Here is a 60152-nt window from a genome sequence, read left to right as displayed (position 1 = left end):
GGTGGAGAGTTCCTGCACTAAAGCTACTCCTCAGCTTAAGCTACAGTTGAGAGCTTGTCGATGAGATCATCGACAGTGTTGACAAGGAGCTTTGTGTCCTCCTTGTCACTCATGCGGTGCTGGCCGACTTTGCGCAGGATGACGTCCACGTCCTTGCTCAGAACACGGTCAGCCACCTGCATGGAGATCTCCCAGGGGACGTCCCCATCCCTCATGCCGTGGATGAGGCGTATGGGACACGTTACAGGAATAGGGCTGTTCAGCACACAGTGGTTTTCTGCCTCTCTGATAAAGTCATAGGTCAAGGAGTAATAGCCTTCCTCATTGTGCTTGGTTCGATACTTCCATTCCCCCTTCTCTTCTATTTCTTTTTGTGCCTGTAAAGAAAGAGGGCAAAGAACAGACAAAACAGATGTTAGGAGTACTTCAACTTATCTCTGTTCTACAAGCAGTAAAACTCCCCCCAACCCCAGCAGAAAATTTCATCTTGTTAACTTTTATTAGCAGAAGTGTATTACTGTTCTCCTCACAGCACCTGAGAAGACAAATCCCCTACCATGTCACAAAAGCTGCTCTCTAAACTAATTTAGTTAAAATTCACCATTGAAATTAAGTTTCTTAGCCAGAATCTATCAGAAAACAAAAGAGATGTATAGCCACCATGAACAGTAAATCTCCTTGCCTTCAATCAGTTCACTGATCCTCAAATAAGGAGAAATCCTAATGAAAAGACATTTTCTAGTGATCAGTCTTTTTGGTCTTTGCCACAACAGGGGTCTCTGAATACTGTATTTCTAGATTCTTAAGTATTTTCAGATTCTAAGTCCTAAACAGTAGTACTGACACTACAAAGCACCTTAGAAAAAGATCCAAACAAATGGTGAAAAAATTTTCATTATCCTAAAGCACACATTATTTGTTGCCATGTAACACATCATTTACTTTCCCTAAGACCAGACGTTATTGCTATCAAGGAAGAATCTGAGAAGTGGAGTTCCCACTACCTCAATCTTACAGTCTTTATAAACATACTAATCTGAAGAATTTCTCTTCTATGCACACAACCTGTGTCATACTCATCCAGTGCCACCTGAACTACTTTAGTGGCTACTTCTCCATCCTTCCAAGCACAAGGATCCAATTCCAAGGCAAATGTAAGATATTCAACACTGCAATCAGCAGGGATCTGACTCCACACTGTCTAAACAGCAACACAAGCACAGTGGCTTGTGCTCGCACTGTGTAAACTTACATTAATCAAACACAGAAAACTTACCCGAAAATTTACAGGAAAAATAATTAATTTCTTAGATTTTTAGACTGCACAAAAGCCAACCACCAACATTTACCTCAATGGGCAGCCTCTTAAAAGTTGTTACCAGGTGATCTGCAGCCACAGCTACTCCAACCAGAGCAGCGACTTTATCTGGGCGTGCTATTGCAGCATGAAGCATCAGCCATCCTCCCATGCTGGAGCCCACCAGAATCTGGAAAATTAAAAAAAAAAGAGATGAAAACATACTGTTTTACAGGAAATGGCTAATAGGTCTTTTCTTCTCGCACGAAGTTATCAGTTTTCACTTGGTTTAACTACTTAAACCTCGGGCATAATCCTGCTGTCCTTACCCAGGCACAACTGCTGTCACCTCCAGTGGAAATTTTGCCTGAGTAAGCACCACAAGATCTGGTATTTATTATTCTGTTTGGCATGGCTGGTTATTGCTGTCTGAGACTGAAACACTGTAAACAAAATGAGAGTTGAAACAATTCAGCGTCATATGCATACTCTTATGCTTCCTTCTCAAGAAAAATGCACATGGTAAAGGCTCAGTGCTGTGAGAGAAGTCAACAAAAGCAATTCATAATGCAAATTTGTTCTAAACAGAACAGGTATTTCTAGGTTGTAGGAGATTCCCAGTTTTTCTCAGTAATTTCTAAAGTAACTGAAGGAATCAACTGCTGCTTCTCCTGCCTGTTTTTTAAAGCTATTTAATTATATGGAGCATCTTGTAATCTTCCTGCAAATCCTTTAATTAATACATCAGCATGGGACAGTGACACATTTCTTCATTAACAGTGTCCCACTGCACTGGAACAATTCCCTGTCCCCTGTCAGGTGGCATTGCCACCACGAGGCTTTCTCAGACCCTCTGGGACAACAGCCATGCTCTGAGCAGGAGATTCTAATAAACAGCTTCCAGGAGCTCCTGCCAACCCATGCTTCCAGGATTTTGTGACCTAAAGCTCCTATGAATATGACCTCTCAAATGATTCAGCTTGGAAGTGAGCAGGTGTCAGCTGTTCAGCAAAAGCTACTGTTGACCAGAGCTATTATGGCATATTTTTGATCAAGGTTCTACCCTGAGGGAAAACCAGCATTCTGTATTTAAAAATAAAGCATAACCTGTGGTCCATCTGTAAGTTCATCCAATATTGACAGAACATCTTTCCTCCACTTCCCAATTGTACACTCTTCAAATTTACCATGGGAACTTCCACATCCTGTATAGTCAAATCTGAAAAAATAACCATCAACATGAAAGTCATTGTACTGTCCACAGCAACACAGACACCAAATAAATACTTCTGTATGATCAAATCAGCAGGGGACTCAAGATACCACACTGAGTATTTTATTACTTGGTCCTGTTTACCACTAAGACCAGAAATCACATAAAAACAGATTAAATAGAACATACACAACTAAGCTGCACAGCATTTCACATCATTTGATATAACATCATAATTTACAAGAACAGACAAAAAAATTTCCCTTACAGACAGAAAGAAGAACCCTCAGACACTTCAATTTTAAAGGCGTTTTTAAAATGTACAAACCCTTTCAAACACTTAACCCCTATATGAAGGCTTAGGACACTTGCCATTCAATCTTGTCTACCAAAAGCATCACTAAATAGGGGCACCTTCTTCTAAACCCACAGAAGACATAAGGTAACTTCATCAGACTTGGCAGGTCAAGACAGTGCTTACAGTGGTAAAAAACAGAACTCCAGCTCCTTCATTTTTAATTTGTATGCCTACAGCCTGGTTGTAACATGTAGCAATGGCTAGACTACAGAACATTAGAGAAGTTTCTGAATTACTTTCAGAATACATTCTCCTGATTTACCTCAGTCTCTTTACTGACAGAAACCTGACATTTGGAAATGGAAGAAAGACTTCTTATCTTGAAGCTGAATATCTTACACAAGCTCCCTTAGCAGAGGGAGCATCCCAAACCAAATGTCAAAGTTTATGTGTTTGTGTTAAAACCCCTTCCCACAACCCAGGAGACTATTTTCATTTTCTCAAGAACAATTCTCATCTAGGTACCTGATGAAGGCATGACCTAATGACTTGCAGAAATCTTCAAGGGCAGTTGCTTTCTGACCATTCATATTTGAATTGAAGCCTGGAAGGAAAATAACCCCTGGATTCCTCCCTTTCAGTTTCTGATAAGCAATATTTGGTCGATCTGGTCGAGAAAGAAAGCTCACTGATGACTTCAGCCTGCAAACTGATAAGAGAAGCTATTTAGTACAATCATCATCATAACCTTAGCAGAAACACAGATTTTACAAACCCAGGGCTGGGCAAATACAGACATCTTATGTGAAAAGAAAGTATTTTGGCTCAAGAGAGAAGAATAAAGCATCTCCTATATTCTTTAATGTTGACAGGTACTGATGGACCTGAAAGAGAAAGTTTATTGTGATTCATTCTCAAATCATTAAACACCAACCAGGTAGAGAGTTCACTCAGCAATTAGCAAAGTGGTTGACTGAAAACAAACACTCAGGCTTCCTAGCCTTCATCAGTCCTCATGTTTTGTGCCACCTTGAATATATTTACTCATTTCACAAAAAAAATCTTCCAATTTAGTATCTGCTTAGTTTAACCTTGTATTTTCTAAAGGCATAATTCTGGGACCAGAGTACTCTGTACAATCATAGTTTACAAGTACATGAGGTGACAAATTTTTCATAGAAATTAAAACTGAAAGATAAAACTGCAGCTTTATCAAAACCCTGTATCCACACAATATATGGAGATGTAGGTACAAGTTCACAATCAAGAACTGGGAAAGAATCTTGTGACTTTTTCATCACGATGAGCACAAAACAATATTTGCATTGTTTAAACCAAATGAAACAAATAACATCAAACAAGGAAATAAGATTAACAGAGGAAATGCTAACTAATAATTCCACTGAATCTCAACAGCTGTTACAGGATTTAATCTAACTTTAGCAGTCAGTTGTATCTCTATTGCAGGTGAGGACAAGTAATTCGTAGAGAGCTATTAAGGAGCCTTAATCCACCCTATTATCCAAGACAGCAAGGTAATTTGTTAAACTGAAAGCTTGGTCAAGTCTGCTAAGACTCTGACACTCTAAATCCTTAGATTAGAAGGTGACTATCTCTTCAACAGTGGGCACAGAAACTATGCAACCCAAAATAAAGCATCAGGGCTTCCTAAGGGTAGATAAATAGTGCAAAATCCCAAGCCCTGACAGTATCACACACTTGACTGTCCTGCAGCCTTGAGTTATGTTCTGCCACTGTCAGAGAGATTACATTCAAGGGGTTTTGGGGAGGTTGGTTTGCTGTCAAACTTGGATGTGCATGAGTAAGTGTGGAGACATAACAGATACAGGCTGCAGCTGGCATTCAGCACTTTCCTACAGTCCCGCAGAAATTGTACCGTTTGAACTAGAGATTAAAACCATTAAATTGCTCCCCAAACAGTGAGGTAGTTCTTTATCTTCCTGAGGCATGATTTGTTTATAAAGGTGCATGACTTCCACAGGAAAGGTATTCACATGCATCCACACCGTGGGTGTTGATTTGGGTGTGTCTCTCACTAAGACAGTCACTTCTTCAAGTGCCAGTAAGAGGAGACACACCAAGAAGTGCTAAATCTAATAGAAAAGTAACTGGAAGTATTTTTCTCCCCTTAAGCCATCTCTGAAGCCACTGTCTTCCACGCTGCAGCACTCTGAAGGTGTCCTCAAATTACTTCGGCACTGGGCAGGGCTCCAACTGCAGCTACAAGACACAACCACTGCCTAAGCTATTTCACAAAACCATTCTTCCATTTAAGTTAATGGAAGCTCCAGCAGCAATCCCAGCCTGAATAATGCAAAGCCCTAAAGCACCCACGCAGCCAACCAAAAGCAAAGCTCAGTGCAGTCACCCTCCCGATAAAACCATCAGCAGCTACCCAGGATTTCTCCCCCTGGTTTTAGGAAAGAACTTGGGAAGAGCAGGGAAGCATTTCTGAAGGTGCAAGGCAGGTATCAGTGCTTAAAAAGGCAAGTTACAGACAGCAGGTGATAGCTCCAGGAAGGCCACAGGACCCTCGACTGATGGTATCTATGGAATTCTCTTCATATGGGAGTCACTGTGTGCTTTTATGAACACCAGAGACCGACTGAGACCAGCGTTCCATCACACACTGAAGCCAAAGGCGCTCCCTGAACAGCTCTGGGGATGTTCCTGCCCTGAGATGTCCCACTGCCACCAGCAGGACCACGGTGCTGTCACAGCTCAGGGACTCTGTCCGCACCTGGCTCCATCCCAGCAGGAACTGCTACCTGCCTTGGTCCCAAGGCACCTACAGACACACACAAATAAACAGACACACACAAATAAACAGACACTCTGGTGGCACTGCGATAAACACACAACAGGGAGAAAAACCAGCAACACAATCCCACTGTATTCAGGCTTTCCTGCAGCTACAAAACGCGCACTCCTAGCGGCAAGGAAGTTCTACTCACTGAGCAACCTCAGATGGGATTCGTATGCCCAGTTAAAGGCAATGAATAAAGTGAAGAGGTCGGAAAAGCAGAGTCGGGCACACCGAGAGGGGACACTGCCTGTCTGGGCGGACACCGATGTCCCCTAGGCGTGGATCCCAGCAGAGCTGCTCAGGAGCCCGGCGGGACTTTCACACTCTCACACGGACCACGGGAAGCGGCCTCAGAGCCACCACAACCCCCGTGTGAAGGCCCTGCGCTGTGCGCCGAGCCCCGGGGCCGGCGGGGAGCAGGATCCCCTCAGGAATCCCGCGGGAAGGGAAGGAGCTGAGGGCGCCCGTGGCCACAGCGGGGCCGGGACGGGCCGCCCTCAGCGGCCCCAGGGCCGCCCGGCACCACAGCGCGGCCTCTGCCCCGCGCCCCGAGCTCCCCGCCGCCCTGCCCTTCCCTTACCCCGGAGCGGTGACAGCGGTGACAGCGGTGACAGCGGTGACGGCGGTGACACCGCTCCCCGCACGGCCCGCAGCAGCGCTCCCGCCATGGCCGCCATGGCCGCCATCGCGCAGGCGCCGCCGTGCCGGGGCCGTGTCCCCGGAGCCGCCCGGTTCTGTCACGGCAATAACCCGGGATTCCGAGCGGGCATGGCCCGGCCGCCGCCTGTCCCCTCAGCCGGCCGCAGGCGGGAAGGCCCGGGGTGTGCCGTGGGAAGGGCCCGGCCGGACGGGGCAGGAGATGCGGCCCTGTGCCCAGCGCGGTGAGGCTCCTGAGGCCGGGACACCGAGCTCCTGCGGCGGGCAGCGACAGCCCCCGGGCACCTGCCAGAGGGAAAGGTCTGGGCTGCCTCAGGTAAGGACGGGCCTCATCAACAGCCTCACAGCTCCTCGCCTTCTCTCAGCCTTGGCTCTGCGAGCACAGGAGCCACAACTACAGCTTTAGGCTCTGAACCGTTTATGTACAGGCCACGCCAGCCACAAAGAAAAGAAAGTAATCACGGAATCTCCAAATCATTTAGATTGGAAAAGATCTCAGATAGCGGGTCCCAGCTTTGGCTAAATACCAGCAGGTGAACTAGGCAATAGCACTGTGTGTCACATCATTTCGGGAATTCCTCCAGGGATGTTCTTCCACCACCTCCCTGGGCAGCCCATTCCAATGCTGACAGGCTTTTCTCTGAGGAGATCCTTCCTCATGTCCAGCCTCCCCTGGAGCACAAAAACCAGCGCCAGGGAAGGTCAGTGTGGCCATGGAGAGGTCAGTGTGGCCATGGAGAGGTCAGTGTGGCCATGGAGAGGTCAGTGTGGCCGAGGAGAGGTCAGTGTGGCCAAGGAGAGGTCAGTGTGGCCATGGAGAGGTCAGTGTGGCTGAGGAGAGGTCAGTGTGGCCAGGGAGAGGTCAGTGTGGCCGAGGAGAGGTCAGTGTGGCCAGGGAGAGGTCAGTGTGGCCAGTGAGGGGTCAGTGTGGCCAGGGAGAGGTCAGTGTGGCCAGGGAGAGGTCAGTGTGGCCATGGAGAAGTCAGTGTGGCTGAGGAGAGGTCAGTGTGGCCATGGAGAGGTCAGTGTGGCCGAGGGAAGGTCAGTGTGGCCGAGGAGAGGTCAGTGTGGCCAGGGAGAGGTCAGTGTGGCCAGGGAGAGGTCAGTGTGGCCAGGGAGAGGTCAGTGTGGACAGGAGAGGTCAGTGTGGCCAAGGAGAGGTCAGTGTGGCCATGGAGAGGTCAGTGTGGCCGAGGAGAGGTCAGTGTGGACAGGAGAGGTCAGTGTGGCCATGGAGAGGTCAGTGTGGCCAGGGAAAGGTCAGTGTGGCCATGGAGAGGTCAGTGTGGCCATGGAGAGGTCAGTGTGGCCAGGGAGAGGTCAGTGTGGCCAGGGGAAGGTCAGTGTGGACAGGAGAGGTCAGTGTGGACAGGAGAGGTCAGTGTGGCCGAGGAGAGGTCAGTGTGGCCGAGGAGAGGTCAGTGTGGCCAGGGAGAGGTCAGTGTGGCCAGGGAGAGGTCAGTGTGGCCAGGGGAAGGCTGTTTCCCATCCAAGCACCAAGCCAGCCAGCACTTGTAGGTCACAGGAAGCTGCAGAGGAGGTTTTTAAGACTCTGTATGGTTTAAAAGTGCCCCAGAGCCCTCAGGGGAAGCAGGTGTTTGACTCCCAGGTGGATAAGCTGGAAGAACATTTATGATCAGAAAAGGGGTGCCACCACCACACTCTACTTGTCTTCATGTCCACACTACAGAACCCACCCCACGTCATGGTGACGATGGCAAACTCACTGAAAACAAATCCATCATAAAACCACAGCGGTTTTCATCTCCACACTGAGTTAATATTCCCAGTCAGGTCATGTCTAAGTCAAATACTGGGAAAACTTCTGAAATCCTTAAAGTCAAGCAACTTCTGGTTTGCAGTTAAACAAAAAAACCAAAAAACCACAAAAAAACCCAACCAACCAACCAAAACAAAACCAAACAAACAAACAAAAAACCTCAAAAAAAAAATAGAAATTGTCTGTATCCAAAGCTGGTGTTAAATTTTTCAAACAGGTTCATAAAAAATGAAAAAGGTTATTATATTATGTACATGCAGAAAACAGACTACACTCCTAATTTCACTGCCCTCCAAAAGATTATTTTCCACAGCTGTTTTATGGGAAAAAACATTGAATAGTTCAATTAAGCATTACCAAGAAACACAGTATTGTTTGCACGACTGTATGTAACTGTTTAAAAGACAAGCAGAAACGTCTCAGGATAATGTAGCAAGAAAATATTTGAAACAAGTGTATTTTTAAAAATGTTTATTGAAATGCCTTCATTGCATCATGCAGGATACAAAAATCATTATTAGAAAACCTTTATAACTATACTTAGGAGTAAAATCAAGATACATCAGGGAAAAATAATAACTGTATAAACAAAGGCAATTTATTTGATAGTGTTTTAAATTATAGATTACAGGCTGTGATCTGCACAGATGATGACAATTATCTTGCAACAACAGTCTCTCCTTTTATGATTCAAGTAGAAACTGCTGTTTGTCATGCTAGAACAACACCATCACCTGTGTATACCATGAACCTGTTCATTACACTTACAGGGTTTAAAAAGTGTAACAAAAATACTCTGCCAGGATACTTCTATTCTCTTTTCAGTTTATTTGTTTAATCAAAAGCCATTAACTTTTCATCAAGGGAACAAAAGGCTAATGTGCTTTCTTCTAGTACACAAACCACGGAGTGTGTACGTTTCAATGACTGAAATACAACCTCTTTAAAGTCACAACACTTTTCTGAAGTTCATTTCCATTAAATAGTTTATATTTTTGCAATATTACTCAAGGACTTGGAGGTGATTTTAAAATGGGAGACTGCTGCACCCTCAGTATTTTTTGCCGTTTTAGGAATCTCAGTCCCTACTACTTCAAACTTTCAGGGGTTTTTATTCATACACTGCTTCGTGTAAACTCACAGAACTCACCTCTCTCATTTCTATTTGACAGCGTTATTTTCTGCAGATGTACATTAAAAAACAAAACAGCTCTCTGGAACTGAAAGCTTGGCTCCAAAGAATTCAGGTAGGTAGAGATTTTGGTGTTGGCTTCAAGGCAGGCGATGTTAGAGATTTCAATAGAGTGTTCACTTAGCACAGAGCAAGACTAGAACCACACTGGGACCTTACCACATTAAAGAAAATTGCTGTTGGGGCCACAATCAGTGTCTTCTGTTCAACAGGGAAAAATTAAAAAATCCCTCTTTATGAGGAAGCTATTACATGTGTTTCCATTTCTCATCCTTGTGGAAAAAAATGCATCTTTATAAAGCTATCATTTTTTTCTTTTTTTTTTGAGCTCCATAGATGGGAACTTTAAACATACAGTTGATGGCACAAAGTGTTTGAACACACAGAATATAACAGTTTAATTACATTAAAAGTCATTAAGAGTTTTGGCACTGTCCCCTTACAGAAAGTTAGGTACAAGTAACAATATGAAAAGTAAGGGAATCATGTAACTCTTTGGCTCTGTTGTAACACTTTACTAAGGCAAGACCTGTACCTTAGGGCTGCTTTTTTTATTTGTATTTTTATAAAATACTTGACTAAAAGTTTTTAAGAAGTCACCTAATCGTCTATAAATGTCGAATGTTGCATATTAAAATATATGCTTATTACACCTTTTTGTTTCACTACTAAAATTTTTGCATACTAATGAAAACACACACACTTGTAAACTGTTCAGTGTAAATTTATGGAGACATCCTCTGTATAAGAGAATTAGTGGGAACTTCTCATTCAGTCCAGATGCTGTAATTCAAATTGCCTGATTATCCATTTTGGAGCTGCTGTGACTCTCCCCACAGCTTTAGCTCGTTCATTCCTCTAAAGCTCAGCTACAACAGGTAACAACAACCCCTCCCTTGTCAATGCGTTTGTAAGCCCCTCTCAATCTGAGGTTTGCACATCATTAGGAGGACATCTCAGGGAATTCACTGGCTTTTCGGCTGTCACTGGCTATGGCTAATTTCATGGGTTACATTATTGCAGGATGCCCTGTTGCTCCCCTTTTTATTACAGCATGAAGTGGGTGTAGCCTTCTGCGCCCGTGACAATGACATCCATCCATATCCTCATGGCTTCTGGGGAAGGAGCAACCATGTAGTAGATACGGTCATGGGTCTTCACACTGAACGTCAGCAACGGGTTGGGGCTCTAGAGTAAAACACAAAGGTGTCAAAAGAGAAATCAAAGCCATTTATTGGTAACGGGTGGAATTGCTTACAGGGGTATTTATGAATAGAGTCAGGAAGAAAGATAAAACGCTGTAACACTGCATCTTATATTGCAGCAGAGATGCGTTTTAGGTGTTTGAAGCCACCATAAACACCTTTTACACCATTTCCCCAGCAGACTATTGTACAGTACTACAGGGACCCAAGCTGTTGCTTCATGCCCAAATAACTCACTCTGCCCAGTGACTTTCACAAACTGGTCACAGCTCATTTAAACTACAGGTGAGAGGCAGGAGTGCCATGAGCTGCCTGCAGTTAGCTCTCTCCCTGGGACAGAGACATGCAGCCAGCTTTGACCTGTCCAAGCCACTCATTTCAGTGGAGTTGCACTGAACTCAGAACTCCTTGCAGCAAATCCCCCTCTGCAGGTAGATACCTCTGCTTCTATTAGTGTAAAACCCCCCAAAACAGTGCTAATCACTCATTAGCTTCCTCTTCCTTTTCCTCCACTCCAGGGGTATTTGTTAGTATTTGTTTCTTTTTTTTTTCCCCCAATAATGTTAGTTCTCCCTTTGATTTTACAGCAGCTACTATACTTTGGGTGCTCTATGTGATACGTGGCTAAAACAGCAGTAACAAAGTTTACCTTATATGCATTCTTTAGATGATCATAATAGACTTCTTCAATAGCTTGAAAATATATTACACCTTTTAATTTTGTTTCATGTTTGTCTAAAAGAGAAAAGACAGAATGACTTCAGAACTGAAATGAAGTAAGAAGCCAAAAGCTTAATTTGCATTTCCATCTATGTTCAGCTGACAAGTAACTGACTTAACAGTTCTGCTTCTGAAATCCCACAAAAACCTTCAACCTTTCTTACTAATTCGTTGGTTTTGTTGAGAGATGCATGTTTGACTTTGTCTTCTTTTTCACCTAGCTTCCAAGGAAAAAAGCTTTTGTAACTTCCTCATATACTTTCAAGTCTCTCCCTTCACTGAAGTGTCTAAATGTTATGGAGGGTATCAGCCCACAGAAGGACAGATTATCTCTCAGATATATCCACTCTTCCAATTCCATGAAAACCAGCCACACCTCAGACAGTTTGTCAAGGGAAGACTCTAATGATGACCAAATGTCCAACACAATCTGACAGCAAAACCTTTATATTACAACACAGTTTGTGCATGCACTTTTTTAAAAAAAAATGCTTCTCATGTGTGAACTTAAAGAGTCACCACTATAATTTTTCACAAGAAAAAAAGAGCAGGAACATTGAGCATCCACCCTCCATTCTCCTGCAGTGGAGAGAGGAATTGTTAAGAAGCATCCCAACTGCATGGTGCATACTGAAAGGCAAACTTCCCAGCACTTCTGTATTGGGGGAATACAATGCTTTCTGCCCCCAAGTCATAGTATCATCTTAAGTTCATGGTTCAGTGCACTGCAGAACTAAAGCATTACCTCAGCACATTCACGTAGAGTTCAATTACTCCGCATTTACAGCACCAGTATTTATTTTGGAACTCTACTACGTATTTAAAGATCTAGACTGATCCTCAGTCATACAAGCAGCAGCATTTTAGTGCAGCTGGTACAGATTCCTCATCACACTACACTTGTTGGCTGGAGTCCTTGAGACATTAGCAAAAGTTTTCTTTGGTAATTGAGATTACATTATGGCAACTGTACTGCACTCAGAAGTGAAACCATTAAATGTTTGCATAAGTACTAAAAAACAGACAAAGATCAGTACCAGATGGGAATGCTGCTGTGTGTCACAGGCCTTCCTAACCAAAAAAACAGATGTTAAGAACTAAACAAAAAATGTTTGTCACATTCTTCATTGTTCTGCTGCAAACCAGTAAGAAATATTCAGTGGGTATGTAAGGAATGAATCAATTCAAGTTCCTGATGAGTTGCTGGAAAGCAGTTATGTCAGTGAAGTAAATGAAACTGTTTGGGTGGTTTTTGTACTCAGTGTTTTCTTCTGTGTCTTAGCAATGACCATCCTGCACATGCCTCTTTCTGGCCTCTCTGAACAATAAATATTCAGAGCTTAATGTTTTTTTTGTGACTTCCTCAGAACTGAAACTTCCAAGTCAAACCACAGGTATATTTGCACAGCTTTTGGAGAAATAAGCATGTTCTTAAATTCCCCATTTCTGGGTTTACCCCAAGATAAAAGTAATGTAAAGCTTAAAATGGCTCCAGATGTTGTGTAGCATCACTTTGTGTACACAAACACCTTTGGAGTATTGTGTGTTCTTCATCTGAAATTCCTTATGCTTTCAAAATAAGGCAAACCCAAAAATCTGCCCCTATATGTTTGATTTCCTGAAAACCTTCTCTTCACATGTTCTGCAGAAACATTCACTTCAGTTTTTATGGTCAGTATAATAAATTATATTCTTGTATGAAGGGTACAAGATATCATTCAGTCATTGGGACAAGTATATAATACTTAAAAATAAAGTATGTGGAGCCATTCATCTGTGTCCTTGTAACCTGATCATCTTCCATTTTTTTCTCTTGCCCACCTGCATCTCCTCCTTTGTTTTGTTTCATATGCTAATTCTGCCTTACCTTGCATGAGGATTGAACCCTGTAGGGAAGAAATCTGTGTTTTATTTGGACTCTCTACTTGTTCATCACTCAGCTGAGTTTGATAAGCAGACAGAAAACAGATGTGACCCTAGCAGCAGTCCTGCCACCTACCCGCATAATAAGTGAAAGTTCTCTTGTTTCTGTCAAAAACAAACCACCGTTTTTTCCAGGTTTTGATTTTCCCTCCCATTTTGATGAGGAAGCCTCGGCAGGTCTTCTCAGTGAGAGAAATGTGGTAGCAGGTCTCGATGTTGTGCCCAGCTGTCTCGATGTGACCTCGCAGGTCGAAGTCTTCCTTTCTAACGGGCAAATAGCGAGTCAAGGGACGGGCCTACAGGGCAGGAAAGATAATCTGTTATCTTCAAGAGAGGCCTTATCATCTCCTGCCCTTCCTGCTGCAAGGACGTAACTGAGAGCTGCTCAAAGGGTCTAAGAATAAATGTCAGGAAAATCAAAGAGCTTTCACTGCAGCTCTGATTTTCTTGAAAAGAAAAATTCTTGAAATGTCTAACTTTACATGTTGTAGAAGCCAGAGAGAATGTAAGAAGTTTCTTGAGATGAACAGCTGATTATCTGGTAAAACAGAGCCCACAGCACAGGAAAGTTGTCTTAGAATGAAGGCATCAGTTAAATATAAGGGTGTATTGCTGCCTTAGATGAAGTCCAAGAACTTCATGTGTCGGATGTTAAGCAAACCCTTTATTCCTCTGGATCAAATGCTCACTGCACACATGTGCCAGTCTTTAATTTTAATGCTACTGCTATAGGTATTTTCATGCAGAATATAATCTATAAATAATAAGAACACACTATTGCAGGAAACATTAATAATGGGAATGAAACATAATTGCCAGTTAGTTTCACAGGGATTGTGGTGACCAAGACAGACTTTTTTTCTGCTGAACAAATTAACTTTGATAACTAGTTCACAGTGTGGCACAGAGAGCTGGAGTGCATCCCTCTTCAAGAGAGACCAGAGCAGTGCAGGAGGCAGTGCCTCATTCCTGACTGCAGTTCAGGCCTCTGCCCCAAGCCTGGACAGTGTCAGCTGGGAGAGCAAGGAGACAGTCATTGGAACCTCTCCCAATGGAGGGAATATTCTTGTTTTCTGTGCCTGAGGGGCTGTGCACAGTCACCACCCACAGAAACACACAAAACAGGTCTCCCAGAGAAGGCTCCTGCTGCAGCTGAGGCAGGGAGAGGCCACTTTGGAACAGAAGCTGATTTCAGAGGCTTTCAAGGATCTGTGAAAGGAGCATCTCCCTGTCTCTCTCCCTCTGGACTCTAGGGACCTGGAGGAACTGATGTGCCCCTGCTCCATTCCTCAAGTCAGCCTGGTAAATCCCACTGCCACTCTCAAACCAAAGGGACTTTCCCTTTTTGCACTCTTAAGAGCCTCTTGGTGCAACAGGAGCTGTGCTGCTCACAAGAACTCTCAGCACCCTTCTACAATTATGCACTCCTGTATGACACCAGCTGGCACCAGATCTGGCAAAGGCAAAGGTGGAGCTCCTTCCTCTCGTTTACATTTCTAAGGGTCAAACGTGCTGGGAGAAAAAAAATTGGTCTCAATGTACATAGGAAATAAAAAAGAAAAAAAAAATCAGTCATTTTTGACAGATATCTTTTTGTCTTCCTGCCAATTCAGTCTTCTCCCTGCCAAGTCTGACAATTAGCAGTAACATTCTATAACAACACAGGCATGCTCTAATTTGGGGTAAAGATATCAGCACTGCATTGTTGTTTATGCCAGATGTGAGTTATCAACAACATTTCTGAGAAAATGAGGAGACAAGCAAGTAAAACTTAACATTCCTAATTACATTTTATATAAAAACAAATGAATATATTTAACTGGAAACAGCTGGTTAAAAACATCAGCAAAGGTTTTATCTGTGATAAAACCAGAAAGATATTCCAATATGATATGGAATCTTCTGCACTCAAATACATCTGTTAAGATGGAGACATTGTCTTGCTCTGGTATCTTAGCAATGACTGCCTAGTCTATTTGATATTATTGGTTTTGGAGGAGTAAACAAATAAGTAAGACCCCAAGCCTAAAGAAAACACAAGGTACCTCTAAACCCAAAGAAGAAGCAAAAATATGTAGGAGCTAACACTTTTTAAATTAAGTAGCATTTCTCATGTTGTACAGTCTCATTAACTTTAGAAAAAAATAATATTTACTCTCTATTGTAGATGTGAAGCTGAAAAAACTTCCTTTTTTGTCTTTTTCTTTTCTGGCAAATGTTTGGAAGTAATAATACACATATTTTATGTATTAAAAGAAAAAGCAAAACACCAATGGTTTATAAAACTAATACACAAACCTCTGTTGTTTTGCCCAAAAAAATCTGCTCTGCCTAAATTCAGTAACAAACTTTATAGGATTAATATTGCTACTTTCTATATAAAATGCTAAATAGATATACCTATGCTGTTATCTAACTCTAAGTGAATACTTGGCTCCAAGAGCCCAAGCACAACAATTGCACCTGAGAAATACTGAATCCATCTGTTCAGCAGAAAGCAGCTCTGTTTGCCACTGGCAGAAATACATGTATTTGTAGTTTTTGTACATGAAGGGGAAGTCTTGCAGTTCAAACCCATTTCCCATCCCCATATCTGACCTGTGCTCTTTGTTTCTCACGTATTTTGACTTCTTTTTCTATTAACTTTTGCCTCTGGCTCGTTTCTTCCTCCAGTCTTTTCTCCAGTTGCTCTCTGCGGCGTTTTTCTTCCTCCAGAGCTCGTTTCTTGGCTTCCATCTCCCGTTCCTGAATACCACAGCACACACACAACTGCAATTACATGCAGAACTATAGCTGGCAATGTCATTTCTAAGCTAGGGCTAAAGACTTTTGTGTCCCTTAAGTAGGCAGAAATCTATATCCAGCACACTGGACTGAAATTTGGAGTAAGAATTGCAAATAGAAATGAAGGTTCTTCTCAAGCAGCTCCTGCAGAAGGTGACAAACCAATGCCAAGCAAGTTTCTGGGGATTTTACCAACAACTTGCCTTTGAGACAGCAGATATTGCACGTGGGCCCAAGGCTGTAGTGTGAGGTGAAGCCAAGGGGAAGAGGTATTTTTAAATGTCAATTAGGTATAAGCTGGGCAAGTTTCTATGTGGCATTAGGTGAATATTTTCCAAACTTACACCTACCATTAGTTACTCAAAGTTACACTTACCCTGGTCTCCAGCAGCCGAGTCTTTTCAGCATGTGCTTGTTTGAGAAGTCTCTCCATCTCCTCTATCCTTGCAATGTTTGAAGTGCTAGCACTGCAAAACACTCCATTATTTCTTATTTAAAATAACAGTTGGTATTTAAAGAAATATTTTGCAGTCCAACATAATTTAAGAACGGAGTTGACAGTGTTCACATCCAATTCAGTGCAGTAACCAAAAAAAAGGGGTATGTTTGGTGAGCTGATGAATGACTACAGCAGCTCTTCTGTACTTTGAGCACCCACAAATTTTATGCATTTCTACAAAAAAAGTGCTTCTCTCGCCTTAAAACTGGCAAAATATAACTTAAAACATTTTAAACTGGTCAGAACAAAGCACCATAAATTAAGTCTGATATGGCTAGAAACTATTCTCAAACACCATCTAAAACAATCTGAATTAATTTTGCTTAAGCGAAATTTTGTCAAGGAAAAATTAAGTGCCTGTCTTCCAGATTTTATCAACAAAATCACACTCTTTTCTCCTTTCACCAAAGTTTGCCTTGTGAGAAACAGAACAATCTCTTGTAGAGGGTCCTTTTCTGGTTTTTGTATTGATTTGGGCTGTTTGTTTCTTTGTGTTGCTTTTTTTTTGTTTTCCTCTGGCATTGGCTGCAAGAGTCAGAGGGAAGCAGAAGAGCAAACAGTGAAATTTAACAGCTGCTGGGGCTTCCCAGTCCTGGGCTGGAGAATGCAGTTAAAAGATGGTAAACTCAGACACACACTGTCCTCCTTCCAAAGGCTCAGAGCAGGAAGTCAGAGAGAGGAAGGTTTCATATCACTGGCACCTTAGATCAGTGCACAGAATTAGTTCCCAGCCTGTCTCCAGCTATCAGAAACTTGCTGACTATCCATTTAAAAGAGAAATCCTCAAAACCAAATGGATGCTAAGTAAAACACTGCATGGCCAGTCAAAAGAACTGTCCTTGTGTTCACAAGTATTCAAAGTGCTCTAAGAAAGCTGTACTTCAGTATCAGCCTCTGTTTATGCTTGAGAAAGTGCTGGGGCAGGACTGTGAGCAGGAATGAAAGCATGGCCATGTCAGAAATAAAAAAGGGATTGTCAGGAGAAAATTGTTTGCACACAATTTTGAGACTCATCTGGACTTTTAACACAGATCATGGAAATTCCTTTCATCACCAGAAATGGTGCCTGAGCTGAGAGCCTCTGAAGATGAGAAAAGCAAACCTTTCAGTGTCATCTCTTCCTTTTTACTGACCCAGAATAGGGAGAGGAAAGGGCAAAAAGACTTTTGGAGGGAGCCTGAGTGTTCCAGCTTAAGCATCTAATTGGTTAACATGCTGGCCTTGCAGAAGTGTACATTTCACTGGCACATACCCTAGAAAAGTTTCCTATCAGAGGGAACTCCTTCCCTGCAGTGATCAGGTAAGGAAGATTGCTCTGTAGACTTCAGCATTATGACTTAACTCTTCACATTTCTATTTTCCATCTTTGAATAAACTTGTGAGGTTTTAAAACCTGATTATGAGGAGCTAGACAGATGTGATGCCTGTCTAATGACCTTATTTTCTTAACCAAGCAGCAGCACTCAGTGTCACAGTGTCGACAGCTATTCTCTTTTTTCACAATGACCACTGCAGGATGAGAAGGAAGAGGGTTTACCTGGAAATGTTGTCTGGTGAGCAGGCTGATATGCTGGTCTCCATACTGTCAGAACTGTCCAAGCTCAGCGTGTCAAAGGCATGGTCCTTGTAGCTCCGGTCTGGGAAGTGGAAACTGTTCAAATACACATTGGACTCGGAGGCTGTCCTGCTGTAGAACTCTGGAGACTTCTGCCGCTGGCTTTCACAGAGGCGCTGGTGGTTGTACCCTGCAAAGGACAGAGGAAACGCTGATTTCACACACAAATTATGGGACAGGAGGGTAACTCGTCAGCAGCACGAGCATTTTGAACACCGTCTCAGTCTTTACTGCACTGGGACCAAGGTACTACAATGTTATGGTTAATTTTACAAGTTAATCACACTGACATAAGAGCTTTAAATACCTGTTTTATCTATGATGGATTCAAATATAGGCACATGAGTATAACTGACTCTTCAATATATGTTCTTGTATGGGTAGTATGAAAATCTAATTTGAAAAAATGAAATTTACGTTTTATAATGAAATTAGACCTCATCTGGAAAGTAATGCAGTTACATTCAGGAATTTAGAAGAAATGACACTGACTAAATTAGAGAAAAAAAGAAAAAAAGTCCTGATATTCAATATTCTTAAGTACTTTTCTGGTTGACTTTATTGAATATGGATTTATTTTTTTTTAAATCTGTTTGGGAAACTTTGCCTTCTGGTAACTGCAATTGGACTCTTAGTTTCAGCTCAGATAATACAGGCTGCTTGTTACAGAATCATAGTTACTACATACAGGTACTTTACTGGAGTTTTGAAATTGCAGTTCACCCTTACAGGATTGAAGCAGATCTTACAGCTCAATGACTCTGAAGAAAAAGGTTATTCTGTTATTTTTCCACAAAACCATTTTTTTTTCTGGAAAGCCATCCTTGTTGAACACAGGGAACTTTGTTTGGCAATGTGCCCTTTGAAAATGTCTCCTCACAATTATTTTTATCTCATGTCTCCATTGCTCTCTCAAAGTAATGCAGACTTAGAGAGAGGCTGTTGAGCTTGCCTCATGAGGAGGAGTTGTCATTTTAACTGCTGAAGTATTTTAGGGTGCCCTTTTAAGGCTGTTCCATTTATGTGATTAGAAATACAACTGCACTGCTCATCTTTTCCTTCGATGTCTGCAAGAAGTGAGACTTTCTCATCATTCTGATAGTTAGGTTTATAATATTCTCTGCACACTTCTGACCTGAATTCTGAGCTGCTGGCAGAGCTGGAGATTAGGGAGGACTGAGAGACTACATGAAAACCTCTCATTCTTACAGCCACTGACATTCACACACATATTTAAGATAAACAGACATGGTAAAAATGCAGACAAATGTATAAATGAACCGAGGCCCAGATAAAAATTTTTACTAGACACCATTAAGACACTGATGTTAATTAAGCATGCTTAAAGTGCAGTATTTTTCTGTGTAATTCCCTATCTGTGCATACAAGGTTATCTCTGGTATTTATTGCCATGCCAGAGCTGGGAGAGCCCCAGTTCAGAGAGCCAAAAGCTGCAGTTATCTCAAAAGCATGTCTTCAGCTGAATAATTAAAGCACAACATTAAAGTAACTGTACCCTACAAGCATTTCCAAGGTGGTTTTCTCCTCACTCCCCTCTGTACCACACAAAGCTTTCTTGGACACACTTAAAGCTGGTTTCTAAGGAACTAGGACTCACATGCCATTTAAAAGAATACTAAATTTCAATCAGAAACTCAATTGTGTCGATTAGTAAAAGAGGCAAAAGTGACACAGACACACCTCAGCAGTCATGAACAACAGCATCACACCACACAGGTATTACTGATTCACATCTCTGGTTTGCTTTTTCTCCCTCATTTTGGCAAATGCTTCTGTTATTGCAGATAAGCAATTACCTTTCACACTCGAACCTTTGGAATGACTAATTGCTGCTGTGAAATGGTTATCAATGGTTCATTAGGGAAAGAGAGAAAAAAATCAATTACTGGAAGAACTGGATTCAAATGCATGCTTTTCTGTCGGGCCCTCTACAAATCCTTGCCTCCTCAGAAATCTTAATCCCTTGTTTTATATTTCACTGAAAAATAAACCCATCTAAAAGGCACAGAGCAGCACAGCAGTGCTGCAAACACTCTACCACTTAAGATAAAAAAAAACATTTTTTGAGGAGAGTATTTATCATTCAAATTTATGCAATCATGCATGTAACTAAACACTGGAAGAAACCAACATCTGTTAGGTTGCAAAATGAGATGCATTCACAGAAACAAAGCATAATTCAGTGTTCTCCTGTTGAGTTCATGCTGTGAGGAGCAGGCAGCTCAAAGCTCAGGATCATACCAACACCACGAGGCCACACAACCAACCTGTCCCCACCACAGCCACCCCTACACCCTGGGCAGGCACAAGCTGGAGTTTTCTTAAGGAGTTTTTAACTGCTCAAGTGCCTGTTCACACAACATGCACTTAAAAATATTAGACTCCTTGTAAGATCCAGCACTTCAGTAAAACTTCCCACAAGCCAAGATTTGTATCAGTTAAGTCTAACCTGATACAAGAGTTAAAGTATTTGTTGCTGCCTTGGTTTTACTACAGGGCTCCACTGCTCTGCAGCAAACTCATAAACTCATCAACATTAACAGCCATACTGTTGAGAAAAATATTGCAAAAATCCATAAAGCTGGGTCATCAAAGAAAAATATTCCCAAGGAGCTACTGCAGAATCACAGAATCCAGGTATACACCACAAAATTATGGTGAGGCTAGAACTAAAGGCAAAAGCTGTTATTAAAAGTGGCACTGTCAAGTATGTAGAGAACCCACTAGTATTTGATGAAAATGATCCCATTATGTTTTTCTTTTATTCCTATTCTTTCTTCTTTCTCTCATTTTTTTTTCCATTTTTAAAGACTCATATTAACACGTCAAGATACATTTGTTGTATGGAAACATGCCAAAGTAGGAAGCCCAAGTCTGTCTACCTTGTCATTGTCACCCACAGAGCTGCAAAGATTTCTACATTTTCTGCTCTATTTGTGTGGCTATGAGCAAAGAAGCAAAAAAATTAGGCCTGTGCAAAGCCATAGCTCTGCAGGTATTAGCACAAGTCAGAAGTTTTGTTGTGACAGGTTATTTGACAGCAGGAAAAAAAATTTTTGAAATGCTGTCATTATTTAACAATTATTTAAAAGTTTTTCAAGAGTCTAGGAACTACTTGACAGTGCTGATGCAACTGGTCCTTTTGCAAAAACATCACATGAGAAGTACAGCCAGGGAAGGGGGTATTTTCGTACCTTTTCTGGTTTTTCCTGAGTTTGACATGAAAAAGAGTCAAAAACAAACAAAAAAGGCAGACTGCTTTGAGAAGTTTCTGGATTGTTTGTACAAATACCCCTCGCTTGCAGTACACTTTTTTTTTATACAGAGCTTAGAAAGGACACAAATAATCATCTTGGTACCTAAGTTCTCTGTCCCAACAGCTTTGTTCCCAGTGCTGTGTCTGGTCTTTCCCCTTAATGCCCAGCTCCCCATTCCCTCTTCCCCTCTGGAGCCCATCCTGCAGTCAGTGGCACTGCTCTGGCAAACTCTCCCTCCTTGCTCCTCGTGGAGAGCTCTGCCTGGGAGCTCCAGCACTCACCTGCCCAGGTGAGCTCTGGAGATTGTACCAAACAGCAGCTCCTTTGTTCTCTTTTTGCATGTGGTTTGGAAAACCGTGTCCACGAGAGGTGAGTTTATAAACACAGTCTTTCAAAAATACCTCATGAATGGCTGCTGAGAAATAGCTTTTTCCACTAGTGATTTATAACAAATACTTGTCCTCTAAAACATTTAAGTTGCCCTTAGCTCAGGCTATGGTTACTGACAGTGATCTTTCAGTAACAATTCTTGAACTCCTGTAACTGACTGAAGGGTTTGGTAATCCTGGAATAAAGACTGTTTAGTTCTTCAAAATCCATGAAAATATTTATTACTGCATCCAGCCTAAATTTTTTTCATAGATATTGCTTGTTCTTTGCATAACGAAAATGAGAATGAAATTCATGTTCAAACCCAAGAGGCTGTTCCTAATTTCCTGATTTCACTTTTAACTTTCCCTTTTTTTTTTCAGCTCAGACTTTTCCAGTTACCTCCTTGGACTGAAATAAGAAAAACTGGAGAAAGTACATCAGAGAAAACTCATTTCAGACCGTGACTAGTTTAATGATAACACTCAGCTAATGTCTTTAAACCAGATCACCTTGGCCACACAAAACTGACAGAGTGAAAAAACCTGTCGAGTGGGGAAAGAAATGCAAGGAAAGCAAGCCCTGACTCACTACACATGACAGGTAGAGAACACTTGTTGATTACAGCAACATCAGTTTCAGGCTTATTTCTGAGAAAACTGACCACTGATTTTAAACAGAAATGAAACAATGAAAAGTTCTTACCTTTGTGCATCCTTCTCGACTCGGACTCTTTGGTCATGGTTGCCAGGCAGTGAGGAAGTACACTGCCACAGCTGTTGCTCTGTCCTAATGGCAAATGTCCCTGCAGGAAATGATGTAAATACGTGCTTAAAACTCTATTTCAAGACTTTTTTTTTTTTTTAATCAGCAATAGCAAAATAATGTGCTTTGTCATGGAAATTAATGTCATGTCACATCAATCAGCCATCCATATTTCAACTGTGTAAAGTCTCTATTAGGCCAAAATGTTTTCAAAGTAGTACCTCCCCCTTCCTGCTGTTTGTTGATTTACCACGTCCCAAATAAAGAGCATTTTCACTTATACATAACTTTATCTTGACCATTTAGAGGCCTTCAGTAGCAAAGAGAACAACAAGTTGTGTCTCTGCTACCAATTTAAACCAGCCCAAAACCACAACCCTTGAGCCAGCAGTTGGGTATTTAGGATTAATTGTCCTACAGCGTGGCATTGCCAGAGGCCGGTTTCTGCACTGACATTTCCTACGTTTGTTAATAAACCTGGTGTCATTTCAGAGTGGATGTGGGGAGCTCCCCAACGCTCAGGGCGCTGCTCAGGGCTCCCAGCAGAGGCTGGCAGGCTCCAGGCAGCAGCCACACGTACTTTGTTGGCGTTGCTGCGTCCCAGCGTGGCGCTGCCGAAGTGGGGAGACACAGAAGGGGTGCTCCTCTTGCGGGGCAGGGTGTCGCTCAGGTACGTGCACTCCCTGGGCTGCTTCCTGCGCTCCTCCACGCTCCTGAAATGCTTCACGGGGAATTGGGGACAGTTGTGACAACGCGAAGTGATGTACATGGTCTGTACGCTCAGTTATGGTATGGAAAATACTGATAGTCTGGAGAGAACCAAATCTAACACACAGAGCACCTCCTGCTTCACAGTGCTTCCCACCACAGCAAAGTAATACTGGTTAAAGAAAATACTGACTAAAGAAATGCACTGAGTTAATGCACACATTTTATGCACCTTTACCTTTATTTCTGTGTTAAGTATTCAAGTCTAGCGTGCAAGTGGCACCCAATGACAAAGGAAAACTTTCCTTTAGAAGTTATTCTAATGAATTGGTGGCTTAAAACCAATAAAGCTTTTGGAAGGCGTTGTTCAAATGTTTATGAAAAATTAACTTAGTATTTCACACATGCATGATTGCTGCAAGTCCTCTGACAGTTACAACGGCTCCTGAATATTTGTCTCTGCACTATAAGGTGAATTTCTGTTCAGAAATGTTCTACAATACATCATGCTGATCTTCAAATGAGCAGAGCCTTTAAGTGCAACCCTGTAAGCACAATCAGCTGACAGTCTATCATTCTAAAGCCCTCACACATAAATAAACTTTGAACAAAACCAAAAAATCCCAAGTTATCAGCTTTGAATGTGTTACCTGTTGTTGCCTGCGGTGTTTCTTAGCTGGCAGAGGTGGAGGTGTATCAGATAAAGGAATAGGATCTACATGAGTAGCCATGACCTCAGGCCAATGGACTGATGGAAGTTGAGCAATAGAGCGAGGAGAAAGAGAGTGAGGAAACACAAATCCAGAACAGAGAGGTGATCTTAGCTTTATAGAAAAAAGAGAAATTACACACAGTTTTCTTTTTGGAATTTCTCAGGAGATACGGCACATAAAAGCTGCAGTTTTAGCACTGTGTTTGTTGGGGTGTTTAGCAGGAAAGGAGGTGTATTCTACTGCAAATCTCAAGGCATACTACCAGAAGCAGACACAAATGCCGAGTTCTAAACCAGTTTCTGCCTCATTGCAATGCAAAATGATGTGGCTTTATAATTGTAAAGTTATTCTGTCCCGTTAAAAGGGGATTTTTTTCAGCATTTCACAAAGAATGAAGAAAAGAAAGTAAGTTAGAAATCAGACTGGACAGACTCCAATAGCTAAGGAATAGCTAAGATAGGCAGAAGTTATTCATCTCCCATAACTATTCAAGAAATACTTCTAGCACCTAACAGGGGGAAGAAACAGAAGCTACAAAACACACACAATGAACACCTGAACACCACTAATCAAGCTGTCTTCAGCTTGTCCACAGACCATTTCTCAAAGGTGCATTACATTACAGCGTTTGGCAGGCAAAGTTTGTCACTTTGTGCTGCCTGAGTCATAAGAATTCAGGTTTTTTGGCCTTCAGAGTCTCATCTACCTCATCAAAGACACTTTACAGCTGGAGCAGTCCTTCAGCTTTACTGTTAACCTGTTATCTGACTTGGTAACTGGCTTTAGGGTCAGTTTGTTACATGTTGAATTCCCATTATAAATAAAAAAAAAAAAAAAAAAAAAAGAAAAATAATAAAGAAGGCAGCCATGAAAGAACAATGCAAACAAAGGGAAATGTCTCTCCAACAAACCTCTTTATTTTGTGGCTGGCTCGTCAGCACAGCCGTGGAAGGCTCAGTGGCAACTGCTTCAACATCTGAGGGGGTCTGAGTGGAAGGGGATAGATTCGTGGAACTGCCATACAGCTCACTAATTTCATTTACACTGATATAGCCCTAAAAGGAGGAATTCAGAAGTTAAAAGGAGCAAAAGCCAAAAGACATGCAAGAGTATTAATGTATCCGGTACAATGAAAGTTAGTTCAGAGTGATTCAGCCAAATATTTGTTATCGCTGAAATTCTTAATCATAAATAAAATAAAATCAGCCTCAAGATTTTTGAATGTTAAATACTTGGATTCTGAAAATTGTTATTCATTTAATTCCAAAACCATTTGTGTAATCAAAGTGCAAATGTACATTAAGCGTCCAAAAGATTTTACTAAAATGCAAATAAATACCCTTTAGAAATTACATAGCTCTTTCTCAGGAAAGCAGATTGGGCACAAAGGAAGAATAAATCTTATTCTGAGATCTTAAAATTTTTATGTCTCTGATTAAATAACCTGATTTGTTTCTTGCCTAACTATTAGGTTAGCTTGAGTAAATCAAACGACTAACAGAACTGGGGAAGGACTTCTGTAAGGACAAGCCATTCCTGTAAATCACACCAAAACATCTTCCATCTGCATCGTCTGGAAGACACTTCTGACTTTTAGATGCTGCCAGAAGAACTAGGTAAGGTGCTGTTAGTGTCAGCCCTACAGCCATTACAATTTGGTTTTTTTTTTGGTTTGTTTTATTAAGCAGCCAAATAGAAAGTGATGGACTGAGGGATGGCAGGAACATCAGTTCCTGTGGGGAAGATTTAAGGTATGACAGCAAAATGCAGTTATTGCATGTATTTTGGTGGTAACTGCACAAATGTTTTTTAGAAAGTAAGATGTGGGTTCCAATCCAGTGTGCACAGGCTATCAGGCTGTACAAAGTCAAATTTCTGATTTCTGATTTCTCATCCATAGAAAACAAAGCTACGTAAAAGGAAGAGTAAACCACTGCTGAAGCAATGTCATAATAATCAGCTAGAAATATGTTTATTTTTGAATCAAAATGTAAAGATGCTTTTCCCACTGACAGTGTGGCAAGGGCTGTGTTTCTATCACTGCACCAACACAGTGACATACCAGTGTGTGTACTTCAGCAATTCCATAAGAGAAGCCACAGACTGCTAGAGTATTTCTTCTTTTTAGAAATGCCTGAATTTACCAATGACCATAGAAGACAACTTGAAAAGAAATACCAGTGTTACTATCTATTAGCATCATTTCCAATGGATGATATCAGTTATTTCAGGCAGATAAGACAATTCTGGAAAATTATGGATCATACAGTGAACAAAGCACTCTACAAATGGGAGGTAAATCTTAACTTTCACATTATTTGATGACCCATTAATTGAGGAAACTGGCTAAGATACTGAAGTTTATCTCTCAAAACATGTGTCAACAGTACACTAAAATAGAATCCAGTATGAATTAACACAAAACTTGCTTAACCATCTTGTAGTGGCACTTTATCAGTAACCAAAACTCAGCAATTCTGTAATGCAATATTGTGTTCATATTTAAGATTGAAACACTTTCACTTTTATATGAATAACACTCAGTTCTGACTCACAATGCCAGTGAGGATTTAGAAGGGGGATAAAAAACTAAATAAGGAACAAATGACTGCATATTAGCTCAGACCACTGTTACATTTACTTAAATAAATGGTTGCAAATCAGATCAGTCATCCAAGTAATTTTTTCAGTGCTGAACTTTTAAACAGCATTGATTTTCCTTGCTTATTTAAGTACTGGGAAAAGCATCCTGCTTCTTCTTGTGAGGCAGTGTTACTACTCTCTTGCTGTGCAGGCTGTGAGTCAGCTCCCAAAAGATGGCAGAGGGACACAAATGTGTGTTTTAGTGAAGAGGAAGAAGGCAAATGTTGGACCAGACTTGACTGATGCATGAGCAACCCTCTGGTGAAATGAAGTGCTGTGCCAGCAGTCTCTGTAAGCTTGTCTTTGGTTTTTAAAGGTGCCAGGACAGTCAGAGAAGAATTAAACTGGACCAAGACAAACATGACATCTACCAAAGGTGTTTCTTTTGTAGGAGAGAGCCTATGGAAACACTGAAGATGAAACACATCACCCTTCCTGCTCCTTCTCTTATTTGCCTTGGAGTAAGTCCTGACTGACTTCACTGCAGTGATCAGAATGATATCACTGAATAATCCATTACATTAAAAAAAAAAATCTAGCCTCACTTAATGTAGTTGTATTTTGAAGCATGTGAGTAAACAAGAATTGTATGCAAAAAAAAAAATTTAATGAAGCAGTCATAGATGCCTGTCCGTAAATTTTAAAGGCTAAATTTTCTGCTTCCTCTGACTGTTCAAAAAAGTGAAATAAATAGCTCAGTGTGTATCTTAGAACCACAACAGCTTGAAGTTTTCAAATCAATGCTTTTTAAAGAGAACAAAATGTACATTTGTCATGCTTTAGCAAAGAGCCTTACAATAAAGGAGCGGAGGCAACGATAAAATCTACAGTGCAAAAATAAGAGCAAACTGTATTTGTACTTGAACAGTTATTCCCAGATCTCATTCTTCTTCATTTCAATGAGGTTAAATTGTCTATTTTGAGAAAATCAGACATACACACACACTGCACATACATAAAAACAATCATTTCTCCACAGCAAGAGACTAAAACAATACCAGTTACATCTGGAAGAATGTCAAGAAGAGCTATTTTTGCTCACTAATGAATTTAGAATTCTGTTAATAAGTTAAAAAATAGTATGAAATTACTTTGTAGAGATTTGATGACTTCACTAAATACTACATACTGAAGTGCTTTTGTATGAAGTGTTATTAAAAGTTAGTTATGGTAATGTCAAAAGCAGAGAAACTCTTTACCTCTTTCAGACTATTGGGGCTGACAGGAAATCCCTTTCCTCCGGAAAGAGTGGAATATTTCTTTTCCAGATTACAGAGATTTTCTTTTTCCTGTTAAAAGCAGACATTTTATATGAAGTACCAACAGCCATGTAGTGAAAATAAATGTTAGCCATTTCCTTAACTATGTGAAGAAACACACTGGGAGAGAAGACTGAAACTGCACAGCAGAACTTCAGCTTCATCCTTTCAGAACAACAAATGGAGGTACAGAACAAAAACCAAAGGAATGACTTTATTTGACAACCACAGCCAAAGCAAGCAAGTGCTCCTTCAGCATTCTGAAAATGATGATTCTGCTTAGTGAACTAAGCACGGTTTCTCTCACGATTAAAAGCAGAACATAAAACAGACCTATTATTAACCAGATGTCAGCTGGTAAGAAGCAGCTGATCTCATGGCCTCACAGGGGCTATTAGAAGCCAAAATCTGAGCAGTCTGTGCACAGTCCCAGTACCCACACAGGGAGCACAGGCCTCCAGCTTCAGCACGAGGGTGGGCACCTCCAAAACACTCCTGCTCATCAAACACCAGCAGCATTTTCTCTTAAGGATATCTGCTGATGGACTGCAAAATATTTCCTTTTTTTATTATTATTTTAAAGGTGAATGTCTGTCACATTATTACCAACTTGCTATTTTCTGCACAACTGATGTTCTTCTTGAGCTTTACATTCATTTATTCTATGAAATTCTCTTTTATTGCATGCTAAAAATGTTTGAAAGACAGAAAATACTTACCCTTTGCAGCATCATTATTAAGTTGTTTTTCTCTTTTACAAAATGATCTTGTTCTCTTTGTGCTTGTTGGACAATATGATTGGCTTGTTTTTTGAGAGCAGAAATCTTTTCCTAATATAAGAAAATCACAGTTGACATGATTTATTTTCAAATCTCAAGACAACCTGCAGCAAGGATCTTATTCATGAAAGTTCACTTATTCATATGCATGACTAAGCAGCAGGAAAATAAGTTTTTACAAGACAACTCACTGCTCTGAAGGAGATAATTAAAGAAGAATTAGACAGTAAAGAGAAAACTTATTCAAGAGACAAAATAATAACTGCATATATTCTTTGAAAATATAATGACAAGCATCCATACACTAAACAGAACAAGTTTAGAGATCCAACCTCTGATTTCTGAAAAAAAAATGTGGTATTTAATTGATTGAGATAGGACCTTTATAACTACTTTCTAAAATGACTTTCTTAATTAGTGTTCTACTATTATTTTAACAAAACCATTTAACAGCAAATTCAATAACAAGCCTAAAATAACTGTATTTTTGTCCAAAGGGTACAAATCTGCTTTCTTAAAGAGGAAAAAAAAGGTATCTTTGGTACTTTTTTGGAGCAAATTAAATGGTTTGATTTTTACATGAAATATGCAAACAGGGCATGAAATATTATTAATTTCTTTCTTCGTGGGTAAGTGCATTATTTGACCTGTGTGAGATCTCACTGGGTCATTGTTTTTGCTCTCCTTCACACACTCTTTCAAAGAGGAACATTTTGCATTATTTCTTGCAGATGGGCAGGTTGTAGACCCATTTCCTTGCCTTTATGCCAGCAACAAAGAACAAATTAATTGGTTGTTGGTGCTCTGACCTTTCGACTGACAATGCTGCGTTGGTATTCAGCCACTTCATGCAGGAGCTGTTGTGTCAGATTCTCCTTCTCTTCATCTAACCTGCTTTCATGTTCCAGCTGCTGAAATTCTAAATCTTCAAAGTGTTTGCTTTCTATGTCCAGAATATCAGCATCCTTAAGGAAAAAAAGAAAAAAAAGGTCATATAAAAAAAAACATAATCATGCTTTCACTGACACCACGGTAGAGGTACTTACAAACACACACAAAAATCGACCTAAAATTATATTTATACATTTTCTACATGTCTCACCAGGATGGCAATACTTTTAAGACCTACTTGCACAGTAAGAGGATAAATGGGGCTAAATATTATTTTGATGTTGCTTTCTCCAGTGACCCCAGAGAAGTGCACATGGCATTGACTGCTGAAAATTGCTCTCTGTGCAATTGTGGACTCTAGCCAGTAAGTACAGTACTTCAGAAAAAGTATCAGCCCCCTTTTATGCACTCCCCTAAACTAATATCATGTTTTGTCACAAAAAGAAGAAGCTGAATGCTGCAGGAATTAACCAAGAAATAAGAACACACTGCCTTCTGCTTAGGGAGGATGAGACCGTGAGTTTTAACTCACAGTGCTTTTTTTCCAGCACCAGAAATGAATGTGCTGAAGAACAAATCATCTTCCTGCAACATCCGTGCATTCATAATATGAATTCCTGCTCACAAATTTCAGAGGCCTGAAGAAAAGGGTGTGTTTAATAACTGCAGCATTGGTAAAGGGTGAGGTTCTCTAAAATAAGCATATTGTATGACTTGGTACTACAATCTGGAAGGAATGCAAACTTCTTCCTGTTCTTCTTTCAACCTAAGGCAAAGGTTAGTGGCCAGGATAAGCCACTGCTAAGGTGGGTCTCTATAAAACAAATTCAAAACCAGTGTACCAGAGAAAGACACAGGACGCAGAAACTGGAGAATCCAAGTTCCTACATGGAATACAAACATCTTCCCCTTACTCTCCAAAGATGTGCTCTTCAGTTGTAGGAGACAGTGAAGAGATCAAAAGGTGTGGACTGAAATCTACAGGAAAGCAGTTATCTACCATACAGAACTGGCCAGACATCTTCAGCATCCCCAAAAAGCCCAAAAGTGCCTTGGGCCACGAAAGTCAGTAAATTTAGCCTATTGTACACAACAATAATTGCTGCTGAGGCACCAGAACAGACTTCAGAGAAGGCAACTGATAATGAAAAAGCTAACTGGGGGTATTTAAAACACGTTTCCTGCCCAACAGGGAGAGTGTATACGCAATTCAGACAGAGGGAAGCAAGAATTTGCCAGCTGCCCACCCCAACCCAAACTCCAGGCTCACCCTGCAGCCAGCTGCTAAGGGAAACTGGCTGCCCACTCCCTTGGGCACAAATCACCAAGTTACTCAAGCCCCAGAGAACCCCAAATGGATTTGTCTCCTTTATGCCTTCCTTGCTGTCAGTAAAGCAGCACAACAGAACGTGTCACAGACTCAGGTTTGGGTCAGAAGGGACTTAAAGATGATCTCATTCCAAACCCCTGCCATGGGCAGGGAACCTGACACTAGACCAAGTTGCTCCAAGTCCCATCCAACCTGGCTTTTTAGAACTTTCAGGGATAAGGAGCCTACAAGTTTTCTGGGCCACCTCTTCCCGTGCCTTCCTGACCTCTGAGTAAAAAATTTCTTCCTAACATCGAATATGCACCTCCCCTCTTTCAGTGTAAGCCATCACCCCCTGGGTTAGCACTGCTCTTTCAAAAGGGGCCTCTCCAAGCTCCTAGAAGAGCCCTCCAGGTGCTGGAAGGTGCTGTCAGCCTCCTCTTTTCCAGGCTGAGGGCAGCTCTGTCAGCCAGTCCTCACAGGAGCAGTGCTCCAGCCCTCTGGTCCTCACTGCAGCCTCCTCTGAGCTCATTCTGACAGGTCCTTGTCTTTCTTTTGTGGAGAGACTCGGTTATTACTGGGGAAAATATTTTCTCTGTTTTGGGTACAATCCTTAAAATCGTGACTGCTCTCACACTTGAGATCAGTTTGAGGGCTGCTGGGCAGTAATTCAGTGATAACTTCTACAGCATTGACCACAGCAAACTCCCACTACAACTGGCCTGGAATAATGTGCAGCAGAACTAACTGGACACTTAACTACACCCCCACATTTCAAGTTTTGTCCCACTTTCAAATCCCAAATCATTATTAAGACAACTTGGAAGGAACCAAAATAAATAAATTTTTTAAAAAAATAAAATTAACCAAACAGATTTCTAGAAGCCTGTTGGTGGTCAATAGTGAAAAGGGATTTACTAGCATCCCACAGCAACAAGACTGCAGCATCTCATGAATTAATACATTCAGGCATGTGACTGCAGAGGAAAAGCTTCCTTTCCTTTCAATATGTATGAGACATTACATAACACTCCCCTCTTTTTTTTAAGGTAACGTACAAAAATCTGTCTCAAATTCAGCACATTTTTTTCTGTAGCAAGTGAGAATTTAACATTGTTTCCAAAGCTGGGCTTTTTTATTTTTTTGCTCTTTGAAAAAAAGCAAAATAGAATTTTGCAAATCAAACAACATGTAAAGAGTATTTCCTATAAAGCAGGAAAGCCTTTTGTTCATTACTGCCTTTATTCCTGATATAAACACTGAAGACAGAAAAAAGATTTAACTTTTAGATGTCCAATTGAGCTTCCCACACTGATATTTTAAAATTATAAAATGTGCTGTATAACCTACCTAAGGCTAATAAATACCAAGTTTTTTCCACAGAAGCTGAGGGTGCTTTCACTGACAATATTGTAGTTTTTTTGTTTACAAAAAATACACACTAAAATCAAGTTGCAGCTAGACTTGATGCGAAGCGTGACACTGCTGAAAACACAGAACCAAATAAAGCTATTTAAATAAGTGGTAAAATCTTCAAAATTAATTTTTCAAAGTTCAGTTCAGGCTAACAGCTAAGTTATATATGAAAACTGAAGTTATCCATGGCTTTACTGAGATGCTGATTTACTGGCCAATTCCTGCCTTTGTTCACTCAGGTGAAGAATGATGCTCTACCAGCCTCTAAACATCACAACAGCTTCCACATCACCCAGCAGGCTTCAAGGACTAATGACAGCCCAAAGTGACCCAAAGCTCTGGAAAGACTCAACACCAATTATTTCTAATCCACGCATTTGCACGTTCCTTGGTTGCCATCATGCACATCATCTATTAACAGCATTCCACCAAAATAAAACCCCGTAACTTCTCATGACTATTAAAATTCTAAGTTGCAAATATGTTCAGACACTGGATGCTTGGAGAGAGAAAACGTTACACTTAACTATATTAAAAAAAATAAATTAAAAAATTAAAAAAATTAAAAATCAGCAAAATAAAAAAGAAAATAGTGCAATCTTGAAACTTGCTACTGACCCTCATCAGCTGCTGCTGTAACTGTTCCCTCATGGACTCAGGGCAATTATCAAGCTGCGTCTTCTGCTCGGAGTAAAGCTCCTGAAGCCTCTCTAGTTTTTCCCTCTCAGCATCAAGTTTTAATTTTTCCTGAAGCGTGAACCAGAAAATAAAGACAATTACCTTCAAACCCAAGCAGTTGTTAGTGATGATGACAGTGTGTGGCAAAACCTCACTGAACAGTTGAAGCATGCAGGTCAGAGACAGAAACCTCGTTAGTCGAAATGCAATGGTGGTGGGATGCAAAACCATCAAAAAACAAAACATTCATCATTTTAGTGGGCTGATTAATTCTCTCCCTCATCACTGTGCTTTGGACCTGTGCCTGGATGACGTTGTTAAAGTCCCCCACCCAAACACTTGTCTCACCTAATGTAAAAAAAAAATAAAATCAGGGAAGTGTAGCCAGGTTAGTGAGGTAACTGATGAAGCTAGTAGAGAAAGAGGAGCTTTCAGAAAGCAAAGTGGATGGAAAATGATTGCAGTTTGGCAGTGAGGGAGAAATGGACCTTCCCAGAAGGATGAATTTCGTGCCTGTGTGGCTCTGTACAGGTAAGTCCATTTAGCAAGCAGTGAAATGTCAGAATGAGACAGAGCATTCTAAAGAAAGAACTCTGGGCCAGGAAATCCTGTTGCAGCAGAAGCACCAAGTGATCCAGCAAACTTGCTTCAGGATACAGGAACTGTAACCTGTTCATGGGTTACAGGGAAAAGCTTCCTTGGTCTCCTTCAACTAATTTAGCTCTCCTTTTGTTCTACTCAAGTGGCAGTACTCAGCACACTGCCTCTCACCCTCCAAAGCCTTTGGCCTTTTAATCTTTGCAATCAAAGACTACACGATTTACTGTCCAAAGACTGGCTGCACATCATTTAAGGCTCGCCTGTAGACTGCTATTTATTTGTGGACCAAAGTCTGGGAACCAATAAATCAGAGCACAGAGCATTTTTTTCAATGTCTTTCACTGACATCTACACTGGCCAACACAGCAGATGCATTTTCTCCAATTCAGCAATTAAGAACTGGAAAAAAAAAACCAATTTATGTCTGATATGCCAGGCAAAAATAATCAAGTCAGTCCCTGAAGCCAGGCTCCCTGCTATCTTCTAGCATCACATCTTTGTAGCTCTCTTTTCCTACTTGTTCTGTAGTAATGCATCTCTTTCCAGATGGTCTCTAGCTCTCCTTAATACTCAAAAATTAGCAGTATTCTGAGTACTCCAAGAAACAGTCAAATTCTGTCACAGCACCTACTCATTTCCACTCTTTCCAGTCCCACTATTATTTAATTTTGCAATCAAATGTGTGGTGCAGCAGGTGCTGTATGATCAGACACTGCACCACCCCTTGTCATAGAGAGGGAATGTCTTTCAGTAATCACTACTTGCCATTTCAAGCTGTGGGAAAACTTCCTCTTCTCTATGCCTGACAAGTTTCTCCAGCCCTTATGCATGGCAGAGGCACAGTAATAAACATGTATTAGCTGCCTGCTTTCTTCATGATTTTATCTCTAAACCTGAGTGGGACCAGGGGCTGCAATTCAGTTTTCCCACTATCTAAAAACAACAGGAAGAATTTTTATCAAGTCCATTGTCAACCAGATTCCCAGCTCCATTATGTCCACTTACACAGGCAGCTTCTCAGCTCCTAAGATGAACAACAGGCTGAACACAAGAACATTTCATTAAGCTTGTGAAAATGAGGGACTGAACCCAGCATATTCTATGACCTGAACTTCCTGTACTAGCCTCTGTCTCCCAACAGCAGCAGCAGCAAATCAAACCCTGAGTGTGAGGAGTCATCCTCAGCAAGGATAAAACTCCCTGAGAATCCCACTGGAGATACTGTTACATGCCTCAAGAAATTAGAAATGTATTCCTCTGAGACTGAAAGCCATACTTACCTGGTCTATTTATAGCCTAGGAAGTGCTAACATCCCCCCAAAGGGGCTCCCTTCAAAATGGGCAGCCTTAAGAGGAAGTATCACTTTCAGCAGAGAGGCATTACAAGTGTTGCAGCTGTGGAGGTAAGTTTGCTGACCTCTCAGGCTGTGCACTGGTGAAGTCCATTGAGCACACAAAAAGTAATTTGAATGAGCACGAAAAAAGAGATACGAATCAGAAATCTTTCACAGTGTTTTCTATACGTGAAGCAAGGCAAGTTCTGGAAGGGGAAAGAGCCATGACTTTGCAAGGCAAGGGGAAGATGCAGCTGAGGCAGGTCTGACTCCACATGAGTTTGTGCAGAGCAGCTGGTGGCATGGCTGGAACAAACCCCTGCTGCTGCTGCTCATCCTCATCCCACCACAGGAGCTGGGACTTGTTAATGCCCCTCTGCAGACTGCCCCAGTGCTGAGCCAGAGCCACATCAGGTGCAGTCTGGCTGAATTCTTAACATCCTACTGCCAGAGACAGCAAGTGCAACACCTGCTCTTAGCCCACTGCCCAGCTCTGCCTCTGTGCACGTTATAATCAATTTGGGTCAGCCTGAATAAAAACAGGACTGACTCGGGGTTTGATGATGCTGGGGCAATGCTTGGCTCAGTTTGGGGGGATTTCTGGGAATTGTGAAGGATAGCATCAGAAAGAATTGATGTGTGACACTGTGGCCAAAGCCACAGATGAGATGTCAGCAGAGAACACATGGCATGAACACAAATCATAAGTGATCAACATGGGTCAGATCTTTAGATCTGGAAGAATTGATTTTAGGGCAAAGAAAGAGAAAAAAAAAAAAAAGAAAAAGGAAAAAGAAGATAGACACAACACATCTCATAGATGATCATGAGAGAGAGGAGAGAACACGATGGTATTAAAGGCAATCACAGCCCCTACAGGAATGAGAACAACAGGAAGGAGGAGAAACAAATTGCTTCAGTGCTGTCTCCAGTGGTTAAAGATGCCCGATGTCTGATCAATAAGGCTACTTTAAGCCTCAGTGGTTACCCATACCCTTTCTGCAGAGAACTGCTGCTTTTCAGTTTGTCTTTTATCCCAGTCTGCTAACTGCAGACAGGCTGGCTGGCTACAATTGTAGAGCAACATGTGGCTGCGTGGACATGTGCCCTCTGAAACAACTTCCTGGCATAAACTCACAGAAACTCTGAAGAAACTGAAGTAAATTACATGAAATAGAGAAAATTTCTCGAAAGCCCAGCTAAAAACTGGACAAAAAAACCCTCAACAAGTAAGAAGTCTATCATCTTATCAGCTCACTGTGAAATGAATTGTATGGCTAGGTGATTTGGGCTCACTCACCAATGTTCCAAATCTCCCCACCCTCCAAAATAACAGAAGAATCCTCCCAAACAAGTAAAAAATCCCCCTCCAAAACCCAAGCTATGTATTAGTTTCAAAGTGAAATTGTAAATAAGTCTACAAGGCAAATGAAAGAAAAAACCCCAACACGCTGAATGATTAGCTTCTAATACTTTCTGTGTTCTAGTCTGAAGTACTCCAGGATCTTCCTCAGTCCAACTCACCCATAAATCATCATGTTTTAGGGTAGCAACATCTCATAACCCACACTAAGGGGTTCAGTCCCTCTCAGTGTGGAATCAGCTGGTCTCACAAGTCTCACAGGTTTCTGAGAAATGAAACTGCATAGAACTGACCAGAAAATCCCACTGGAATAAAACAGAGTCTCCTGTGCAAACTGTACCTGCTCCTTTTCTGGATTTTCTGACTACTCTTTCTTGCATTCCTTGATGGCTTTGAGGACAGATGCATTGAACTTGCCACAATTCAATTCATTGTAAGTAAATGCATCTCAAAAAGCTATTGAGAGGTGGAAATAAAAAGTATGCCAGGCATATGAAAAGGAGCACAGTAAGACAGTAGAAGGTTGCTCATAATATTTTTTTTTCTGTATGAGTGATAACTGATCTATTATGTAACAGTTTGTATTCAGTGACGGCACCTATACAAGAGATCTCAGTTCAGATGCAGGTATTAATCTACCACTAAAATGCATTTTAAATCAGAGTCTGCAATCCCTCTGCTTCAAGTAAAAAAGTCCCACTAGATGCACACATTAACCTGCTCCTAAGACAACTCAATTTTTTTGGAATTTCTAAGCTCATTCTCTCATCATTGCAATGTGTTGTCATAGCAAAAGAAAGCCATTGATTCTACAGCACTGTTCCTTCATGAGTGTAAATGAGGAAACAATCGTCCAAACCACAAGAAAAAAAAACATTCAAGTCAGAAAATCCAAATTCTTACAGTCTTCAACATCTAGATGACAGTAAGAGGATTCCCATTAGGGGTATGATTCATTCTGGTATTTCTCTCATTAGTGTTTTAAAATAAAGGTTGTGAATTCAGGTTTTTCTTGAGTCTTTGTAATCATCCTTGTGATTACATTAGTAATTCATTAGAGTTCTCTCTATAGGATAACCTTATGTGGATACAAGTATTCCTCAAAACACTTAATCCTGTGTATTCTGTCTCCAGGAGGTAGATAATGTCATGGACATGGTAGCTCATCCTTTTAAAATACTTGCTTACATCTTGCTGAACTGGAACCTGACCAGTAAATATTTAGCAGGCTATGCTACAAGACATAACTTTGTCAGATTCATCAGGATAAAATCCAGCAGCAGGAATTTTGCATCCAGAAGAGAAAGGATTGAGGAGAGAGGTGACCAGTATATTTAACTGTGATTGCTGATAGCTCATCAGACAGCTTTCCTTGACTCTACTCCTGCAAGTCTTTGCAGTACAAATTCAGCAGAGGCTGAGCTTCAAATGTTTTGGCATGTCTGAGATATTCTGCTAATGACTGAAAAATATTTCCGCAAAAGCACGTGGACAAAAATTAAACATTACAAAAAAGATGAGTTATCCCCTGCCAGCTGCTCCTGGTTTCTGCTCTGTTAGAGGGAGAGGGGAGAGGAAACCCAGACTGATAAAGGAGTTCCAGAGTACATATTTCTCCATGATGTAAGGCAAAGGTCCTCTAGAAGAAAAGGAATAATCTCCCTCTCTTTTTAAAGTCTCAACTCAAAATAAATACTTGTTTTGAAACGGTCTCCCAAACCTCCCATTTAGCTGAGGTTACCTCCCACAGCACATCTGCTGAATTCACTACTCATTTTCAGTTCTACTTGTTTATTCATGCTTACTGAGCTATTCTTTCTCTCCCTGGCTGTGCTATTCACTGCAGCCTCACGCTTTCCTTGGAGACACGGGGTGTGGAGAATCATTAACCACCCTTCTCCACAAATGCTGGGCTGCATGTTTGAAAATGGCACAGAGTACGGGGGCACTGTGCAAAAGCAAAGTACACTGCAGAGCTGGGTGACATCCAATCAGGCAAATACAGTTTTCCCCAGTTTCCTTACAGACAAGTGTCAATCCTGATCTAAGTCTCACGAGTGAAGGTTTATCAGAAGGGAGCTGTAAATGTAACCAGCATCCTGGAGCTGGAAACAGCATCATCACCATTGTACACTGACAGCAGTGCCATGGAAATTACTGGGAGCTGGTGGCAGGGAGAAGGGAAAAGGGAAAAGCTTCACCTGCTTGCTCGTTTCAGCCACTGCCCAGCTCAGCTCCCTCTAGAGCAGGCTGTGCTCAAAGGAATTTTGTCAAGATCTGCAACTAAGCTCTTTCCCAGAGAGCTTCAAGCTGTATCTGTCAGCCTGGGTTAGTAAGGGCTTATCAGGGCTCTCTCTGCACAAATGGAACTTGTCATTAATAGCTTAAATGGCTGATATTCACATGTAGGCTGTCATCTTTTTCTGCAGAGAAATAGAAAGGAAGAGGGAAGGAAGAGGGAAGGAAGGGGAAAGGAAGGGGAAAGGAAGGGGAAAGGAAGGGGAAAGGAAGGGGAAAGGAAGGGGAAAGGAAGGGGAAAGGAAGGGGAAAGGAAGGGGAAAGGAAGGGGAAAGGAAGGGGAAAGGAAGGGGAAAGGAAGGGGAAAGGAAGGGGAAAGGAAGGGGAAAGGAAGGGGAAAGGAAGGGGAAAGGAAGGGGAAAGGAAGGGGAAAGGAAGGGGAAAGGAAGGGGAAAGGAAGGGGAAAGGAAGGGGAAAGGAAGGGGAAAGGAAGGGGAAAGGAAGGGGAAAGGAAGGGGAAAGGAAGGGGAAAGGAAGGGGAAAGGAAGGGGAAAGGAAGGGGAAAGGAAGGGGAAAGGAAGGGGAAAGGAAGGGGAAAGGAAGGGGAAAGGAAGGGGAAAGGAAGGGGAAAGGAAGGGGAAAGGAAGGGGAAAGGAAGGGGAAAGGAAGGGGAAAGGAAGGGGAAAGGAAGGGGAAAGGAAGGGGAAAGGAAGAGGGAAGGAAGAGGGAAGGAAGAGGGAAGGAAGAGGATTTTAAGCTCTTCCCAAGAAGGACAACCAAGGAGGCCAAGCTGGACTTTTCTCCATCTCCTAGCATGGTCTCCAGCACTGCTGGAAGCACAGGGCGTGTGAAATGGCTCTGGCAGTAGGTCAGAGCCAGGTCAGCTGAGTCCTGACAGCACTGGTCCCTGGCAGACAGGCCAGGTGCCACATCAGAACCACGCCAAGTCCTGCAGGGGTGGCAAAAGGTGCTGTCATCTTTTTGAAATGGCCATCACCCACGGCTCTGATTTTCAAAAAACCACGTCAACCAACACAAGTTGCTTCACTCCTTACAAGGTGTGTGGTGGCCTAATCACAAAGGCAAGGGAAATGCTTTCAGCTCACTTGAGGGTGTGCATTACAGCATCTTTCCCACTGGTTCATTTGTTCTCTCCTGCCATTAGTCCCACCTCATGATCTGGGAGAGCTGAGCACAGGACTCAGATGAGACCAGCATGAAGCTTAACATACATGTACAAACCCACTCACAAAAAACATCCCTGCTTTACAACAAGGGTCCAGGACACAGACACACTGCACCACAGCAAAGAGCACAACAACCCACTCCTGCCTTCTGACTTCCAGTGTGTCTGCCAGTCAATTCTTTTCCCCTGCAAGGACTAACAACTGGGGCTTTAATACTCTGAAAAAGTTGGCAAAACTTTGTGTCATCACCTGAATGAAATGTGCACCAGGCATTAAAAAAAATAATAATAAAAAACCCACCCCAAATAGTCAGGTAGAAGGTAGTACTAGAGCTTCTACTTACAGTCCATTCCAAGTACATAACACGGCTCAATAATTAGACTGTAGTTTATTATCTCTCTTTTTAAGAATTTCACAGGCTTTTTTGAAACAGGTGCATGGGTAAGGATGAGATTCAAGGAGGCAGGAGTTTCCTGTCAAACAGGTGCCAAGATCAGTGGCAAATGCCATGAGATGCTCAAGTTGCTCCAGAGACAAGTGCCATCACATACAGAACTAATGCCTCACCATCATTTCACAAGTGGAATGAACTCTCTCTCTCACCTCCAGACAGCCAACAGCATGTGGTGTGTTCAGATAGCACTCCCTTACCCCGGCAGAAATGTAACTAACCACTGTTCCAGACCCCAACAACTTCCTGCCTTGAAGCCCCACCAAATCCAAGAGCCCAGGTATCAGCAGGGGTGAAATGTTCAGGCAGCTAATAGAAATTGTGACCAACCTGCAGACACTTGTTTCAGCAAGACATAACACATCAGCAGAGTGGAAACTCCTGGTCAAAAGCCAAGCCTTAATTCTGTCCTAAGTTTCAAATTCCTTCACAAAAGGGACCACCTATCACCTCCACCTGAGGCCCCTTTTTGTGGGTGAGGTTCATTCTGTATTACTACAGAGCCAAGATATTAACTATCTTGCACCAGAGCTGCATGGCTGAACTTCAACACAGACACAATAATGAAGCTTTAAAAAATGCCACTGTTTCAAGCCAGCCAGAACTTTTATTTGTTGACAGGATCAGTGCCATCTGTTTGGCTGGCTGACCCTGCTTTCCCCAGAACACTTCAGCTGTCACTTTATTAATTACTCCCTTTGTAGAAGCCTGCCTCTCATTTCTATTTTCAACTTTCACTTTTATACAAGCCTTTCAGACATATTAAAAAACCCAAAAAACAACCAAACAAAACCAAAACAACAACAGAACAAAACTGTGAGTGTGTTCCCACAAAGACAGTTTCAGTACTAACTGAGCCATGGCTTGATGTTTAAAGCACACACTCACAGCTGGGTCTGTTTGTTTAAAACAAAGAGGAATACAAAATAAAACACAACGAAAATTTTGCAGCTGATCTGACTAGTGCCATGCCTCGTACTGAAAAAGATGTTTTGAGTGAACTTACCTTTTAAACAAAAAGTGCTTTTTACAGGCTGCTTCCCATGTTTCATTTCAACTGAAAATTTAAACTATACCTGTCATTTGAATTGTCTGATTGCTACCTGCACACCAACAGGTGGCTGCAAGGAAAGTTCCATTTCCTCCAGATTTTACAGTAACTTCCACTAGTTTAACTGAACCTTCAGGCTACTGGAAAGCCATAAAAAAGACAAAAGATCTCCCGAATTTCTGAGCACGTTATTTATTACCACTCACCAACCAAACCTTCCAGCAGCATCTTTTTGAAGAGGATCTGGTGGCACCTCCTATCTGCTGATACCCACTTTAAACTCATCTTTCCACTAAAAGGCAAGGACAAAACACGTCCTGTAGGCAACTTAAAATGTGACCACAGGCAACACTGAGAGCTGAAGGATCAGGGAGGGGCACAGAAGCACAAAGGAAAGTGAAGAATTGCAGGGAGATTCAAACTCAAACTGGATGTGCACTGTCTCCCCACGGAGTGGAGATGTGGGAGCACCATTCTCCTTTTCAGACACAGGCCACAAAGCAGCAGCCAGGCTCCAGAAAGAGCAGGCAGAAACTGAAGACAGAAAGCTCAGAATAAAGCACTGCAAGCTGTAAGGTGTGAATGAAATGGGAACTGTGAAAGTGCTAAAAACTTCCAGCTTTTCTAAGCAAGAAATGCAGAAGACTTCCAGATATTTCTGGAAAGCTTAAGAGAAGAGAAGAGACCAGCTAGAACTGGTGGAACTGAGAGCAGCTCCACAAGTGACAGGTCTAAATGATGAGGCACAGGGTGAAATTGAAAAAGGAAACAACACTGGCTGAAATCCCTGGAAAAACTTCCTGCCCTTGAGGTATTATTAGCCGTGGCACATCCCCTGTGGAGCAGGGGACTGCATGCCTGGAGAGGCCAGCAGAGACCCTGCTGGAGGGAACCTGCACTCCCTGGCTTCAGTGATGCCACTTTGTCTTGCAGGCCCTCTCCATTTCTGCACTAAAAACCTCCTTATACTGCTATCTTATCCAGGAAACAGATGCCTATCTATTTCTTCTGTAGTTCAGAGCAATAAAGTATGTGACTGTGTATCAAAACTAATTAATTTCTGAGACTTAATCACAGAGGGAACATGCCACAGTACTTAAATTGTCAGTCAGAAGAAAAAAAAAATGAAGAATATAATTACTTTAAAATTACATACTTGATCAGTGTCTTATATGTTCTATATGATATTAGATAAAAACTGCACCCTTTTTCATTTTGTTCCTTTGCTGAGAAAATATACTTTCTTTTTTTTTCACCCAAATTATATAATGGAGAGTACTGGAACAGTTCAATTAATACTGTTCTTTTAAACAACAGATAACCCAAGTACAAGCCCTATATGGTGTTTTAATTCATAAAAGTATCTTAACAGTAGGTCAAGTCTTTTTACTTTACTTACTGTATTTTGCTTGTCAACCATACCTTGGAAAACAATACTGTTAAAGGGAAATTATGGTGAAACAATTATTTTTTCTTCTTGTCTTGATATTTATCAAGCAAATTTACTTACAGGCAGTGTTTCATCAAATAAGCTCCATTAGTATTAACCACATAAATATATTTTGAAAATCAAGGGGAACAGAGCACACAGCAAGCCACAGGAAGTGAATTACCTTTGTCTTTTCACCAATAACATTTCTCTCCAGTTCAGCTATTTTTCTGTTTAGATGATCCAATATTTCCTTCTCTTTCAGCAGCTCTGTTGTTTCAGATTTCTGTTCCCCATCCAAAAGGGCACATTCCATATCCAACTAGGAACAAAAAACATCTTTCAGAAGCAGTCCAGAGTCAGAAGAAATCTTGACACACATTATTTTCAGTGGGGAGGGGAATGAGTTGGTTCAGAAGAGAGAAATATCGTTTAAAAAGGGGAGGTGAAAAAATAAGTTTTTCCAGAGTTAAAAAGAGGTCACAAATTTGAGAAAAAGTAAAACTGCAACATAAAATACTGCAAAATGAAGTCCAAACCAACTTGAGCTTGAAGATTCTTTTTTCCAGAACTTTTTGGTTTTTATCTCTTCTCTGTGCTCCCTCCTGTTATGACACTGTCTCTGTGCCCAGGCTCCGTAGGAAACCCTCCTGGAACAGCTGCTCCTTTCCTGTTGCTGATAATTGGAACAGGCACAACCCAAATGCCTGGCCAGCTTAGTGTGCAACTGTGAGATTCCAGAAGGCAAGAGGATGCCAGCATACCCTTGCCACTGTAAAGCCAAGGAGGTTTGAAAGGAAGTTGTCTCACTTCCTTTCCCTTTAAACAGGCGCAGGAGATAGCACCATAAAACTCCCAAGTGACACGAGGCATTTGGATCAGCTGAGTGACCATTAAACAAGCAGGATTGTTCCAATTCCACTTCAGAGGGTAATGGTTACAGCTGGGAAAGGCTAATCCAAGCACCATAAGCATCCCCCCAGCTGGAGAAAAATACCCTTCCTAAGAGGAGACTGCCAGGTTTGTGAAGCTGGTGAAAAAGGACATAAAGGCTACACACATCCCTGAGCTCCCTCATGCTGTACCTGCTGAACCACCAGATTTATGTAGACACACGTAACAGGCAAGACACTGAAAACCAAAAACTGCATTTTCATACCTCTCTTGAGGATTCATCCATCTGGTCATTTAAATCTTTGATCTTCTGCTCGAGTTCCTCCAAGTTGTTCAGGATCACTATGCGCTCCTCCTCCAGCCGACAGAGCTCCTGCCTTCTCTGCTCTTCACTGCTGTATTCTGCTAGCTGCAGCTGCACATGACAGGAGGTTCATGACAAAAACAGCCAAAGCCTCTCCTTTCTGCCCCCTTTCATATGGTTTTCATTTTAGACAAGTATGGCACTGCTGGTTTTGAACCCAGTACAGATTTCCTATCGACTGCATTGCTGTTTCTATATTTAGGAGGTGCACAAGAGAAACAAACATGATACCTTACTTCCAGGCATTGGAAGTAAATACTATACTTAACATTAAATACTACTCATTCTAAAGGAATTACTAAAACTTAACCTTTGAGAATACTTTACGTGCTGTGCTGTTTAGGTTGTAAAAATCCCAATTTTTCCCTTATAAAAATAACACCGACAGATGGAGATGCTTTTCCTGTAAATTCCAGCTGTCCATTTAATACAGGCCAGGAGTTAGGATAGGGCATTTTTGTAACCAGCCATTAAGATGGGTGGCTTCTGTAAGGTAAGGACAAAAGTTGGTTCCATCTCCCCAGGTAACACCGAGGAAATCACGACCTTAATGCTCCTCTTTTCACTGCCATTTCCTCACTAGATACCTGCGTCAAGAATTAAACAAGATTATGTAGAAACAAAACTGAGCTCAGTATTTCAAAACGAGCTGCACTTCATTAAGGCAGTTGCTTGCTGCTGCTCTCCTCAGGGCTTAACAGAACTCCCTTCACAATGGCTGAATGAATGGTATTCCTTGATTTAGCAGGAGTAATCCTAGCAGCAAAGCCTCTTTGTCTGGTCTCTGGTTTGGAAACACAACATCTTTGATTTCACCTTCCTAATAAGGATTTAAAACAGGATCTCTGACTTGCATGAAGAAAGCAACAAATGGGAAGGAAACACAAGACCACAGTAACTTGTAAGTGAAATGTGTCTTTTCAACATGGAAAGACCAAGTCAAGCCATATTAGCATGTTTCTGTTCAACACAATTTCCCACCAGAAGACTCAGCAGACAGATTTCCATAAAAATCACCCTTTGGGAGTGAAAATGTGTTTCTGTCACACCTCTCTCCTCTTTTACACACAGTTCTTCTCAAGTTGTGAGTGTAGCAAGGGTTAAATACAATTCACCTGAGGCATATAACCACGCTGAAGATCACACAGTGTGTAAATAATAGTAAAGGGAAGAGACAAAAGTATTTTAAAGGCGTGAACTTATTAAACAGAAACCTGCTTTTATGGCTTTGCTTGGTGTCATTTTGCTCCTAGCAAAGGAGGTGCTGACTATTAAAGGCAGCAGTGGGGTTGGAGGGGCAGGAGGCTCGCTGTCATCATCCCCAAGGGACAACACTGAGCTGGCAAGTGCCTCAAGCCCAGGAAAGGAGAGCAGACACATAATTCAGCTCAGGTAACTCCTCTTCACCTCCCATGTGAGAAAACATACTCCTGTTACAAGAGCCTCAGGCTGGGAGGGAACAGCAGAGCATCCCTTCCCTCCTGCATCTCAGCAGGGTGCTGAGCAGGCTGCTGGAAACCTTCTTTATTTAAGTAGTTGTGATTGTTCAAGCAAATCCTTCTCTTTTGGAAGATCTTAAAGCTCTTCCTGAACAGCATATCCCACTAAAAAAACCCAATTCCAGTACCATTACCTTCCACAAGACCTGGAATTTGCTGGCTCTATCTTCTACACCTCATGCCTTACAAAATCCTTCTCCCTTGGAAGATCTTAAAGCTCTTCCTGAACAGCATACCCCACTAAAAAAACCCAATTCCAGTAACATTAGCTTCCACAAGACCTGGAATTTGCTGGCTCTATCTTCTACATCTCATGCCTTACAAAATCCTTCTCCCTTGGAAGATCTTAAAGCTCTTCCTGAACAGCATATCCCACTAAAAAAACCCAACTTCCAGTACCATTACCTTCCACAAGACCTGGAATAATCATTTGCTGGCTATACTTTCTACACCTCATGCCTTACAAAATCCTTCTCCCTTGGATTAAAACTCTTCCTGAACAGCATATCCCACTAAAAAAAAACCCAATTCCAGTAGCATTACCTTCCACAAGACCTGGAATTTGCTGGCTTTATCTTCTACACCTCATGCCTTACATGTCCGAGTTCTGAGGTTAACTGTAGCAGAGTTTCTAAGAGATGCAGGACACAATTTGTGTTTGGAGTGAGGTGTGAGCAATCCCAGACTGGGCCCTTTGGCCTGTGGGGCCTGTGGGCTCCTCGGGCCTGTGGGCCTTTATGGCACATCAAAAATTCACCTCTCTCCCTTAAGGTATTCCGGGTTCTAACGGGTGTTCCCATGTAAATATACAGTGCTAATACAGCAGCCACCTTAAGGCGGCCGATGTGCACACTCTTTGTGTGCCTCGCCGTATAAATACATAAACGTATAAACAAAGCTGTAAGAAGATAAATATAAACGCACAACCGATAAACATCAGTAGGACATTGATCACTGTATCAGTGTGGACGTGCGGACTCCTCACAGAGACCCTAACTTTAGTTTGTCCTCCCCGCGGCCCGCAGTCCGGGAGGCCGGCGGCTCCCGCGGGAGGATTTCAGCAGCACTGCCGCGTCCCCTCAGGCACACGTTACCTTGGGGGTGATGCTGAGGTAGGAGGCCTCGGCGGGGTCCCTGAGGAAGGCGGCGGCTGAGGGAGGCCCGGTGCCGGCCCCCAAGGCCTCCTCGGCCCTGAGCGCCCGTGAGGGCAGAGCGCCGGCCGGGCCGCGCTCCGAGAACTCCGAGTCGCTGGCCGACGACTTCAGCCGCGCCCTGGGCTTCGTGTCCGCCTGGCAGTCCTCGAACACCGACTCCTCGTCCGACAGCTGAAGCCGCTCCAGCTCCCGGTTGATTTTCTGCACGTCGGCCACGGCGGCGGCGGCCGGGTCGCCGTCGGGTTTGGAGTATTCGGCGCACAGCGTGAGGATGGTCTCCAGCCGCTGCCGCTCCTAAAAAGTCCACAAAAAGACAACAGCACTGCGTGTCATGTGTGACATAAAGTAAAGATGGAGCTCAAAAGGTCTGCTGGTTTTTTTTTTTTTTTTTTTTTTTTTTTTGGTTTGGGGTTTTGTTCGTTCTTTGAGTTTGGATTTTAGAGTGAAGGATTAAAGTCCCTGTGAAGTCCATCTACCACTTAGAGATAATAAACTGTACCACTTAGAGATCATAAACTATAATAAATAAATTACAAGAGGAAGAATCAAAATTAACGCGCAAAAAGATTTTAAGGATATTACAACTTTCTACACTGGAAAGATCAATAAGTGTCAGGACATCTTACTGAACCAGCTATTCATTTCTGTGAAATGCACTTTTAAATTTTTTGTGGAGGTTTCTGTGTCTATACCCCATTTGTATGTACATGTGTCCAGTAATCTCACTACGTAAATCACTAATTGTTCCACTTCACACTTACACTATATTCCTACCAAGCTGCAAAATACTGCACAGATTTTCCATGAACTCACCCATCCCTGACTTTTTCACATTTTCCATTTTGTTAACTGTGATCCCTCCTTTTCAGAGAATTAGTCCACACTTTGAAAAACACAGTTTTAGGAGCATTAACAGAAAAAAAGAAGCATCATATCTAAAATACATGTCAAATGCACAGAAGTGGAGGAAATCTTTATTTACCAGTTTACTCAAATTCCCTGTGGATTCATACCAACATTTCAAACTTGAGACTCAGAGTAGCTGTGTCATTTTGACTTGATATGCTTCAAGTTGCGATAAACATTGAATTTCTGAAAGATTTCTAGATCTCTAGGATACCTTTTATCAGCTGTTAGCAAGCTATATTTATTTTATTTTACTGTGTGCATAGTTTCTGGTAACTTCTATTTCAGATAGATTTTTTTTATACCGTTTCATTTTTAAGAGGTAAAGCACTTATGTAATTTCACATTACTTTCATTAAAGGAAAAAAAAGAAAAAAAAAATTGCTTACCATAAGCCTATTTAAAATTTTGCTGGAAAAAAGACCACTGTGAGAGTTCCAAGCTTGGCATTAATACCTGCACTAACGATCTGATTTCTGATTGCTAGGGGATCCTTCTACAGCAGCATTTAAAAAGAAAACCAAAAAACCCAGCGTCCTCAGCCTCCCTCCCCAGGAAGCACCACAGACACACTTGGATTTCTCACCGAGCTGAGAAATTACATTTGCAAAGAGCATTTGCACAGCAGCTAGCTCTGCCAGCCCCAGCACTTCCTATGCCCAGGAGATAAGGATCAGGCAGAAGAGGGCAGGCAGTGCAGTGCCCCAGCTTTCCCTGCAGCACGGTATGAAAACTGAACAGTGGCTACACACACCCCAAGTTTTACAGGGCTGCTGAGAGGTTGTTACCTGGCTGTGCGCACCACACGTGCACATCACCCGCAAACAAGAGCTCTGAGCTGCAGAACCTGCCTGAACCCAGCCCTCTCCAGGCACAACCCAAACAGGAGAGCGCTGTGAGAGAGCAGTTTTGCCTTTGGATGGGTTATTCCCAGCTTCCCACTGCAGCTTTCCTGGGAATCCTCCTGTAACGAGACGAGCCGCTGAAAGAACGGAGCCAGGGGCAGCAAGCTTCTATTTTCCAGGAAACAGGTCCAGCAGATTCTTAAACATCCTTCAACCCCGAAGGATCCACACCATTATAACTCTCCAAAGCTGCTGTGCTCCCTCTCACTAAGTGTTTTGGCCAGGCAGCCCAATTCCTAAAGCCCTGTGCGAGGGCTGGCGGGGACAGCCGGTAATTTCACAGCCCTCCCTGCTGTGACAGCACCAGGCCTGTCCTAAGGGTTACGGATGGGAAACACGGACACCAGGACACCAGGTCCCTTCCCTCCTGCAACAACAGGCTGGATCAGGTTTCCCCACACCGAGCTGCCATCCCTTGGGCAATAATAGGAGACAAATTTCAAAGCAGGGCCGCTGCCCGCTGCTCATTCCAGCCTAAATGCTCAGGTGAGGGGTTCTGGCTGCAAACCAGCCCTTTGCCGAGCCGTCAGGAAAAAAAAATAGATTTGTCTTTCCTCTGTCAAGTCTCAGTTGCTCAGAAAAAGCTCAAAAAATTGCAGGAAAACCGGTCTTCAAAAAATTCCTGATGAGCTTTCAGACACGTTACAGAAATACTGATATTTCTCACTTCTATTTTGACATGTGCTGAGAGGCTTATGGACAGGAAGCTCTGTGGTTATTTTATACACTCTATTCTCATCATTTCATCTCAGCCAGCTCATTCCAGCTCCAGCACACCTGCATATAGCTGTTTCCAGAAAGAACTTCTCAGTGAAGAAGGAAGCCAGGAAAGCACCCTTGCAATGAAGAACACAGAACAAGTGGCACTTGGAAAATCCAGTCAATAATTTTGCAAGAGATATGACCCAAGTTATTTGTGACACAGCAGAGGAAAAAAAAATAAAAAAGAAGAAAAGGTATGTCAAAAGCAGGAACTTGATTTAAAATTGGCTCTGATGGGAGGGGTGGCTGCTGAGTCAAGCCTTGTAAACTGGTCAGTGTGTTTCCCCATAAAATGTCTTTTCTGACAGATTCAAGAAGTGCTGCTGTATCTGGGAATCAAGGCAAGCCTTGGTTTATCAGCTGTGGCAAACAGGAAGCTTCTCAGGTAAGTGCCATTAGGAACTGGATAACCTCAAATTCCATTAAAAATACATATGCAATCTATCCCTTGTGACAAAGACTAACATGAATTATGGCTGCTCTATGCAGCCAGGTGCCCTTAGCCTGAAGAAGCTGTTTTCCCCCTGTTTGCTGAGACAGACAAACCACCACCTTCTCAGCAAAAGCTGGGAACAGCAGCCAGTCAGAAAGGATGGGGGGAAAGAGGCAGAGAGGCTGGGGAGAGAGCTGCAGAAAAACCCCAGGCTTTCTTTTACAAGCACATTCACTACCTCATGCATGAGAGGCTGGAGAAAGCTTCCTCCTTCTTTCTCTCCTACATTTCTAAGGAGCTTATTTCAGTGATGAACTCGAACTGGGACTGAGAAAAGTGCTCCAAGCGTTCTTTCCCTCCCCTCCAGTTTGCACCAGTTTGTTTTCTCATTGCCAGCCCTTGTTCTGCCTTAGTGCTTCAGCTCCAAAGCTACCACCAGCAGCACAGCTTTCAGAGGCAGCCCCTGTGTTTAGTGCCCCTCTCTCAGCAGCAGCTCTGACAGCAGAGACCCCTGCACAGAGAAGCAGCGTGCAGAGGAGCAGTGTGCCTCCTCCTTTCCTTCCCACAGGAGAACTGGGCAGGTAAAAGCAGGAGAGAGCAGTGGCACAGAGCAGAGACAGCCTGCAGGGAGGAGCTCAGCAGATGGCTTCCTGAGAATTAGCTCTCTGCTCCTGAGAGAGGGCCACTGGCTGCCAAAAGAACAGCCCTGCTCAGCCCTTCTGTCCCTACAGTACCTGTGCCCATGCTTCTTTTCAAACCACACAGGGCAAAAGCCTGAGGACCAGAGCTCCAGAGGAGTATTTAAGTTCTCTAAATTGGAACAGGTCTCCTGCAATTGATTTATTCCTGCACCATTGTGTTGGTTTGCATACTATATATAGTTGCTAAAATTAAGCATATGTAAGCCAGATTTTGGCTTATTAAAGACGCCACAGAAATGTTTTAGAACACAACTGAATCTGAATATTCCAGGAAAATTATGGAGCCATCAATATCAGTTATATTCTGCAGGGGGTTTTATCCTATTACACAGCACTCATTCAATTACAAAACTAAATTAAGTTTAAGTAGCTATTCTGTAACACTACAGACACTGTCAAATACTAGTGGTGGGAAAAATGACCTTGAAGCTAGCCTTTATCTGCTTGGTTGGGGCTCCTTTAGGAGCTAATCACTTACAGTTTTACATACAGCTTGGCTACTTTATGCTTAAAGGGTCTACAGAAAGACACAGTGCCAATAAAAATTTATAAAATACGTATAAGAGGCTTTCTGCAAACTGTATGAAGATTTACAAAAGCTCTATTAACCATGATTTTAAAGCACCATCTTAAAGCATCATCTTAACCATGATTTTAATTACCATCTTAAAAACTCCAAAATACTTTCATTTAATTTTCCCTTCCTTTTCTCTTACTAAATTGTATAAGGCATCAGTGCCAGCCATGCACAGGGATATTCTGTATTAGTAGGGATATTCCCCTACTGAATAAACTCATGAAATTCAGTGCTCTTCTGACTGTGACAAAGTGGACTATGGAATAAGCCCCTTGAATTTTATTTCTGCTCATTCAGGCATTGATAAATTGAAACCTTACCCAGTACAAATCCTGGCTCTAGTAAAACTTCATGAACAACCTTTACGTGTGTTTACAGACCCCTACAGACAGCTGGGCAATGGAAGGCATCCCAAACCTCCTGCAATTCTAATTTTTAGGTACCTACCACCATCTAGAGGAAATACACTGTACTGCCTAAAAACCAGCACGGAAAACTTCAGTGCTTTTTAAACAAGCAGCTATCAAAGAAAACAGATGGCCCTTAGTATCTACCCAACTATGTAGCCTGTGCAGTTCCACTCCCATCCACCCCATGGGCTGAAGAAAAAGAGCCCCTTTTACTTCCAGCAGCTACCACAATGGGGTTTTCATCTCAGACAGGAAAAAAAATCCAAAAAACCACCAAATCCTACACAGTACATATGTGTCTCTTGAATTTGGTGCACAAGAACAAATCAAAACTTAGACTTTTAAATAACTAAAGAAAAAACCCAACCTGCATATTTTTATTATTTGTTCATTTTTTTTTTCCCATCTCTGGTTCTCTCTTTGGGCAATGACAGCAGATTATTTGTTTTCATACGCAGGCTGCAGCAGCCTGCAAACTTCCAGAGGAACCTCTGACACTTAAAAGCAAACTAATCACAAGTAAATCTCACAGAATAATTCATATGGAAAAGAAAAAGTAAACAAGGGTAAGTAAACAGAAGAGTTCAAGGGCAGACACTAGGTCAGACTGCAGTGAGTGCATGGATTTTACTACCGAAAGAAGCCAGGAAGTGAGTATCAGTTATCAAATAGAACACTTCCAAACCACTCTGTGCCAGCAGAATAGCTACAGGGACACTGCTGGTGCAAAGGAGGATACTCTCCACTTCTTATCCGGGCCACAGAGCAGTCTTGTCTTCTAAAAAAGGCTGTTATTTTTCTGATGGACTTATTTGAGTACTCCTACACTGTTCTTCTCCCTATGGTGCTCCAAAAAGCCACTATGGAAAATCCCGACACCCGTGCACAGAGAGACAACATTTCCTCTAACATTCACCTGCCAGCTCCTCAGCCTGTGCTTTCACACAGTGCTGAAAGCTCAGAGCACACAGCTTTGACATCCATGGGTGCTTCTTTAGTAGAGGTTTTTTATTCCCACCTTCCCCCAGCCCATAAAAAAGAGAGCCCTGAGCAGACATGGATCCTTTGCCCGTGTCAGTACACAAGGACAAATTTTCTTTGAAAGCTCTGGCTGGATATATCATCTCCCTGTTTGGACACATCCTTGACTATCATTGGGACAGGGATCTACACAGAAGGACAAAATAGAATAACACTGGAACAGGACAGGCCCTAATGCACAAAGAACTGATGTGTGGATTTATTAATATATATCTTCCTGCTTCTCAGAGGTCTAGAATCCTGCTTGTGGCATTTTTCAGACTCTCAAATCACTGGAAGGAGGCAGTGTCCTGATATTTCACTCCTCTACCAGACAGCTCTGGCAAATGGAGAATGGAGCAGGTATGGATCAGTATCTTGAGCATAAGATGAGCTCAAGCAGGAGGAAAATCCTCCATGTTCAAATTGTATATGCAACACACAAAACATCCTCTTGCTTTCAAAAGCTTTCAAAAAATAAATTCGAGTAAGCAAATTCTCTCTATGAAGAATTGGGACTTGAAGGAAGTATTGTTGAGCAAGAGGAAATACTGAGGAGTGGGAATGTAGCCATTTCATCCAAACATAAGACCAGAACGATTATCAGCATCCCTGAACACTGAAACAACCCAATAATAAACAGTACAAATTGTATCACTGCAATAATTAAACAAACAAAAAAGAAGGCTGTTCTCTTTGAAACACAAATATGTTGCTTTTATGACTGATTATCTCAGGTTTTACAGCGTGACTGCTTGCAAAACTTCCTGATAAGAGGCAAAGAAGCAATCATCACTGCGCACCCAACACCCCAGGGCTAGAAGAAGATTACTGAAAGGAGCAGAGGAAAAAGGCAGAAAGAAGAGGGAGAAACAACATTTCTCCTGCTGTTTCCCAAGACCTTTGTCCTAAGGCACCCGGCCATTTCACTCCCAGCTGGTCCTTGCCCTGGGGAGCTCCCGAGAGGCTGCAGCTCCACGGGGCCAGCAGAGGTTTGGGGAAAAATGCAGGACAGAGATGGACTTGCCCTGACACTCATGGAGCTGGGAGGGGACAGTGCCTAAACCTCTCTCACACCTGAGCCTCAACACTACAGCCTTTGAGCAGGCAAAGACTTCACTTTCTCACAAACAACAACAACAGCGTGTATGTTATAAATGGCAGTGATCAGTGGAGGGAGGGGAAAAGGCAGACTCCTGTCTCCTGTGTCTCCTCACAAGCTTACATCGAGGACACAGGTGAGATGGGCAGGGAGGAGGCATCTCACTGGGTTACAATTCTTCAGCCTGAATGGGTCACTCATACAATTCAAGGTGGGAACTGTGGCCCTGCACAGGCACTGGTCATTGCTGGAGATCACTGACAGGCATCCCCTTCTCCCACACTGCCATCATCCCTGCATCAACTGTCCCCATGGCTTTTCACCCAGAAAGTGAAAAAGTATCCCTGCAGGCTTGCTGTCTGGATGCAAACTAGACAGGTTTAAGGGTATCCTATGGCTGTTTTGCTCAAATTCTTAATATGTGAATGAAGGCACCCAAATGTAAAGTTAACGTCTCAAATTTAAGACTCAGAAACACCAACTGACCCATCTAATGATCTCTATGTGGACAATAAAATATGAATGCATGTTAATTAGGGTCAGAGATTCCCAAAGCCACTTTGAAAACCCTTTGGAAGAACTGTTGTATGTTCTTCCAGAGACAGTTTCAATACAAAACTGTTTCAAACATCTCTGGGTTCTGAACACTTCTTTACTTTTCCCACCCACAAACTGTTTCAGTAACACATAAATTACATTTTACTGCCTAGATAATCCCAAGCTGAGGCAGTTTGCACTGCTTTATACTGATGGAGACAAAGAGAGGAATTGTCCCTCTCTGCTACTCTCCATCTTGGGACGGGGAAAAGCAAGGAGGCCTCTATTTCAATGAACGTGCTCAGAAGGAAAAAATGTAAACTAAGCAGAAAAAAACCCTGCTGATGGCTGTTCAGCCCACACCAATGTATACCTGACTCAGCAGCACACGAGGCTGAGCAGTTCATAGCAGAATCTCTTTTTCTTTGCCCACCTACCACAAAACAGTGCCATCATCTGAAACAGGAAGTCCTGCAGGGTCCCTGCAGCGCAGTTTGTGGGTTTTTTTTACGCAGACATTTTAACACAGCCCGCAGGAGAACTGAACACAATTGACATGTGTATTTAAATGTGGGTTCCCACATCTCTTTGGGTGGCTGAATGGGACTGCCTACCCCAGCAGCACTGTGATAATAAACAAGGTTTCTGGAGCAGGCTGCATTTGAATTTCAAAACGAGAGCAGCTCAGTCTTTGCTGTATCCTCCTGCTGGCTAGACCTCAGAAGGGTGTTTTGGCAATGCTAAACACCACAGATAAGGAAGAGGAAGGATTACCAGGCGCTCCATCTCCTGCTCCCGAAGGCGCTCCTCCCTCTGCCTCCTGTGGTAGTCCATGAGGTCCTCCCTCCCCGAGATGGAGCTGATGCTGTTCTTCCTCTCTCGCACGGATGTCTGCAGGGAGTTGGGAGTCTGTCTGTAACTTTCCACATCTGGGTCATCCAGCTCCACGGAGCTGCTGGAAAGATTTCTCCGGACAGAGAACGACCTGTCAAAATCCACCGGGGAGAAAGAACTACTGGGACTTGTTCCTGAGAGTCCAAGTCTATCGAAGTCATCAGGGAGATAGGGGGGAGAAGGTGCTAAAAGCATTTTTTTAGCGATTCGAGGGCTGGCAGGAACACTAAGAGTTGAACTGACATAGGGATTACTCCCAGAGACAGAGTTTGCATGTGGTGAAACCCCTGAGCTGCAAGAAGAAAAATTCAGGTAATTATCGGCATCAAAAGCATTCTGAGGTAGATCTTTTTCTCCGAGTTTTTTCCTTTTACTGTTACCCAGAGAGCTTCTGGGGGGCAAACTTAATGGCACCAGCTGGTTTTCTGTTGATCTGTAAAGCCTGGGTAGAGAACGACTGTACATTCCCATGTGGCTTAGAGAGCCACCAGAGTATTTCCTGGGCCGTGAGCCCAGAGTTTCCATCACCCCATCCCTGTACTTCACTGGCTTTATGTGAAGGGCCAGACTGTTTTCAGCAGTCATCCTCCTGCCTTGCTTTGGGCTAGAAGGCATGCTGGCTGCCCCAGAATTGCTCCCAGGGGAAAGCACCACCTCGTTCCCCGAGCTTCCACTGCACACAGTCAGGAGAGAGCCCGAGATCTTCTTGGACTCCAGCATTCCTGGGAAGTAGATGTTGTCGTAAGATTTATTCCTCTGACTGTACTTTGAGTAATGAAACTTCTCCGCGTGTCCAAGGGATTTTTCGTTTTCTCTGCTGGCATGAAGGTCAAAATCTGTCCTTCCTGAGCTATACCCGCTGAGGGACGGAGACATGCCTGAGATGGACCCCAAATGCTTCACAGAGACGCTTTTATCTGGAAGGTATGGGCTTTCACAGGGAAACTGCTTGCCTCCTTGAATTTTGTTAATAGAGTGTACATTTTTAACACCGGTGGAAGGATTAGGTTTAATGGGCATAGGTTGTGAAAGGGTTAAATAAGAGCCAGCGTAGTCCCCATTTGTTTTAAATTTAAGAGTTGATGAATATTTCTTCGTGTTGAGGTTTTCCATAATATCCTGGAGACCGTTTTCAAGGGAATTCGCCACAGAACCCTTCCCCAAAGTAGCATTTTGTAATTCCATCTGTTTTTGTGAGGGGCTGTAGTCTGCCATAATCTTACTGGAATCTGTAAAGAAGACAAAACAAGAAAAAAAAAATTTAGCAAGTAAGTAGCCTCTTGCCCGTGCATGCCTGCAAAATAGCATGAACAATTTTTGCAGTAATTACTGTGCTTGTAGCAAGTGTGTCTCAGATCACTATGCAAAGGAGGAGATGCACAATTTTCCCATTTGTTTCTGGAAAAGATGGGAGACTGAAAAAGAAGGGCTAGAGGCAGGAAACCATACCAAAAATCAGGAAAACAACTGAAAAGAGGCTAGACTCTTTCTCTGCTGCCCTATCCACTGCAGGAGGCTGTGGCTCAGCCTTTATAATCCTGAGCCTCCTCAGATATCCACGAAGTAAGGAAGAATTTCTGGCCTGATGTTGTACAGCTGTGGAACTGAGTCACAGGGAGAATACACAGTGCAGACAGGAGAGGGAAGAACCCAGCTCACATCTCCCAGGGCTAAAGACATAAGACACTGCTCTGGATCACCTCTTCCTTTAATCTGAGCCCCAACACACTAGTGAGCTCAATCTAAAACTCAGCAGGAGTTTGTCACCTTTCTGCTTACGTTGTGGATGGTCCTGCAAAGCTTAACAGGAAGATACAAAAACAAGGCACATTTTTCAAGATATTTCAGCTCGCTGCTGTAAAAAAACAAGGCTGTAACTCCATCTGCAAAGAGCACTTTGGTTAAAAGATAACCTTAAGGAAGCAGAATGCCAGGCTGCATGACTTCACTCGAAACAACAAAACCCCAGGAGTATTAAAAATACCGCTGGGGGGAAGGTTACAGATCCTACTGATTTTTCAGGAATCTAGTTGATACTCAGGAAGTGAGCACAGACCAAAAAAGCCTTTGTTTTGGTGGATGTTGCTGTTCCTCAGTGCATCAAACTCTAGTTCTGAGCTCTGTTTTGCCAAAAGCAAAGAATTCCCCTCCTGACCATGCCAGTTACTGCAGGAGATTACCAGGACCCCCAGCTTACACCTAGACCTCAGATGATGCAGAAATGACACCATTCACATTTATAGCAGCTCCTGGGCTGTGCTAGTCTAAACTTCAAACTAATAAAGCGCTCCTGAGTGTCAGTTACTGCAGCCAGCAAGTGCTGTTTCTGAGAGTAAGGGACAAATCTGGATCTACTCTTGGCTCAGCCACATTTCACCTGTGACTGCAGCCTCCTCATGAGAAACTGAACTTCAGCTTGTCACTCGGTGGGAGAATGTAATGTGTGAAGTGCCCTGAATGTCCCTGGAGGCAACACTTGAGTCCAAGTACCCCTTCAGTTATATAAACCAAGAGACAGGGTTTGGGGCTCCTGCCTGCCACCAGAGCCCACACGACCTGGTTTCACTGAGAATCACTGGGTTCAGATCCTGTGGAAGGTGGCAGTGCATTCTTCACTGGGGTCCTGCTTTCTGGGCCTTCCTTGCTGATAAGGCAAGGCACCAGGGAGCTGCTTTTCCACCCCTGCCCATCGCAGTCCTCTGCTGCCCCTGCACAGCCCAGTGCAGCAACAGGCTCTCCTGGGTCAGCTGGGAACAAGCTGGAAGCTTGAGAGCAAAGGTACCCATCATTACTAATGGAATGGAATAGGCAGAAGATAAAAGGAGGCAGCATTTTGAACACACACCCCAAAAATCAAACTAAAACACAACACACCTTCTGGACTGTAGTGGACCTGGTGAAGCAGTTGTTAATTACAAGCTCTGGGAGTGGACAAAAGCATTAAGCTGCACCTTCAAAACTAAACCTTCAAGTCTACCACCACACAGAATTTAATATTTTTATGCTGGCTCTAATTACAGGATTTATATTCTATTTATTTATCATATACTTACTATGATGATACAACTATCTATGCTGCCTTTGAACCAGTGAGTTCATGGAGTTCTCCATCACCACTTTGAGGAGGGTAACTGCAGTTTCTTATATTGTGATATTTTACTTGAAATTTTTTAGCTATTTCCATAAGTTTTGATAACAGCGATGAATAAGTTCAAATGAACAAAAGGAAAAATGTGACCAAATTCAAAAGAACTCTTGTCAGGACAAGAAAACATTATCAGGATAAATCAAGTATTCATCATATTAGTGGTGTTTTAAGAAAGAGGAATAAGGTGTAGAAGTTATTTAAGAGCCCAGATGTAAAGCACAATGTATATGCATTTTATACTTCACCTTTCATTGTGGAACTGACCCTTATTTCCAGTCTCTCTTTCTCCTCCCCTCTTCCAAATCTCTCTTAACACTGAAATCTAATTTCATATGAAAACTGTACTGTCCAAACCTTAACTAACACAGCTAAGTCCAAATACTTTTGCAGAACTCTCACTGGCTCCTCTATAAATAGCTTGGCAGACATATTAATGGGACATTAATAATTGTTCATCACTCCCTTGCAACAGCAGTAGGGCACATTTAATCCTTCAAAGGCTGGATGCTTTTGCCAAAAAACAAGTTAGCTCATGGAAACTTTCATGCCTGCTCACCACAGCAGTGAAGGGTTCATTGTACTTGAAATCCAAGCAAGAAAAGGTCATGATACCTTCATGCAGCCACTCCACTTCAGCTTTTCTCTACTGCTCCTTATGCCAGATATTCCATGTTTCTGCTTCCAGCAGCACAGTGGCTGCAATCATACAGTTAAATCCCAGCTGGACAACAGCACATGCTTGAATAAACCATAGCTGCTTCCCTCCAACCAGCTCATGTGTGTTTTCTTTATTTTTAGGGTAATGTTGGAGTAGAACCTTGAGGAATATGATATAGAGACTGAGGATGGGAGCTCCAGCTCATGATGTGCCCTGAACCCATCCTGCCTCCAGGTCAGAGCCAGCTTTCATCCTCAGCACAAGGCTCCTCTGTTTAGCAAAGTATTTGCTGCCTGCAGCTACAAAAGGAAATCCCTTTTTTTTTTTTTTTTTCCTTTTTAATTTTTGTTTTATTTTCCCTCCCTCATTCCTGTCCTTCCTTTCCTGAGTTGTTTAGCTGGGGGTCACTGATATCTATTCCAGACAGGCACTAAAGTGCTGGGGGAGGGCTGGCTGTCTGCAGCACATCCAGCTGTGGCCTTGTTCTGCCTGGAAAATGGAGTTAGACACGGAATAAGGACAGAGCACTGATCTTATCCCTGTGTCACGAGAATTAAAGGGCCAAAGTCAATTAGGAATCCTGAAATATCTCAGTGCGTTACAAACAAACTTCATCTTAATTGATTACCTGATCCAACATTCTGGAAGGAGGAGAGGTTACTTCTGTTTGGCATCATATTTCTCTTCTACAGGGTGGTTAAAATGACACTGTTTTGAGCGAAGCAGATGAATTTTGATCTGCAAATAAAGTAAAAGAAAGAAAAAAAAAGGCATTGTGTTAAGGAGTGTGTCCTGGGAGCATTTTTTGAGTGCATCATATAGAAAACAATTGGCTTTTTTTATGGTAAAATTTCCAGAGACAACTCAAAGAGAAATACATTAAAAGGTATTTGGAAAGGACATTCCATGTTTAATATGGTGACTGTGGAAAAAAACACAAAACACCACCACCAAAAAAAACCACCAAAAAAACCAAGCCAAACCAAACCAAACCAAAAATAAAACAAACAAACAAACAAACAAAAAACCAAAAACCAACAAACAAAAAAAAAACCCCCAAAAAAAACCACCCCACAAAAAAACCCCAAAAACAACCCAAAAACAACAAAAACAAAAAAACCCAACCAGAAGTACCAAACCTGTCTGCAGCTGGTTTACCCATTTAAAAGTACATATAATTAGTTTTGATAACAAGCCATTATCTATGAATATGACACTTTGCTGCTGAAGACTTTTTTTGGGAAGCCCACAGCCCAAGTTCACCCACACAACACCAGCATCCTGCAATCATGAATAAACCTGTGCAAAACCAGGTATGTGATCCAAAACAAAAGAAATGTTTTGGCATCCAATCATTTCTGAGTTTCCAAAGGAGCCAGACTAGGAATGCAATGGGGATCTGAAAAGTTTATTTAAGATCAGATTTAAAATTGATATAGCTACAAGACAGACTTGGTTTAAAAGAAATGCCAAAACTGAATCCCAGCCAATAAAAACCAAAATTACATCTAAATCCAAATAGATGACCTCTAGTGAGCTGCTCTATTAAAAAGAATTATTAATTTTTTATACACATCTGTTTTTAAAAGGTTGAGAAAATTTTTTCAAAAAATCGCACCAAGTGACAAAATTAATGGCGACCATCTGTAGGTCCTCTGGGCTTAGCTCTGGACAAGCAAATAGAAATGTGTCAGAAAAACAAGTGCAGAATGGAGAC

At 42.2% G+C, this 60152-nt stretch overlaps 2 protein-coding genes across 2 annotated transcripts in view; both read right to left on the bottom strand.

Moving 5' to 3' along the window:
* ABHD10 (abhydrolase domain containing 10, depalmitoylase) overlaps positions 1-6312 on the bottom strand; it is a 6997-nt gene extending 685 nt beyond the window's left edge. Inside the window, exons 1-5 of the mRNA XM_066340579.1 lie at positions 6216-6312; positions 3334-3517; positions 2405-2516; positions 1350-1487; positions 1-377 (exon numbers count right to left, since the gene is read on the bottom strand). The exon at positions 1-377 is cut by the window's left edge and continues 685 nt beyond it. Coding sequence (XP_066196676.1) covers positions 36-377; positions 1350-1487; positions 2405-2516; positions 3334-3517; positions 6216-6312 — 873 coding nt within the window. The 3' untranslated portion in view covers positions 1-35. The remainder of the gene's footprint in view (positions 378-1349; positions 1488-2404; positions 2517-3333; positions 3518-6215) is intronic.
* A 2214-nt stretch (positions 6313-8526) lies between these two features.
* PHLDB2 (pleckstrin homology like domain family B member 2) lies at positions 8527-59169 on the bottom strand. Its single transcript, XM_066340613.1, has 18 exons — positions 59064-59169; positions 54510-55858; positions 46323-46676; positions 43631-43774; positions 42656-42793; positions 32759-32887; positions 29334-29489; positions 28465-28575; positions 27686-27775; positions 24755-24898; positions 23003-23143; positions 22363-22462; positions 17933-18140; positions 16273-16363; positions 15711-15857; positions 13189-13408; positions 11119-11204; positions 8527-10452 (listed from the first exon to the last, which is right to left on the bottom strand). The coding sequence occupies exons 1-18, from the start codon at positions 59110-59112 to the stop codon at positions 10312-10314; spliced, it is 3798 nt and encodes a 1265-aa protein (XP_066196710.1). The 5' UTR covers positions 59113-59169; the 3' UTR covers positions 8527-10311.
* Positions 59170-60152: the final 983 nt, after the last annotated feature.

The sequence above is a fragment of the Sylvia atricapilla genome, chromosome 2 (assembly GCF_009819655.1).
Source record: "Sylvia atricapilla isolate bSylAtr1 chromosome 2, bSylAtr1.pri, whole genome shotgun sequence".
Lineage (NCBI taxonomy): Eukaryota > Metazoa > Chordata > Aves > Passeriformes > Sylviidae > Sylvia > Sylvia atricapilla.
This window is presented reverse-complemented; position numbering and strand designations above follow the sequence as displayed.

Excerpts from the sequence above, each read along its gene's own strand:
- PHLDB2 (XM_066340613.1), bottom strand. The coding sequence starts at position 59,112 with ATGATGCCAAACAGAAGTAACCTCTCCTCCTTCCAGAATGTTGGATCA. Across the intron at positions 29,490-32,758 it reads TACAGCAGCAGCTGATGAGG|GATGCTGATATTCTGGACAT; the intron begins GTCAGTAGCAAG and ends TTTTTCCTTAAG. Across the intron at positions 11,205-13,188 it reads AACTTTCACTTATTATGCGG|ACAAACATGAAACAAAATTA; the intron begins GTAGGTGGCAGG and ends TTTCTCTTTTAG.